The following is a 72,089-nucleotide window of genomic DNA, read 5'->3' on the forward strand; positions in this document are numbered from 1 at the left end:
CACTGGAGCATGAGGGTCATATTTTCTTTGATTACCCTCAACTGCATTGACTTGAACTTGAGGATATGCTTCGGAGGCGTGCCTTATCACTCCACAAGCTCTACAAGCTTCCACTTGAGCTACTCCTCCTTGGGCCATCTGTGTCACAAGAGAAGTCAAATTAGAGAGCTGAGATCTTAATTCCTTTACCTTAGAATTAGCAAGTGAGTCAGATTCAGTAGCCCTGGCCCTAAAATTTTGATTTTTTTCAACCATGCGTGAGATTAATTCCTGGGCCTCCCTAGGTGTCTTGTTAGCAAGAGCACCTCCAACAGCAGAGTAAATGGAACTTCTGTCATTAAAAAGTATGCCACTATAGAAATATTGAATTAATAACTGATCAGAAATCTGGTGGTGGGGGAACTAGTACATAATCTTTTGTATCTTTCCCAATATTCAGATAGGGTTTCACCTACAAATTGTTTAATTCCATAGATGTCTTTTCTAATTGAATGGGCTCTAGAAGCCGATTTTTTTTTTTGACGATTTTCTTTTTTAATTCATTCCAAGTAGTTATCGACCCTAGAGCTAAGTAGTACAACCAATCCTTAGCATCATCCCGTAACGAGAAAGGAAAAGCCATAAGGTTTAATTATTCTTTTATAACTCCATGAGGTCGCATACTTAGCACATCTTATGGAAGTCCTTGATATGTTTGTGAGGGTTCTCTCCTGCTATCCCTCTGAAGGTTGGTAACAGGTTTATCAGCCCTGGCTTAAGCTTGAATGGTATGGTGGTAGGAGGAAGGACTATGCACAGGGGTTGCTGGTCCATGTCTGGTTCTACCAACTCTCTCAGAGTTTTCTCTTGAACTTCTTCTCCCATTGCTCCTTTTATGTTGTCAACAACTTGTCGGGTTCCTCCTTCCAGTGTCTCTTTTTTACGCCTCCTTCGGATTCTTCTCCCTCTTGGTTAATATTTGCAACAAAAAATAAGGTCTGCACTCCTAGGGGAGCGGGTCATAAACCAAAGGAAAGCAACAATACATTTTTTTTTGTTTTTTTTTTAAAATTTTTTTTTAGAATCCTAAAATTCCCCTGGGCTAGTTGCCAAGTTTCCCCGGCAACGACGCCAATTTTTTCGAGGTTTAGAATTAACAGAAATGTTGTCGCACACACTCACTAACTCAAAGAAAGAAATAAAATCACCGATCCAAGACATATACCCACAAATCCAATAAAGCAGTAAGAACAAGGTCGAATCCACAGGGAAACTAATGACTAGCCAGGTTAATTAGAGAATTTTATGTGATGTGGGTTTGATTGGATTCGAGGAAACAATGACTAAAAATTAACACGCAATGTAAAGAAACAAACTTGAGCAAGCAAAAAGGGTCGGATTAAATCAATGAAAAAACTTTGAGATTAATATGTATGTTTTATATTTCTATTATTAGGCACTAATTAATTTTACTAAATATGTGAACTCCTCAACCTATTAAAGAATCTAATAGCCCAATTAGCCAAATTCAATAATAAACCAAATTAGCCCTAATTCAATTTACAATTCTTCTGAAATACAAGTTAAAATCGAATTGCATTATAAAAGGGTTCAATTGTTGAGACATACTACAAGCCAGAAAAGCCATATATTATAACATGATTAATCGGAAAAGATTAAATCAGGCCATACATGAGTTTAGTCAGAAAAAATCTAGACCTTACACATATCATCCTAATTTGCACAACTAAATCAATTGATTTTTTCATAGGCTATGACGATTTTGTAAACAAGAATTTCAATGAACCAATTTGTCAGATCAATTCAGAAAAATTCCATTAATAGTCAATCAAATTATCCCAAAGAGTTCACAATGATTAAGTAAATTAACTAGAAATCCTTCCAGAATTTCAACATACGACTAATCCCAAGAAAAAGTCACCTAACTTTGGATAGGCATATTGAAAAAATCAATCTAAGATGTAGAAAGTAGGCTGAATATGATGAAATTTGCACAACAATTTGACTCAATCGACTCCCAAAAACGTACTCAAACACTAAATTTCTTCACACCTCTCGGTTGAACCCAAAAACATTAATTTATAGATCTGGCGCAGCGTCGCAATGCTAGGGAGAGCGTTGCAACGCTGCGGCGGTATATATCACAACATTGAAGAAGTGTTGCAACGGAGCTCTGACGCTCGATTGCGCACGCGCGGAGGGGCATCGTCCGTTGAAGTATGTAGTGTTGCAATGCTCCAGGTGAAAGTTGCAACGCTGACCATTCTGCCTTTTAGTGTTGGGTTGGCATCACGACGGTGGCGTTGTCTATCTTCGGAGCATTGCAACGCTCGGGGTAGCATTGCGACGCTGCTCTACACATTAGCATACTGCCTTCAAGCGTCAAGCAAGCATTGGACTTACGCAATTTAGGAGCGTTACGATGCTGAAACAGGGTACTTTGTTCTTTTTGACATCTCCGCTTAGTTTGGTGCATCCGGCTCCAAATTTTACATTCTTTTGGCTCGATTTTTCATTTCTGCAACATAGTCTCTCCACTGGATCAATTCTCCTACAAAATAAAACAAATAGAATACAATAATCATCCAAAGTAAAAGAATTAAGGACATAAAATTAGCTCTATTTGAGAGCTAACAGTGGGTCATTTATGAAGTATTCTTATACTCACCCTTTTCTTTACATGTTTTCTTTTCCAGGTAAAGGCAAGGACAGATCGATGAATGACAAGAAGAATCCATGACCGAGCCTTTGAGACTTGACGTCACTTCTACACATATTTTTCTCAAATGTCTATGTTTTGGTTTAGGAGTCAGACACTTAAAATTCTTTGATTATTTAATTCGATTATTTATTTAATTTCTTTTAAATTGGAGTAGGGGTACTTGAACAATGATTCTATGTTTTTTTTTTTTTTCTTTTAGAGCTTTATTTAATAAAAAAAGGTTTTGTTTCTTTTCTTTAAATTTACAAAAGACTCATTTTCAAGTTATGCATGCATGTAGTAACATCCCTCCAGTAAGTGTTAAAGAGTCGGGTTGTTACAATAATGAAAATTGGTGTAATCATAATGAAATTTTATTGTTGGACCGATTGTAATGAGTCTGAATCACAAACGTAATTGGATTGATTTTGATTGCATTTATTTAAAGTTATGAATTTTGTCAAATTTACTATTACCCTTACCTCTACCTCTATCTCTGAGGGTCAAGTGGTAACAGTAACGGGTAATAGTAAATTTTTCAGCTGTAGCAGTAGTAATAATAGTAGTCATAATAGTAACTATAACGGTAACAATAATAGTATGACGTAATTCTTAGGCGCAATTGGATTAAGTGCTCTTTATTCATTAATCATATTACATTATTTCATTACAGATTTGAATGTGGGGCCAATGTGTCAGTATAAATGCAAACCGCAAGTAAACAACACCAAAAGTAATCAAACGGGACCCACTTTTTTTTTTATTCCCATTGATCTATTACGTTTTCAGTGGGGTAAATGTGGCCTTAGTGAAATTTGACTTGAGTCTAAATTTAATGAATATATATTTACTTTATAAAAGTCGTATGCAAGAGGGTTTGATATTGTATTTGTGATATAGCGGTGGAGACACATGATTTTTTCCTCCCACCTGGGTTTTCAAATCCTACCTAGAACAAATTTTATTTATATAATTTTTCAATTTAATTTTATACTATGTTTAAAAAATTTATACTGGTTAAATTATAACTTCTATTTTAAAATCTTCTCTTTTATCCAATTTAAAGGGTAATTCATATTTTTTCAGAAAATAACATTAAACCTTGATTGCAAAATATGGTTATGAAAATCTAATGTAATTTTGAAAAAAATGCTATTTTTACGAGTTATAAAATAATTTTGCAAGCAAAAATATGAATTAATTCTTATTTTGCTAATCAAGATATGGTACGAAAATTTAAAAATGGATAAATGAGAAGATTTTAAAATGACTTAATTCGTAAATATCAAAATTATAGAATCAACTATATGTTTTCTTCTAAAAAAAAAATAATATTATGCATGTAAGCTCGTTTTAGAGAGTCCAAATAGAGAAATTGTTCTTTTATTATTATTTTAATATTTAAATTATAGTTTAAGCCATTCAGAAAAACATTTATAAAAAAATGTCAATATTGATAGGATTTGAACCCAGGTGGGGAGGAAAAAATCATGCATTTCAATCTCAAGTCTTTCTGCACACGATTGTCTATAAATTAAATATTTGTTAAATTTGGACTCAAGTTAAACTTCACTTAATGCTTTTTACATGTGACACAATTTTCAATATGTGTGCATTTTTGGAAGTGACAAATTCTACTAGAAGACAAAAAGATTATCCTATTTTCTTGAATAGTTTGAAACATATAGTTATTCATCATTAAAAATATTTTTTTGACATTTCATAAATGTAATGAGATGTAGTTATGACATTAAATAAGTATCAATGTAAATAGTCTAGTGACGTTTAGAAAGTGTCACAATTAAGGTATTATTGACACTGTAAATGTGACATTAAAGTTTTTATGATAGATTTTTAATGTCAAGATAAATGTTTAATTGACAGAAAAAGTCAACTTTTTAGTTATTTATTGACAATGATAAATTGTCATAAAAAATTAATCATAATATAAGTAATAAATCTCAATATTGACTGAATTGAAAAGTCATAAAACAATTAATAATAACTGATTTTTCAGGTGTCATTTATATATGTTTCTTTAATGGTGGATTCAAAGACTAAAAAAAAGAGTCACAAATGATGAAAACCCATTACTTTTGTAGTGAAGATTCAAAATTTGAAGATTGATTGAGTTTCAAAAAGGAATTTATTCAAAATATAGATACATCTTGGTGCTTCTAAAGAAAAGATCCATAATTTGGTAACTTTATTATTATTATTATTTTAAAATAATTTGAGTTATTTTATGATTTTGAATTTAAACTTGACTTAGATATCTTTCAATAATTGTTTGAAGGGAGTTTTTTTTTTTTTTTTTTTTTTTTTTTTTTTTTGTGATAATGTATATGGGATTCAAATTCAAATTTTGATTTTTTTATAAAAAAAAAATATATCTTTATGGATAGTTGAATATTTTAGACCCCTATGATAACTATTTTGTTTTTAGTTTTTTTTTTCTAAAATTAAGCTTATAAACACTATTCCCACATTCAAATTTCTTCCTTTGTTATCTACTCTTTATCAATGGTTTAAAAAACCAAGCCAAAATTTGAGAATTAAGAAAAATAGCTTTCAAAAAGTTGTTTTTGTTTTTGAAATTTGGTTAAGAATTTAACCATTATACTTAAGAAAAATGCAAATCATTATAAGAAATGTGGATATAATTAACTTACTTAAAAAAAAAAAAACTCAAATGATTATCAAACGGGGTCTTAATATATATATCTTGAGTTAATATTCTTAATTATTGGTGAAATAAATTGTTGTTGTTGGGACAATTAAATTGTTTTGTTTTAGTTTCCATATATTGAAAATCTTTTTAGCATATATATTTTTTAAGTTGATTGTTTGAATTTGAAATTATCGTACTTGATCTTTAATAGATAGTTTCCATGTTCATTTCAAAATTTAAATATTTGATATGTTTTTTTTGAAACTTTAGCAAATTTTATTATGTGGTTGATGGTTGAAATTGATTTGAATTAATTATTGCTATTATTGTGTAAAACAAGTTATTTGAAATACTTGAATATATTTTTAAAATAAGTAGTTTGAATATATTTTTAAAAAAATTTAGAAGCTTTATAAATTTAAAAGTTAATTTTTAAATTAAAGTTTATGTGTTTTGATGACTTGTTTTAAAGTCTCGATGCATTTTTTAAATGTTAAATCCCTATTTGATTTTTGAATTCCTATTCGATGTGAATTTAAAATTTATTTTGCGATCTTTAAATGAAATTTGATTTTTGTTTAAAGTGAGTATGAGGTGAAGGGAAAAGAGTTGTTTAATATTTTTTTTAAGGGAATTGTTTGAAATTATATTTTTCTTGAATTCTTATTAAGCATTGATTATGTTAATTCTTCTTCATCTTTTATATTATAAGACATATTTGGTATCTTGTTAATTATTTTTGGTATTATATATTATGTGGTTAAATTGACATTCTCTTGTATGAATTAAATTTGGCACACCACCAAAATTCTATGAACTTGATTATTTTGATTTGATTACTACTATTTGATATGAAATTATTTTGGAGTTAATTTAGTGATCAACTTTATTTTCTGTATCTTTTCGATATTGTTCATCTTTCTTTTTTTTTTTTTATGAGATAGCATATATGATAGATTTTTTAAAACGTGTTTCCACATTTGATATAGTTTGAAGTCTACTATTGAATATATTGTTTAATGCTATATTTACTAGATTTTTAAGTATTTGAAAAAGTGATTAAATTGAAATTGTTATTTTTGTTTATGTTGATATATGAAATTCCGTCATTTTTTCTTTACATATATATTTTTTTTGAAGTAGGATAATTTTTAGGGGAGTAAATGCCTCTTTAAAATAAGATGTTTATTGTGCTAATCATAATTGATTTAATTTGTTATATTTATGATTGTTTGTATATTATGCATTTGTCCATTAATATTAATATTCATGTGCATTGATGAGTTTATTATATTTGCTTGACTATTATTTTGAGGGGGAGTTTTTATCTTTCATTTATTATGATATGATTACTATTTTGAGGAGAAACTTATACTTTTTAACTCTTTATCTTTTGATGATAACAAAAGCGAGAGAATTTGATTAGAAAAATATATGTGTTTCTTAATGACCGAATATGTTTGAATTCTTTCAATATAATTATACACATTTTACTTTGTTATTATTATTATTATTTTTTTTTTGCAATTTGTCATCATAAAAAATTAGAGATTGTTAGTCTTATGAACTTCAATTTTACTATATGTTCCAATGATAAGAAAATCTTCATTTACTAACGTTTGAGTATTTTTAGGTGTCCATAGTGTAGAGCTCGAAGAGTTGATTCCAACGCATTTTAAGTCGCTCAAATCAGACATCAAATGAAGAAGTTGTGGCTAAAAGAAGATTAGAAAGAAAATTCCTACGTGGTGATGACATGATACACGTGGACCAATCATGTATAAATAATTTATTATATTTATAATATATCATAAGAATAAGATAAACGGAGAGCGAGAATCAAACTTGCATCGTTAGCTTTGAAGGTTAGGGGTTATAGTCGACGTTGATTCATTATTTTGAACATCTCTAATTCAAAACCGAACGTGAAACTTTGGTTTCATTCAGCTCCTTTACGGGAGATAGATAAATTCCTAAATATAAGATGTAAACAAAAAAAATGCCACCCATAACATCTATATCAACCTTTTTGTCATTCAAAAGGACCTGCTTTATAGATGATCTCTATACAAAAGAAAATTATAAAACAATTCTTAAGGAAAGTATTTTGTTTTCGTCGAGCTAAAAAAATGATGTCGACGTCTTTAGTAAACCAAAGACATTGTTTAATAGCTGAATAGATAATACATGTGACTAATCAAATCAATTGGAAGGCTCAAATTGTGACACGTGGCGTTATACGAATATTCATTTTTAAAATTAAAAAGAAACTAAAAGAATTATTTTTAAATTTTAAAAGGAATTCAAAATAATAACAAAAAAAAGAAAGGAAAAGCTGTCCAACGGCTACTTTTCTTTTAAAAATTAATTTAATTTATTTTTTTATTATTACCATCATCATCACATCATTATTCTTCTTTCCTTCTTTTACCATTTGATCTACCCTTTATTTCTTTAAACTCTCATCCAATGGCCATTTTTAAATCCTACTTTTAATATGCTTTTTTTAGCCAAAAATCTCTTTAAATCTAAGAAGTCATCTTCCTCAAAATTAATTATTCAATTGCAAAATCTCTCATCCTCCAGTTTTATTGAAATTTCTCTCCATGTTCATTGTTGATCTACTTCAAAATTTCATATCCTTACAACTATTTTTGTTAGAGATTCATTTTTAAGAGAGATTATTTTGAGTTTTTGAGAATATATATATATATATATATATTTTGTGGATTTTGTAATTTCATCAATTCACTTGAAAATTTGTAATAAGGTGTAGGTGCACATTGGATTTGAGTGTAGTGGCTTAATCTTGAAGCCGAAAAAGAAAAAAGATATGTAGTGGTTTGATCTTGAACCCATTGAAAAAGATTGGATCTTAATTCTGAAAAGGATCGATAGTGGTTTACCTCATGAACCCATAAACAAAGTGGAGTAGGGATTCCAAACCACTATAAAAATTACCAGTATTATTTTTTTCTCTCTACTATTTTAGTTTATGTAATTTACTTATTTTTGTTGCTAATTATTTCATTAGTTTAAATTATTTTAGATTGCTTTAATTTGATTTTAAATTTATCAATAAGTTTTAATTTTACAAGCAACACTCTTCACACCCTTCTAGTGTTGTCATACGATCCTAAATGCTTGTCAAGTTAAGGCTACCCCACAAATACTTGTAATAGGCTATCCAAAAACTTCGAATATGCAAAAGTTTCCCCTGCCATAGAAGATGGGAATGAGGATGGTGGAGCTATTTTTCCTACTTCCACTCAAGGTATTCCCATTTGGTCCAATGGAGGCTTTTTTCAATGTCCTCGAGAAAAACAAGCTAGGAGTGTAATTGGGTTGGATCAACTTGATTTTAAAAAAAAATTGACTCAATCAGAAATGCACCGGTTCTGTATGGACGGTTCGAGTCAAGTTTGACCCTAGTCAGATTGGCCTGGTCTTTTTTAGACAATTTCGTTCCATAACTTGGAGAATTCTTTAAATGATTTTATTTTTTTAAGCTATTATTATTATTATTAAACTTGAAATAGTTTTCATTTTCAATCAAAATGAACTTGGAAAACTCATTACAAATTGACATTTAAGAACTCATCCATAAATAACAAAATGTCTATTAACTTATTTACCACAACTTACATCTAACAACCATGAACAAACAATAAGGCCGGTAAACCTATAGTTGAAATGTGAAAACATACATGACAAAATTACACTTCTAAATCCTTTCTTTTCTATCCAACAAGCATATAAATTGCATATATGATTCTAGGTATATATCTCAAAATGGTCAGCAACAAATAAATTCAAAACTCCACCTACACTTGCAAATCAAAAGAGCACAACAAAGGATCAACAACACAAATTGAAAGAGAAGAAATACAAGTTTGTAAAATGAAAACAAAGTTTGTTAAAGGGGGGAAGGGAAATTAATCAACATTTTATACCCAAAACCCTTCATCAAGTACTTTATGTTCATATTTTCATCAAGTACTCTAACTCCATCATCATACTTCAAGATTCTATAAAAACAAAAAACAAAAAACAAGATTCAAGTTCAAATTTAATATAAATAAAAAACATATGTAAACAAGATCTAAGAGCAAAAACTTAGAACCGTAGAATCATAATTCAAATTCTCAAAGGCAACTTCCATCTCCTTACATATGTGTATGATTTTTGGATCAAAATGAAAAAAAGAAATTAGCTCATTAACCGCAAAATTGCCAAATAATGAAAGAAATAAAATTTATAGCAATTACGATACTACATTATTAATTATCCTCATCAATTTCTTCAGCTCCATCAATTTCTTCACTCATATCATCCAAAGGTTTAGATTGAAGCCAATTTTAAGCACAAATAAGTGCCTTTGCAGTTTGAGGAGTTAATGAACTTTGAAAAGAATCTAATAATTGTCCTCCACTGCTAAAAGCCGACTCAGATGGCACAATAGATATAGGAATATTGTAGATGTTCCTGGCTACTAAGCTAATAATCTTAAATTGGGAAGAACTCAACTTCCACCAATTTAGCATATCTGAATTTTCATCTTTTATACGAGCCTCATCTAAATAATGAGCCACCTCTTTTTTAACATCATGTGGACCTGTTTTATTACTTTGTTTAAGTTTATCATGAATGGTAGCACGTACCTTATAAGATCCAATTCCACTCGATCTACTAGATGAAATAGAAGACATTTCACTCTGACTTTGAAAGCTAAATACTTCGATAGGTGTGGATGATTGTGTTTGTGGATATTGTTTTTTTTTTTTTTTTTGCATTGACATTCTTATATAATAATCATCACACAAATGACGAAATGATTCTTTAACCTTATTCGTCCATTTTTTTGGCACAATCTTCCTCCAAAAATTCATTAAAGCAATAACTCACATAAGTCAGGTTGTATCTAAGGTCAAAAACTACAACAACATATAACAATAAATTGGTCTTCTCACTTGTAGTTATACCTCAATACTTGTTGAATTTTGTCTGCATGGTTAATGTCATCTAGCTTAATAATGCATTCTCATACAACGAGTATTCACGAATTATTTCTTGGATTAAACAAAATTTATGAGAAAATATGTTTTGAGTCACAGACATATATGCAGAAAACCTTATCTTACTTACCTCTAAAAAAGTCTTTAGGAAGTCTACAAGTACTTATGCATTATCCAAATCTTCAATAGTAGGAATATCATCCTTTGGCAAATAACTAGGGTCATGCTCCTCTAATCTATCAAATGTCTTTTGACACTTAATTACTCCATCCAACATAGTGAAAGTTGAATTTAATTGTGTTGCAATATCCATCGTAAGACAATTTTTTGTTGACGTTTTATCTTCTTTAGCAAAATCTAATATTTGCAATCTTGGAGGACATGACCTAACATACTTTACCGCATCTCTAATTCGAATGATAGAGACGTACAAATATTTTAAAGCATCACTACCAATCAACGCATTAAGCCATATTTGGAAGAACCACTTGTGCTAGAGTTAAAGCCGTTGCCCGTGCACCTTAAGTATGCTTACTTAGGCAGTAACAACACGTTACCGGTTATCATTTCCGCATCGCTAAGTAAGGAGAAAGAAGACGCGCTCATATAGATCCTAAGAAATAACGCAAAGGCCTTAGGATGGACCTTGGCGGACATTCGAGGAATTAGTCCCTCGTATTGTATGCACAAGATTCGTCTGGAAGAAGGAAAGACAGGATCGGTAGAAAGACAACGCTGCTTGAACCCGACTATGAGGGAGGTTGTAAAGAAGGAAATAGTGAAGTGGTTGGACGCAAGAGTCATCTACCCGATATCTGATAGTAGTTGGGTGAGCCCAGTGCAGTGTGTTCCAAAGAAAGGGGGGATGGCAGTTGTCACTAATGACAAGAACAAATTAGTTCCCACAAGAACGACTACGGGGTGGAGAATTTGCATGGATTATCGTAAGTTAAATTTGGCCACTAAAAATGATCATTTTTCACTCCCGTTCATTGATCAGATACTAGACAGACTTGCGGGGAATGAATTTTTCTATTTTCTTGACGGCTATTCAGGGTACAATCAAATAGAAATTGCGCCGGAAGATCAGGATAAGACAACATTCACGTGCCCATTTGGTACGTTTGCATTTCGACGCATGCCATTTGGACTCTGCAATACGCCAGGCACTTTCCAACGATGCATGATGGCAATATTCTCAGATTACTTGGAAGAGTCAGTCGAGGTTTTCATGGATGATTTTTTTAGTCTTCGGCAGTAATTACGACTCCTATCTATCTAATCTGGAAAAGGTCTTGAGGAGATGCGTGGCAACAAATCTTGTTTTGAACTGGGAAAATTGTCTCTTTATGGTGGAAGAAGAAATAGTTCTGGGTCACAAAATCTCTAAAGCAGGATTGGAAGTTGATCAGGCAAAAATTGACGCAATTTCCAAGTTACCCCCACTAGTGAACGTGAAAACACTTAGAAGCTTTCTGGGATACGCTGGGTTTTATAGAAGATTTATTCGCAACTTCTCCTAGATCGCAAGACCCCTAAGTGCGCTCCTTGAAGTTGACCGAGAATATAATTTTGATGATGCGTGCACCAAAGCATTCAACACATTAAAAGATGCGCTCGTCACCGCACCCATTCTGGTGGTGCCAGACTAGACGCAACCATTTGTGTCAATGTGCGACGCTAGTAGATATGCTGTGGGCGTAGTCTTAAGTCAGCGCAAGGACAAGGTATTGCATCCTATTTATTATGTGAGTAAAACATTAAATGATGTGCAGGAGAACTATACAACCACGGAGAAGGAAATGCTCGCAATGGTATTTGCACTGGAAAAATTCCGACAATATTTAATCAGAACAAACATTGTGGTGTATACGGATCACTCTGCGATCAGGTATTTGATAACAAAGAAGGATGCAAAACCAAGGCTTATACGGTGGGTGTTGCTATTGCAAGAGTTTGATCTAGAGATCAAAGATCAGAAGGGCACCGAGAACCAAGTCGCGGATCATTTGTCAAGATTGGAGAATTGCAAGGTTCGAGGTAAAGGAAAAAATATTGAAGAAAGATTCCCCGATGAGCTGTTGATGTTAGTTGGCGTTAACGTTCCCTGGTATGCAGACATCGTGAATTTCATTATTTGTGGTTAAATACCAGATGACTATACTTATCAACAGAAGAAGAAGCTAAGACATAATGTCAAATTTTATTTCTAGGATGACCCATTCTTATATCGACTTAGTCCTGATCATATATTACGTCGATGCATTCCTAAGCACGAAGTCAAGCACATTCTGGAGATGTGTCATGAGTCCCCTTACGGAGGACACTTTAGGGGGCAGCGGACTGCTGCAAAGGTTCTACAATGTGGCTATTTCTGGCCAACATTGTTCAAGGATGCCCAAGCCCACGTTGTGCAATGCGACAGATGTCAGAGAACGGGGAATATGTCAAAGAGAAATGAAATGCCATTGACATCAATCTTAGATGTGGAATTATTTGATGTTTGGGGAGTTGACTTCATGGGCCCATTTCCATCATCAGAAGGTCATCACTATATCCTAGCTGCAGTTGATTATGTATCAAAATGGGTTGAGGCTATCGCATGTGCCAAGAATGATGCGGCCACAGTGGCGAAGTTTCTTAAGAAGAATATTTTTGCATGGGACGCCACGAGCCTTAATCAGCGATGAGGGCTCTCACTTTATCAACCGCATAATTGCCAACCTGTTGACTAAATTTAACGTCAGCCATCGAGTTGTGACTGCTCATCATCCGCAGACTAATGGGCAGGCAAAGATTTCTAACCGAGAGATCAAAACTATCTTGGAGAAGGTAGTCAATACTTCTAGAAAGGATTGGTCACCTATGCTTGATGAAGCACTGTGGGCATATAGGACTGCCTATAAAACACCAATTGGCATGTCCCCGTATGCCCTGGTATTTAGAAAAGCTTGTCATCTGCTGCTCGAGTTGGAGCATAAAGCGATGTGGGCATGCAAAAAGCTGAAGTTTGATTTAGTAGGTACAGGAAAAGTCCGGAAGTTGCAACTAAATCAGTTGGTCGAATGGCGAAGAGACGCCTATGAAAATGCCAAGATTTATAAGAAGAAAACCAAAAAGTGGCATGATGACCGCGTAAATGACCGGACATTCACCGAAGGTCAACAGGTATTATTCTTTAATGCTCGTGCGGTTGTTCCTATGAAAGTTGAAATCTCGCTAATCTGGGTCGTTCAAAATCAAGATTATCTTTCCTCACGGCGTAGTGGAACTAACAACTTTAGATGGGGACAACGCGTTTAAAGTCAATGGTCAACGAATTAAATCGTACTACGGAGGCGACTTCGAGCGACGCATGGATACCATTGACTTGGGCAAGCAGGATTAAACCGCTTGCGGGGGAAGCGATTGCGGTATTTCTGAGAACTTCTTTCAATCAACATCCCTATTTATGTTTACGTGCTTTATTTACAGTTTTCTTTTACTGCTTTCTAAATCTCGTTATTTACTATTTTTTAGGATTAGCATTTAATGCTTTCGGTAATTCTCTTCAATTTAATTTTTCTTGTCCTGTTTAAATGCCTTTTAATTTGTATACATTAGTAGTGCTGTTCTTTAATTTCTGTGAATGATTGGATAAAACATTAGACACCGCAAAGTTTTTTACTTGCGTTTTTGATGACTTAAAAAGAAGAAAGAAAAATTGGTATATAACGCGATGATGGGTGCATTGTGTGTTAACAAGAGACACCTTGCGTCCATTACACTCAACTACATTGCATTGAGGGGTGTGTTACGCACGTGTGTGTCCTTTGCCCGTCCTTAGCTAGATGCACTATGTTGAGGTATCTTCCAGAAATGTGTTAGTTAAGGGGTGTGTTGTGGGGATGTATGCATTGTTGCTCGTCCTCAGCAAAAATGTATTTGCGTTAATGGAAGCGCGGTGTTAATTTTTAATCGTGCACCCGTCTGAATCAGATTCATTATTTTTCCAAGTTAACAAAATTCTTTGATTCTTTGTATAGGCAGAAATTTTTGTATTGCGTTAATTTTTAATTATTTGTATACTTTGTTAATATTCAATACAAATGAGTATATATTCACTCCTTTTTGCCTATGCCTTTTTCTTTATCATCCTTTGTCAATATTTGCGATGTTCTGATCTTTTACTTTTGCGTTATTCATTGCGCTGCCATGATGTAATATATGTTTATACTTAGAAACATTTCCCATACTTTGTAAATACTGACTAACATTTAGTTAATTCTTAGTTTAGCAGTACTTTACCTTATATCTTTCAAAGTTCTGCTTAAACCTTCTTTTTGAAATTTTTATTCTAAGTGTTTGTCTAGTCTATCCAAACAATGCAATGAGGACCTTGCTCATCTTTAAATTTGGAGGTGGGGAAGGTCTGAGCAGATAAGATCAAGAATATGCAGTCATTAAGAAAAGGCGTTCATTTCTTTAAAAAAAAAAAATTGCCAAACTCCAATGTCAGCGCAAGGGAAAACTCCAAAAAATGTTCCTAACCTGATAAGAGTTTAGTTGTGAAAGAAGCCTGCTCATAGTTGGATGTTCGTATGACACCCATAGGAGCAAGTCAAAACGAAGGTGGGTTTCCAAGAACAACACAATATGAAAAAAAATTTTGCAAAAGAAAATAACAGAATGCAAGAGACAACTCCTCTGAATATCATGAGTTAAAGTTGAAATTGGCACACAACCGTAGTTGGATGTTCGCATGAAACCCGTGGGAACAAACCAAAACGAAGAGTGTAACCATGACCAACAGTCTCTAATAAATAACGCAAAGTTTGACCACCGCATATAGATATATCAAGTTGTTTTGACAAAGAAGAGATAAACATTCTATTTTAAAAGCTAGAAAAGCATCATTGAGCAGAATTTTGTTATATAGAAGAATAAAGTAGGGCTTTGTTAAGAATTAGCAAGGATAGAAGGAAATTGCATTGTTAAGAAATGTGTCTAAGTGTAACATTCGGAGTAGCCAATCGATGCAAGAATATAGGAGAGGAATTTAGCTTTATTGCCTTAGTAGAAGATATGCTTGAGGACAAGCATATATCTAAATTTGGGGGGTGTGATAACTTGTAGAAATACAAGTTATTTATTCTGTCTTATCTAGATATTGCGGCCAAAAGAGAACGAATATGTGTTGTTATGAAAATTAGCTCAGAAATACAATAAATCTAAATTATCGCAATTACACTCACTGACATCGTCAAGATAGTAGAAGAGGATATTTTTACTCTGTTTTGCAGGAAACCAAGTGACCGCTTGCGATCAAGGCTCAATGAGAAATTGAACAACACATCTCTGTCACATTGCCCGTCAATCCACAATGAAGAGACGATTAATTCAATGACGGCGCAATGCGACAATCGATCCGGAGCTGAGTTTCAACCGAATGCAATAATAAAAACAAAATCATATGCAAGCAATCGATCGAAAGATACAGCTGAACAATGCAAACGCGGAGGATTGCGATACGTGTACAACTAACTGTTGTGCAGATTTGACGGTCTGATTGCATAACAGAAGGAATATTTATTCCTCCATCTTCAGAATTTCCATAACAATAAAGTGGGGACCACAAGCCAAGAGTCAAAGATTTTCACCTATAAATACCCCCATAGAATTCAGAGAGGGATACTTGATACGGGGTAATTGTTACGAGGCTATTGAGAGAAAGGCTGAGCTAAGTACTGATCGAAAGAAATCCGGGAAGAGAAGAGACAAGGCCGAGAGGTGAGTCTCAGTGCGAATCTGCCAGATCCCCGCCATGAAGCTCTGTGCTTAGATCACTGCTACGGTTGAGCAAGCTTGAGAGGGAAGCTCATTCATCCGTTCACTCTATCCACGACGGCAAGTAAATCTCCATCCAGATCGGCGCCAAGACGTTGGCGCTTATTTGTATGTTTTTAACTCTCATTCATCAATTGTATTTCATCTTCTTAATCTCTTCATTCACAACCATGTATCAGATGCTAAATAGTATTATTGAATGTCTCGATCACTTCCATTACCACTTCTCTGTCTATTTCCGTTCCTCCATTAATCGTTTTCTCCATGAAGTTTTCTTAATACCTTGGTAATTAATATAAATTAAACGAGTAACTTAATCTGTGCTAAAGAGATAAATGTGTTTAGCTAAGGCATACTAGACGACATCTTCATCTGTGAGAGCAGAAGTGAAGATGCCATTCTGATCTGTCGAGAGAAGGTTAGAAGAATGCGTTAACTAAAACGAGTAGTACTTCTAGAGATGGAAGCAACCTTGAATTCATTACGTTCGTCCCTATTTCACCACAAAGATGTGAGAATGCGGCCGATCACCGAGAGGTGTACGCCAAGAAAAAAGCGGAACAGTACTTATATCTTTAACGCAATTAAGGAACTTGCTCTTTTTATATTAGTTATCTTTTCTGTTTCTGCTTCGTACATAAGACTTGTCACCACATTACACGGTCTTTGCATAATCTTCACAGCCAGCCTTGACCTCAGTATCTTGTATCATAAAACCTGTATCTTGTATCATCTTAACTTAGGTTTATTTTATCGCAATTTACTTTTACCGCAATTTATCTTATTATCGCATCTTTACCGCTTACTTTACTTTGTCACATGTTTAATTACTTGTACACAAAACCCCTTTATTAATTTGAAAACTCCCTGGTTGCATACATCACAAACATAACGCAATAACCTAAAATAGTCCCTGTGTTCGACCTCGGATCACACCGAGAAACTTGTGGTGAAATTATACTTGGTTTCAATGCAAGAAAACTTGTGACAATGCAAGGAAACTTGTGACAACGCACAACATACTACAAGAATATTTGTTAATAATGCATATCTAGAAGTAGTATCACATATCATCGCATAAAATCAATATAAAAAAGTTTATGGCATGGACATGCATCATAGTATAAAGTTTGCGTGACAATTGCATTGATAAAAATATACAATATTGCGTCTAAAAGCATTAAGTTCACAACATTGTGGTTGTATGCGTCCATCGCAAAAAAATAGTTAACTTATGTAATTTTGTGCAGAATATGCATTGATGCAAGGTGGAAAATGCGATCCAAATAAATCAACGGCCGAGCGCATCAAGAAATTGCATTAACGTAAGGCTAAACGAACGCACTAAAGTATTGTGTTAACGCAAGGCACATCAAAAGATTGCGTCACCGCAAGGCTATGTGGTGATTTGCGCTCATATCTACTCAAGAAGGTTGCTGCATAGAGCCGACGTAACTTGGTGAGTGCATCAGGGTGAAAAGCATAATAAATCACGATGGGACAGAAAGCTGATGACGGCCGATTCCGAATTAAGTTGACAAGCCATAACAATCTACTGTAGCAAGTACACTCAATTTTTCGATGACAAATATTCGGTGCTTCAGATAGAGAATTAATGTCATCCCATCAGTGCAATTATAAGAGAGAAAAAGCCTTTCACCCTGAAGCTCTATAAATACTAGAGGCCACCTTCAGTGAGAGAGTTAGACAGTTCGGAGAGAGACAATTCGACTAGATAGACAGTTAGATAATTTTCTTAGCCTTGTTCATAGTTTTTATTTTACTTAGAAGGCGGAGCGAGAAAACGGAAGAGATGCCAGAAGATCGCTCTGGTCACCTCGAGCGAGAACCCAGAAGGCGTGAAGAGCAGAGAGAGGGTCGACTCTCGCGAGAGCGAGATTATCTTTTGAGCAGAGTAGAGAAGAACAGTGTAAAAGCCTTAGGAAGCAAGAGATTAGGCTCTTTATTCTTATTTTGCATTGTTATTCTTTATTTCAATTCTATATCTATAAAATGGAACTTTTTTATCTACATCTATTCACTCTCTTAAAAGCACGCATGTGTAGCTAAATTTATCGAATGGGTTGAGAAGAACTTAGCTAACATGACCTAGGATTTTCATTGCATGCAATCATCTTGTCTTATGTTGCGTTTAACACCCCTTTAGAGCTACTCGAAAGAGAGTCTAAAGAAAGAACCTAAGACTTGAGAGAGCTAGGTTAGAATCTAAATTCGAGAGAGCAAGATTAGATCTGCATAGGCAAGAGAACCATGTGCACATAGATTGATATTTTAGTTATGAAATGTTAACTATCTACCATGTGTGTAGGTGGGTTTGTGGAAGCTTCATGGTATGGTGGAGGTTCACATGGGAACCTCGTGATAATGCTTGTAAAAGACTTGTATTTGTTTTACCACTCACTGAGCTTTGTAAAGCTCATGGTTTGTCTCTGTGTTTCCCTTGCAGATAGCTGGCGAGTCCAGGTTGCGGTGTTGGTCAAGGTCTGCCACAAGTCGAGAAATAGTATTAAATGAGACTAGTTTTCGGGATAAGGTTTGTCATGTAAATGTAACTTGAGTTTGTAAACTAGTTTCTAATTAAAGCATGTAATATTTTTCCGCTACTGTTATAAGTAAGGTTATTAAAAGAAACAAGTAGGTTAACCAAAGTAGCATCAGTTAATATCATGCCTCACCTCGGGCTCAGAAGTGCAGGCTCGGGGCGGGGTTTGACAACTTGGTATCAGAGCATAAGGTTTTGGGAAAGGGTAAACTAGAGAGGAGTATAGTAATACTATAGTAAGTCTAAATGTGTGGTTTATTATAGGAATCATGCCATGTGGAAGAACACGCAAGCAACCGATGGGGACTTAAGATGCTACCTTGAAGACAACAGGAGAGGACCAGGGCAGGTCGAGTCATCCGCATGCAGAGAGCGCAAAAAGGGCAGGTCAACGTAATTGCCCAAATGGCCACAAGTTGTGTCATCTGTGGAGAAGCACATCCGATGGCAGAATGCCCAGGAAATCCGCAGTCAGTATGCTTCATAAAGAATAACCCTTATTCCGACACGTACAAACCCGGGTGGAGAAACCACCCCAATTTTGCATGGAAAAACCAACAACACAATACCTATGGCGCAAAAAGAAAGGCCACCCAGATTTTTTTCGTGAACCAATGATCCAACACATAACTACGCCAGCAGTTCGCAGACACCGCAATATTCGTCCTTATAGAGCTTGTTGAAGCAGTATATTGAGAAGAACAAACCAGTGCTTCAGATTCAGGATCGTTCATCAAAAATCTCGAAATTCAGCTAGGACAGATTGCGGATGAACTCAAGAACAGACCGCAAGGAGATTTGCCGAGCTCAACTGAGCTCCCTCGCAACTGGGGGTACGGGAAAGAACCAATGCTTAACAGTCTCTGTGCTGAGCGAAAACTTGATAGCGGAAGAAGGGGAGGAACCCATCTTGACCAACTTGAATGTAGTAACAACCGAGGACCGTTGACTGATGATGCAGAAGAGCCCGAGAAGATGAAACCAGAAGTTGCGTCCACCTTTAAGTCTCTAGAACGTGAGATAGAAGAAGTCTAGCAACCACCATTCCCATAAAGACTGAAAAAGAAACAAAATGATGAAAAAAGATCGCTACAATGGCAGTAATGAAAAATGCGACGATCCCACCAAAAATGTGCGACCCAGAAATCTTCACAATACCATGCTCAATTGGAGGGATCAACGTTGGTCAAGTAATATGCGATCTTGGGGCGAGTATAAACGTAATGTCGCTATCAATCTTCAAGCGATTGAATATAGGCAAACTCATGCCCACAACGGAAACTCTCCTACTTGCAGACAAATCCCGAATACATCCTGAGGGAGAGTTAAAAGATACCGCAATTTCAACTGACAAATTCATCCTGCCGGCAGACTTCATGATTTTGGATTATAAAATGGACGAAGATGCGCCCATCATATTGGGATGACCATTCTTCTCGATCGGTCGTGCACAAATTGATGTGCACAAGGGGGAGATCGTGATAAACGTTAAAGGGGAAAAGCTTTGGATTAAGGCAATCAAAATTCCTGAAGACCGAGAAAAGAAGAGAAAGTTGTCGTGGACATAAAGAGTCCAGCCTGAAATAAGTAGTCCCTGCGTTACTATGCGATTCAAATTCACCAGGGACACAAGTTTTGTGAAATATCCGTTGAAATCCTGAATTCTTGAACTTATCTATATTCCTTTTTAATATTGTCCATCTGATTATCTGATTATCTAAAAAAAAAAGGGAAGAATGTGATCGTGTTGAATGATCGTAGTAAACGATTTTGTTAAACTCTGTTTTTTTTTTTAATTATTTGACCCTCTTAATGTTTTTTTTGCAATGATTGAGGTGAACGATTGCGGAAGCACTACACAAAGAAGCAACTACTTTATTTCGTCACCGCAATCCAAAGAAAGTAGATCGCCGCAAAGCAGGATGCGTCAACAAATAATGCGGGCGACAGCGCAAATTTGGGGTTGTATCTTTCCTTGACTTTATTTCAAATTTTGCACTATCACATCGCATTTTAATTTTGAAAATCTTATCACCGCATTCTCTTTGGTTACCACAATCATTTAACATCGATCAATTTAGTAAGTCACCGCATGATTTCTCTTTGCCAATTATGATTTCAATGATGAAACACATGCTTCTATTTTTTTTCGTATACACTGAGTCAACCTAATTTTAGGACAGTCACCTCATGAAATATTTTTAGAAGTTAGTAGTCTGCTAGCTTTCTTTCAAACTGACCATTTACGAACTTCCAAAGAACATCGCATGACTTCTTTCAATCTTTTGGCAATGAGGACATTGCCGCATTTTAAATTTGGGGTGCGGTATTCATTTTTGACCTTGCTATTTTTTTAGCCTTGCTTAAAAAAAAATCATAATGTTGCAATCGGATCCTACTTATAGTTGGATGTTCGCATGACACACGTGGGGGCAAGCCAAAACGAAGGTAGGAATCGTGATCAACATATATAAATGACCACAACTCCGCTGCCAAATGGGCATGAGTTTAGTCTGAGAAAGAGCGCCTTACTCGTAGTTGGATGTCCGCATGACAGACATAGAAGCAAGCCAAAACAAAGGTGAGGCACTTGGATCAGCGCAAGGTCAGAGAGAAAAAAATATATAATAATGTCTAAATTACGCAAGGATAAAAAATCATTTAACACCCTAATGAAAAAGTTTTTTTTTTTGTGAAATAAATCATGCGATGTCCTGGAATCTAGTAAAGTCTTTTTGAAGGTTAAACCTGTGGTCTCTAAATTTTAGAAATATTTTACGAAGAGACTTGAATGAGAATTAAGGAAATTTTGGTGTATAGGACTTGAATAAGGCATCCTTGAGAAATCTAGGAAAATAGATTGCGGTCGACTTTCTAAAGGAAATCTTTAGCTTATGCTTGAGGATAAGCATTGTTTAAATTTAGGGGTGTGATAATGGGCAGAAATGCACGTTATTACAGTATTAAGTTATAAAATAATGCAGGATTGCGTTGATAAAAATATACAATATTACGTCCAAAAGCATTAAGTTCACAACATTGCGGTCGCATGCGTCCATCGCATAAAAACAGTTAACTTATGTAATTTTGTGCAGAATATGCGTTAATGCAAGGCAGAAAATGCAATCCAAAGAAATTAACAGTCGAGTGCATCAAGAAATTGCGTTAACGTAAGGCTAGACAAACGCACCAAAAGATCGCGTTAACGCAAGGCGCATCAAAAGATTGTGTCACCGCAAGGCTATGCTGTGATTTGTGCTCATATCTGCTCAAGAAGGTTGCCGCATAGAGCCGATGCAATTGGTGAGCGCATCAGGGTGAAAAGCATAATAAATCACGATGGGACAGAAAGCTGATGACGGCCGATTCCGAATTAAGTTGACAAGCCGTAACGATCTACTGTAGCAAGTACACTTAACTTTTCGGTGACAAATATTCGGCATTTCAGACAAAGAATTAATGCCATCCCATCGGTGCAATCATAAGAGAGAAGAAGCCTTTCACCCTGAAGCTGAGGCCACCTTCAATGAGAGAGTTAGACAGTTCGGCTAGTTAGACAGTTAGATAATGTTCTTAGCCTTGTTCATAGTTTTTATTTTACTTAGAAGGCGGAGCGAGAGAAGGGAAGAGATGCCAGAAGATCGCTCTGGTCACCTCGAGAGAGAACCCAGAAAGCGTGAAGAGAAGAGAGAGGGCCGACTCTCGCGAGAGCGAGATTATCTTTTGAGCAAAGTAGAGAAGAACAATGTAAAAGCCTTGGGAAACAAGAGATTGCTACCGGGCTCTTTATTCTTATTCCGCATTGTTATTCTATATTTCAATTCTATATCTATAAAATGAAACTTTTTTATCTACATCTGTTCACTCTCTTAAAAGCACGCATGTGTAGCTAAATTTATCGAATGGGTTGAGAAGAACTTAGCTAACATGACCTAGGATTTTCATTGCATGCAATCATCTTGTCTTATGTTGCGCTTAACACCCCTTTAGAGCTACTCAAATGAGAGTCTAAAGAAAGAACCTAAGACTTGAGAGAGCTAGGTTAGAATCTAGACTCGATAGAGCAAGATTAGATCTACATAGGCAAGAGATAGAGACTTAGAGATAAACTCTGTTTGCTAACATGCATCGCATGCACCCTAGAGATAGATATGGTATTATGCGGTCTCCTTGTATGTGTGTGTGTCATTCATCATCGCATAGACAAGAATAAAGGTTTATGTGTAGTCCCTATAGACTTATCGCATATATTGCATGCGTTTTAAAATTAAAAGCCGTAGCATTTGCGTTGAGAGATGATTTGCTATTTTATGTGTGTTGCATGATTGCATAACATGAACCAATCCTAGGAAGTGTTAGCTGAACCCCTTTTCAACCCGTTCCCCGCATATTCATCACATCTTTCATAGTGTTAACTCTTTTCTTAACTCTGCCGCATATATTTTTTTTTACCACAAACAACAATCCAACAACTCTTGATTTATTGGTTACCGCAAAGTTATCTTAAAAATTATTACCACATATTGTTTTTCTTAGTCCCCGAGTTCGACCCTGAACTTACCAGGAAACTTAGTAGGATTTATACTTGGATTCTGCTGAGAAAACTTGTTGCACAACACATTTTCATCACCGCAATTCCTTTCATTATATCACCGCATAAAATAATGCATCACCATCCAACACCAATCCATTTTTACCTCTAAACGTTTTAAGCAAATAAGCAGTGGCTACATCATTTGAACTTGTATTATCAACCATTACTGTAAAAAGCCTATCAATACCCCAACTTTCTAAGCATTTTTCAATTGCTCTACCTATCGTATTGTTTGATTCCCTTCCTGCACTCAAATAACCCAACAAGGACAACAAACAAAACAAAAAAAAAAGTAGCTCTAGTAGTGTAATATTACTGATTGAATAAAAGTTTTAGCAAAGAAAACAAAGAGAACAATCCTAGCGTAATTACTAACAAAAAAGAAAAACAAAAGGAAATAAAAAGAATGGAAAAACAAGAACTTCCAAGAGAGTTGGTAGTCCTCTCCTCCTAAAAGCTCCTTTCAGGTTTTACCCTAATTGTTCCCTACCTCATTCCTTCCCCTACTCTCTTTTTATAACCTAATTCTAGCCCTTTAGTGATATTGCCCTCTAACGGCTTCATCAGGTAGTGTCCCTTTAGCATATTCTTCTATAACAGTTTCAGTAGGTGGTATCCCTTGTGAAGTCCCCTAAGTTTATAATATAGGGGGTTTAACGATACCACCTTCTCGAATTTCACCTCGTCCTCAAGGTGGAGTTGAGGGAATTGTTGATTCATCGCATGTATGGAGTCCCAAGCTACTTCATTATTCAGAAGGCCTTTCCATTTGACTAGCCATTTATTAGTAGCCAATCCCATGTTCCATCGCACTCTCAAAATAGATTTCGGTACTACTTGGAGCTCAAACTCCTCAGTCAACATTGGGTGCTAATGCTTGATTCGTTGAGTTTGCCCCAATTTCTTTTTAACTTGAGAGATATGGAAAACGTTGTGTATTGATGCTTCTGGAGGAGATCTAACTTATATGCCACTTCCCTCCATGATCTGGTAGAGGCCATAAAATTTTGGGGCCAACTTTTCACATTTCTTTTGAGCCAATGACCTCTATCTATAAAGTCTGAGTTTCAAAAATACCTTGTCCCCTATTACAAAATTTAGTTCCCTCAACTTTCTTCTTCATGCGATTTTATGCCACCACCAAATTTTCTTTTAGAGCATTAAAAGCTAGATCTCTCTCTTGTAACTGTTGTTCCATACTATCATTTATCGTTTTCTTTTTACCAAATGAGATCAATGGATGGGGCGGTCAACCAAAAATAGCTTGATATAGTGTAGTCTTGATTGATGTGTGAAAGGTGGTATTGTACCTTAATTCAGCCCACGTAACCTACTTGCTCCATTTGGTTGGTTGTTCGTTGAAAAAATCTAAAATAGGTTTCCAAACATCGATTAACACTTTCAGTCTGGCCATCTATTTGAGGGTGGAAAGTCGTGTTCCTCTTCAATGTCATGCCCATAGTTGTGAACAACTCATTCCAAAAGTGACTAAAAAATATCTATCTCGGTCTGTTACTATGGATTTGGGTACCCATGATGGCAAATCACTTCTTCAATGAATGCATCAGCTACTTGTTTTACAAAGAAAAGGTGTTGGAGTTTAATGAAATGAACATACTTGCTCAATCTATCCACAACCACCATAATTGAGTCATAGCCCCCAGATTTCGGAAGTCCCTCGATGAAATCCATCGTTAGTTAATGAACTTTTATACAAGAGTACCTATGAGTAGAAGCGGATCTTTCCAAAAGCATTGTGACAAAATTATGATATTTACATTCAAACAAATAGATATGTATCAAACTACTAAATTACCGACATGCTTAAAGATAAACAACAAGAGACCAAGCAAACTTACTAGTTGAAGACACTCTTCTCGGAAAATCTCGCTCTCTCTACGAACGGATGCTCTCGCTCTCGTTGGAACGGTAAGCTATCCTTCAGCAACACTCGATCATCTACCACGAACAGACTCCACACGAATAGACGAAGATGGGGACGATACCACCACTTGGAACCCTTCGTGTTCTCAAAGTGAGAATCCAAAGAATGGGCTCTGTTCGGATTTGGTAGAGGGGAGGAGGAAAAGAGATCGTATACAACGATCAAGCAAGTGGGAAAAGGCAGCATCTATCGTATAGACAAAGTGCTTGATCATTTAGGTGAGGTACACGATCATGTAGGAAAGGGTAAGTGATCGTCTATACAAAAAGGTCGGCGCTAAGCGATCGTTTAGTAAAACGTGGGCGATCGTTTAGTAAACTCGAGCTATCATATAGGCTCTCAACTCACTAAGTAATGGGCAGCAAATACACTATGAGCTATTAATCGTGTTTTGTGCAAAAATGAAAACAACTTCCATTTTATTCTTCAGTTATGAAAATCGAATGAAACTTCCCACTAACGCACAATTACGGAGAAAACAGCGGCCAATTATCCCATAATTGTCCAATTAATAAAATAATAAATATAATCCCATTATATTCATTAACCTATAGTTTAATATCATATATCAACCATAGTGTTTTCTCCTTCAGATATAAATCATATTTATATCCAATTTCCTCCAAATTAATGTATCTCATACATAAAGTCAATTATATCATATATAATTAACTAGTTCAATCATATCATATATAATCGAACTCCCTATTGTCAATTTGAACATTTCAAACTAACCCAAAAACTGATTCCCAACTTGAATCCAAGCTACCAAGGGGACCTTATGAACCTATGGCTCGAAGCTCCAACAGTACATGAATAGCTGACCAAACTCTTTAGCCACGAGATCCACCATCTGTTAACTGCCAGGCATTCTACTAAAAACCGACAACTAAACTCTTCTTACCACAGGTATATTTCTGTGTCCATCGGATATAACCAATCATCAATACGATAACCCTTCACAGATGCTCGTAAGTACAGTTAGGCCAATTTACCATTTTGCTCTTGTAGTTACATCTAGCTCCTTAAGTACTACTGATCCCTCTAATGAACAATATAACATAGTCCTACTATGTGTGAACACCTCTCAGGCCATGACAAGGTGTGTGGTGCCACATCGTTCAAGCCTCGGGATCAGCCTTTAAGGGAACAATCTATCTACTTACCCCTGTTTCGGGGAAGGAGTGAATTCCATCTTGTGTAGCTGAGTTCCTAGCTTCCAAATCAGATGAATCCCCAAAGTGGTAGGTTTGAGTTGGCAACCTGGCCACTCGCACCCATGCAAATCAAAGGACCGCCCTCAAAGACACGAGTTCCCAACGCACTCAACATTGAGGTCATGTTACCTATGGTCATCCTAGTGAAGTGAAGTCTCTGTCATAAACGACGTTATATAACGAGACATTAACACATCATGGTTAGATCTTATACAAACTCTTTGTATAGGACGCCCCCGCTCGTATGTCCCCACACGAATGATCAGGATTAGACCATCTGTAGCAAATCACAACACTTGTAACTATTCCACAAAGCGAGTCGCATCCGTAGCGTTACCAGGATAAGGTTTCCCTCATATATCCATATACTACAGACCATTTTGGTTATTACTTAAGACATGATCTACTTGTATGTCACCACATACATGCTTAAGTTACATAATGACAATCAGGGATTTTAGTTTATTGGTTTGTAGTAAAGAAAATAAAACATCCAATGTGCAAAGTCAAGTAGTGAAGAAAACATCATATATTATATATCACATGCATTCGTACAAAATGTGTTTCCAAACTAAAGGACACGAGATTTTAGAGTATCATCCCCAACAATTAGTTCTTTCCAAACCAAGTTGGGAATAGGGAGAGGTTGAAGTAGTCTCGCCGGTGATAGAGAATCTATCTTATTTCTTTGACAAATCTCACATCCTTCAGCATATTTCTTGACATCAGTTTTCATGTCTTGCCATAATTCTCCATTCATCATCTTATAGGTTTGCAAGAACTTTGAGTGTTCCCCCAAAACTGAGTTATGAAAGGTGTAAAGAAGTGATGGAAGTAGTGAAGAAGATCAAGAGAGAACCAGTCTTCCTTTATACAGTAATTTACCATTTCTCCACTAGTATTTGGGTTTTCCATCCAAATCCTCCTTCAAGATAGCTATTATCTTCTGCAAGTCTTCATCCTTCTCAACATCCCTAAAGGCACATCCACGTCTAACAGAGTCAAGGTAGTTAACACATATGCTTCAACTGATGGGAAAACTCAAGATAGAGCGTCAACCGCTTTGTTTTGGAGTCTGGGTTGATATAAAATTTCGAAATCATAGCACAAGAGCTTGGTTAATCATCTTTGATGTTGTGGTTGAAATTCCCTCTGCTCAATTAAGAATTTCAATTCCTTTTGATCCAATATCATCGTAAACTTATTTCCCAACAAGTAATGTCTCCATTTTTTAACTTCCATCACGACTGCCATTAATTCTCATTCATAAATTAACTTCGCTCGGGCTCTTGGTGACAACTTCTTACTGAAAAAAGTGATTGGCCTCGCATTCGGAGAGAGGACAGCCCCCAATTCGTATCCTGAAGCAACAGTTTCAATAATAAATGGAAACGAAAAATATGGCAAGGCTAAAACAAGAAAACAATCATCATGGCTTTCTTTAGTTCCATGAATGCTTGGGTAGCCTCCTCACTCCATTCGAAGGCATTCATCTGTAACAGCTTCATCAATGGTGCTATAATGTTACCATATCCTTGTACAAACTGTCTATAATACCGAGTAAGGCTAAAAAATCCTCTCAATTTTGATACATTTCTCGATTGAGGCCATTGGACCATTACTTCTATCTTTTCACCATCAGCTTCCACTCCTTGCTAGGAAATCCAATGTCCCAAGTATTGAATCCTTGGTTGGCAGAATATGCATTTCTTTCGGTTTGCGTATAGTTTGTTATCCCAAAGTACATTGAAGACCACTCCCAAATGTGTCTCATGAGTTGATATATTTGTTAGGGTTGATGCTCTAAAGTCTTGTGTCCTGTAGTTTGTAAACAGTTTGTACGAACGCTTGTGTTGTATAATATATGATGTATTTCACATCTTGATTTTGCTCAGTTGTATGTTTTATTTGCTTTACCACAAATCAATAAATAGAAAATCCCTAGTTATCTGTATGTAACTTAAGCATGTATGTGGTGACATACAAGTGGATCATGTCTTGAGTGATAACCAAAATGGTCTATAGTATATGGATATAGAAGGGAAACCTTATCCTGGTAACCCTACGGATGCAGCCCGCTTTGTGGAATGGTCACAAGTGTTGTGACTTGTCACAGATGGTCTGATCCTAATCATTCGTGTAGGGGATATGCAAGTGGGGGCGTCCCATACAAAGAGTTTGTATAAGACCTGACCATGAAGTGTTAACGTCTCGTTATATAACATCGTTCATGTCAGAGACTTCACTTCACTAGGATGACTATAGGTAACATGACCTCAATCTTGAGTGAGTTAGAAACTTCTGCCATTGAGGGCAGTCCTTTGATTTGTATGGGTGCGGTGGCCAAGTCACCGATTCAAACCTAAAATTTTGGGGATTCGTCTAATTTGGGACCTGGGAACTCAGCTACACAAGATGGAATTCACTCCTTCCCCGAAGTAGAGGCAAGTAGATAGTTGATTCCAGGGATTGAACGATATGGCGCCACACACCTTCTCTTGGCTCGAGAGGTGTTCACACATAGTTGGACTATGTTGTATTGTTCATTAGAGGAATCAGTGGTACTTAAGGAGTGAGATGTAACTACAGGGGCAAAATGGTAAATTAGCCCAACTGTACTTACGAGCATCTGTGAAGGGTCATCGTACTCATGTTTGGTTATATCCGATGGACACAGAAATATATCTGTCGTAAGAAGAGTTTAGCTGTTGGTCTTTAGTGGAATGTCTGGCAGTTAACGGATGGTGGATCTCGTAGCTAAAGAGTTTAGTCAGTTATTCATGTACCGTTGGAGCTTTCAGCCACAGGTCCATAAGGTCCCCTAGGTAGCTTGGATAAAGTCGAGAATCAGTTTTTGGGTTTCAAATTGACAAGAGGGAGTTCGATTATTTATGATATAATTAAACTGGTTAATTATATATGATATAATTGGCTAAATGTATGAGATACATTATTTTGGAGAAAATTAGATATAAATATGATTTATATCAAATGGAGGAGAAATTACTATAGTAGATATATGATATCAAACTATAGGTAAGAATATAATATGATTATATTCATTTATTAATTAAATTGGTTAATTATGTGATAATTGGCCTGAAATATCTCCTCAGTCGTGCGTTAGTGGGAGAATCCGTATTTGGTTATTATAACCGAAGAATAAAATGAAAAATTGTTTCATTTTGCAAAGAGTTCGAAAAAAAATCGCAATCGGTGTGAAAACATCTTGATCGCTTACCCGAGAGCCTATACGATAGAGTCTCATCGTCTAAACAATTGCACACCTACGTCTAAACGATCACACGCCTTTCTCTAAACGGTCGCTTAGCTTTCCTAAACAATCGCATGGCGTACCGCATTTTCTAAACGATCGTTTACCTATTACTAGACGATCACTTAGTAAAACCTACACGATCGTGTAGCTTTGTCTAAACGATAAGCATCCCCACTATATGATAGCTTAATCTCCCACTTGCTTATCGTCTACACGATCAGCCTGTTCCTTCGACCTCTACCAAATTCACCAAAGACCATACTTTGGATTCTCACTTCGAGAATACCAAGGGCTCCAATGGTGGTGTCGTCCCCGCTTATGCTTACTCGTGCTTGTTTGTGTTGCTTCCGTTTGTGTAGACAATCGTGTTGTCGTAGCTAACTGATTTGTTGGGCAATAGAGTTCGTAGAGGTTCTTCCACTGTGTTGAGTTCGAGATTGAAGAGAGTCTTCAACGGTATGTGAACTCAATCCCTTGTAGTTTATTTATCAAAGCATGTCGTTAATTAGTGTAAATTGCATAACTGTCTGATAGAATGCATGTGTTGTATTTCGGTCACAATGAAATCGGAAAGATCCGAACGCGCTTATGGATTCTCTTCGTTAAGAGTTCCTTCAATTGGTATCAGAGCCAGGTTCTAATATTCCAATTTCATTGTTGCAACGAATTGCATATACGTTCTTGGTGGGTGCATATCTGCTCTGTTTAATCGTTAAATTGTTGGGATGTGCAGATTAATGGAGTTTTATATGATTTTTATATGTCATATGGTATGCACATATTGTAAATCCCACCTTAGGTTATGCACTGGTCATGTATCATCTTTTTATTGTAAATGTTATAATTTAGAGAAGCATGATTTAATTATGTAAGAGCATGCTCATGCATCATATAATATAAGAGTTATATTTATGCATGCATAAAAAGCATTGGCATGCATCATCTTTATATTATAATTGTTATAGTATAAAGGTGAATGGAAAGCATGTTTGCTTGGTTATTACGCATATATAAAAGTTATGTATAGTAATGACCGGACATTGCATGAAGCATGACACATAGGATTCTTTATAAGCGTTGTTTCTTTTTAATAGTTAAAGATAAATTAGAACTAAAAGTAATTAGAGAGACATGCATGCTCACTTAGGTTTAATTCATGTTTTAAAATATTTAAAACTTGGATCACATAGACCTAAGATTATGGTTCTAATATGATTAGCAACCCTAAGGCTTTAATCATTTAATCATTTAATAGGATTAAATTGACTAATAAAATGTTAAAGTGTAGTAAATATATCTATAAGGGACCTTTTGTCTAAGGCGGGTTCTATCTAGGTTGGGATATTTAAGTTGACGGAAACGTAACACCCCTACCTGGGAAGTTACCTAGAAAGGTGAATTAAATAGATTTGATGCATGCATGCAAGTTAAGGACAATCCATTAAAGTGTTTAAATGTGACTACTTGAACTTGTTCATATTTCATAGACAAAAGTTGTTTATGAGCAGACTTAAAAAGATGACTTAAACTAAAATTAGTAGCGGATTGTCTAGGTTAATGAACCCCTAGGTAGAACATTCAGTGGGAGGTACTTGGGGCATATGATGCTTCACTTAAACCTTTTACGTTTCTCCTAAATAGTCCACACCGTGAGATCTACCCTCGGCCTCGAGGCACCTTTGGTGTGTCCCACTAACGGATGGTGTTTGGGTAGGTCAATATCAAGGTGGATGGAGAGAGTGTTCATAGTAAGTGGGAGGGGGAAGTGCGACAACATATCCCTCGGTTTCCTTTGTTGGATTGAATAAAGTTACTGTGCATCGCCTCGAGGCACCCTGGGAGTGTCCCCCTATAGGATGGCAGCTTTACGCATTTCTTTATTTAATCTCCTAGAAGAGAATAAGGTAACTTAATCTCTTGTTCTAATCTGCTTCTTCCCTACGGTGAGCTCATTAGAGCGGGACTCTGGCACCGAAAGCGAGGGGTTACACTTACGCGGAATTGTTAAAGGCTAACAGTTCTGGACCGAATTAATGGTGGCTGTTAGGTTCAGTTCCAAGAATTGGTTCTACCTAATGATTGAAAATGTCTCATCCCAGCGAAGAGGCATCTGATCACCCCACCGGTAACATTTGTCTTGCCTCACTGGGGCATCATTGCAAAATAGAAGTCTTTCACTTAGGGTACTTGAAACTGTTTTGCAAAATTAACTGGTTAAACGTGGTTTAGCAAAATCTAATAAAGTTTTGTTCGAATTTTTTAGCAACAAGTTTTTCAAACTGGCCACAGCCACATTAGCTTTGCTTAGCACCGAAAAATTAACTGGCGATAACTTTTCGACATGGAAACACATGATCACAATGATTCTTATCATTAAGAATCTCATGTTCGCTCTTACAGAGGTCTGTCTTCCTATTCCAACTCCAAATGCCGCTCGAAATGTTTGGGAGGCATACGAGCGATGGATACGGGAGAATGAGAAGGCCCGAGCCTACATCTTGGCAAGTATTTCTGAAGTCTTGGCCAAGAAACATGAGCCCATGGTCTCAGCACGTGAGATCATGGAGTCCCTGCAAGGGATGTTTGGAAAACCGTCTGAACAGCTTATGCATGAGGCTCTTAAGTACATATTCAACTCCAAAATGGAAGAAGGCACTTCTGTTTGTGAACATGTGCTTAACATGATGGTCCACTTCAATGTGGCGAAGTTGAATGGGTCTACGATCGATGAGGGTAGCCAGGTTAGCATAATCCTGCATTCTTTGCCAGAGAGCTTCCTGCACTTTGTTAGCAATGTGATTCTTAACAAAGTGAAATATAACCTTACAACTCTCCTCAACGAGTTGCAGACCTACCAATCTTTACTGAAAAGTAAGGAGAGGAAGAAGGGTGAGGAAAATGTTGCTTCATCCTCCAGGACGTTCCATAATGGTTCGACCTTAGGAACGAAGTCTGCACCTTCTACTTCTAACTCTGCAAAAGGGAAGAAGAAGAAGGGTGGTAAGGGAAAAGAAAGGCACCTACTAACCCGCTGCCTATCGCCCCAAGAAGGCGTCCACCGATTGAAAAGGGAAAGTGTTTCTACTGCAACCAAGATGGACACTGGAAGAGGAACTGTCCTCGCTGGCTGAAAGAAAGGAAGGCTGCCAAGGCTAAGGCCAAGGTAGATAAAGGTAAATATGATTTACTTTTACTTTTACTTGAAACTTGTTTAGTGGAGAATGATGATTCTGCCTGGATAATTGATTCGGGCACCACTAATCATGTTTGTTCTTCTTTTTAGGGGATTAGATCCTGGCGACAGCTGGAGGCTGGTGAGATGACGATGCAAGTAAGCACTTGACACGTCGTCTCAGCTATGGTAGTGGGAGGGCTCCAGTTAGCTTTACATAATAGGTTTCTAGTTTTGAATGATGTATATATTGTTCCCGAACTTAAGAGGAACCTTATTTCTGTAAAGTGCTTATTACAATGTAAATTCATTGTTCTTTTTAATGTGGATAAAGCGTTTATTCATAAAGATGGTGTTACTATTTGTACATCATATCTGGAAAGTAATTTATATGTGCTAAGGCCATTAGCCATTAATTCCCTCCATAACACAGAATTGTTTAAAACTGTCGTAACTCAATCAAAACGTCGACATATTTCTCCAAAAGAAAATTCCCATCTTTGGCATCTTCGTTTAGGGCACACAATCTCAATAGAATAGAGAGATTGGTGAAGCATGGACTTCTAAGTGAGTTAGAAGAGAATTCTTTACCAGTGTGCGAATCTTGCCTTGAGAGTAAGATGACTAAACGATTTACTGGAAAAGGTTATAGAGCCAAAGAGCCTCTTGAGTTAGTACATTCTGACCTTTGTGGTCCTATGAATGTGCGAGCTCGAGGTGGCTATGAGTATTTTATCAGTTTTACTGATGATTACTCTAAGTATGGGTATGTTTATCTTATGCAACGGAAGTCTGAATCCTTTAAAAAGTTCAAAGAGTTTAAGGCTGAAGTTGAAAATGCATTGGATAGACGGATTAAAACACTTCGATCGGATCAAGGTGGAGAGTTTTTGGACTTGGGATTCTAGGATTATTTGATAGAATATGGAATCGTTTCCCAACTCTCAGCATCGGGTACACCTCAACAGAATGGTATAGCAGAGAGGAGAAATAGAACCTTGTTAGACATGGTTCGTTCGATGATGAGTTACGCTTCCTTACCGGACTCGTTTTCGGGTTTCGCAGTGGAGACTGCGGTATACATACTCAACTGTGTTCCCTCCAAGAGTATTGCAAGAACACCTCTGGAGTTGTGGAACGGGCACAAAGCTAGTTTACGTCACTTCCGCAATTGGGGTTGCCCTGCATACGTGTTTGAGGCTAATTCCAAGAAGTTGGAATCACGGTCGAGGTTATGCCTCTTTGTAGGCTACCTCAAAGGTACATGAAGGGGTTATTTTTATGATCTGTCAGAAAATAGGATTTTTGTTTCAACGAATGCTACTTTTCTAGAGGAGGATCATATAAGGGAGCACAGTCCACGAAGTAAAGTCGTGTTACGTGAGCTTTCCAATGAAACTATTGAAACTTCAACAAGAGTTGTTGAAGAGCCTGCTACATTAGCAAGAGTTACTTATGGGAGTTCATCTAGTAGGTCGGTTCCATCTCAAGAGTTGAGGGAACCTCGACGTAGTGGGAGGGTTGCGAACCTATCCATTCACTATTTGGGTTTCACAGAAATCCTTGCTTTGGTAGCAGATGGTGACATTGAGGATCCGTTGTCTTATCAGAAGGCAATGGAAGATGTATATTGGGATGAATGGGTCAAGGCCATGGATCTCGAGATGGAGTCAATGTACTTCAACTCAGTATGGGATCTTGTAGATTAGCCTGATGGGGTAAGACCTATAGGTTATAAATGGATCTACAAGCGCAAACGAGGTGCTGATGGGAAGGTACAGGCCTTCAAGGCTCGGCTTGTGGCAAAGGGTTATACCCAGGTAGAGGGAGTCGACTATGAGAAGACTTTCTCGCCTATTGCCATGTTAAAGTCGATCTGCATCCTCCTGTCCATTGCAGCTTATTATAATTATGAGATCTGGAAAAGGGACGTCAAGATGGGTTTTCTGAATGGCAATCTTGAGGAGACCATTTATATGGTGCAACCCGAGGGATTCATAGCCCAAGGTCAAGAGCAAAAGGTTTGCAGGCTGAATCGGTCCATTTACGGGCCAAAACAGACGTCTCGATCTTGGAACATACGGTCTGATACAACGATCAAGTCGTATGGCTTTGACCAAAACGTTGATAAATCTTGTGTCTACAAAAAGATCATCAACGCTTCAGTAGTCTTCTTAGTGTTGTATGTAGACGATATACTACTCATTGGGAATAATGTAGGTCTACTGACTGCAGTTAAGAACTAGCTAGCGACCCAATTTCAAATGAAAGATTTGGGAGAGGCTCAATTTGTTCTAGGTATACAGATCTATCTAGATCGTAAGAACAAAGTGCTAGCACTGTCTCAGGCATCGTACATTGACAAGATGTTGCTCAAGTACTCGATGTAGGACTCTAAGAGGGGCCTACTGCCATTCAGGCATGGAGTCACTTTGTCTAAGGAAATGTGTCCTAAGACGCCTCAAGAGGTTGAGGAGATGAGACAGATCTCATTTGTGTCTACCATTGGCAGTTTGATGTACGCGATGCTCTGTACTCATCCAAACATCTGCTACATTGTGGGCATACTCAGTAGGTATCAGTCTAACCCAAGCTAGGGTCACTGGACCGCAGTGAAGAATATTCTCAAGTATCTTCGGAGAACGAGGAACTACATGCTCGTGTATGGATCTAGGGATTTGATCCTTACTGGATACACGGATTCTGACTTTCAGACTGATAAAGACTCTCGTAAATTCACATCAAGGTCAGTCTTTACTCTTAATAGAGGAGTTATAGTATGACGAAGCACTAAGCAGGAGTGCATCGCCGACTCTACTATGAAGGCGGAGTACGTAGCGGCTTGTGAAGCTGCTAAGAAAGCCGTCTAGCTCAGGAAGTTCTTGACAGAACTGGAAGTTGTTCTAGATATGTCTAGGCCCATTACCCTATATTTTGATCATAGTGGGGCAGTGGCGAACTCCAAGGAGCTGAGGAGTCACAGGCGCAACAAACACATAGAGCAGAAATATCATCTGATCCGCGAGATAGTGCATCGAGGGGATGTGATCGTCACGAAGATCGCTTAAGAGCACAATGTTGTTGACCCCTTTACGAAGGCTCTCACGACTATAGTGTTTGAGAGTCACCTACGGGGCATGGGTCTACAAGATTGCCCGTGGCTGGGCTAAGGCAAGTGGGAGATTTTTTTACACTGGGCTTTTATGCCCTAGTTTATTTTTTTATACTAGTTTTTTTGTACACCTACACCCCACTTCGCTTTAGGACAAGTGGGAGATTGTTGGGGTTGATACCCTAAAGTCTCGTATACTGTAGTTTGTAAATAGTTTGTACGAACGCTTATTTATAATATATGATATTTACTTCACATCTTAATTTTGCTCAGTTGTATGTTTTATTTGCTTTACCACAAACCAATAAACAGAAAATCCCTGGTTATCTGTATGTAACTTAAGCATGTATGTGGTGACATACAAGTGGATAATGTCTTGAGTGATAACCAAAATGGTATGTAGTATATGGATATAGGAGGGAAACCTTATCCTGGTAATGCTACGAATGTGGCTCGCTTTGTGGAATGCTCACAAGTGTTATGACTTGTCACAGATGGTCTGATCCTGATCATTCGTGTAGTGTACATGCAAGCAGAATCGTCCTATACAAAGAGTTTGTATAAGACCTGACCACGAAGTGTTAACGTCTCATTATATAACACCGTTCATGATAGAGACTTCACTTCACTAGGATGACCATAGATAACATGACCTCAATCCTGAGCGAGTTAGGAACTCCTGCCATTTTGGGGATTCATCTAATTTGGGAGCTGGAAACTCAGCTACACAAGATGAAATTCACTCCTTCCCTGAAGCTGGGTCAAGTAGATAGATAGCTCCCTTAAGGGTTGATTTCAAGGTTTGAACGATGTGGCGCCACACACCTTCTCTTGGCTCAAGAGGTGTTCACACATAGTTGGACTATGTTATATTGTTCATTAGAGGAATCAGTAGTACTTAAAGAGTGAGATGTAACTACAAGGGCAAAACGATAAATTGGCTCAGCTATACTTACGAGCATCTGTGAAGGGTCATCGTACTCATGATTGGTTATATCCAATGGACACATAAATATATCTGTGGTAAGAAGAGTTCAGTTGTTGGTCTTTAGTGGAATGCCTGGCAGTTAACGGATGGTGGATCTCATGGCTAAAGAGTTTAGTCAGCTATTCACATACCATTGGAGCTTCGAGCCACAAATCCATAAGGTCCCCTAGGTAGCTTGGATAAAGTCGAGAATCAGTTTTTGGGTCAGTTTGAAATGTTCAAATTGACAAGAGGGAGTTTGATTATATATGATATAATTAAACTGGTTAATTATATATGATATAATTGGCTAAATGTATGAAATACATTATTTTGGAGGAAATTAGATATAAACATGATTTATATGAAGTGGAGGAGAAATTACTATAGTAGATATATGATATTAAACTATAGGGTAAGAATATAATAGGATTATATTCATTTATTAATTAAATAGGATAATTATGTGATAATTGGCGTGAAATATCTTCTCAATCGTGCGTTAGTGGGAGAATTCGTATTCGATTATTGTAACCGAAGAATAAAATGAAAATTTGTTCCATTTTGCAAAGAGTTCGAAAAAAAATCACATTCGGTGTGAAAACGTCTTAATCGCTTACCCGAGAGCCTATACGATAGAGTCTCATCGTCTAAACGATTGCACACCCGCGTCTAAACGATCGCACGCCTTTCTCTAAACGATCGCTTAACTTTCCTAAATGATCGCATAGCGTGCCACATTTTCTAAACGATCGTTTACCTATTACTAGATGCGCTTAGTATAACCTACACGATCGTGTAGCTTTGTCTAAAAGATAAGCATCCCTTACTCTCCCACTTGCTTATCGTCTACACGATCAACCCGTTCCTCCGATCTCTACCAAATTCACTAAAGACCACACTTTGGATTCTCACTCTGAGAATACCAAGGGTTCCAAGTGGTGGTGTTGTCCCCGCTTCTGCTTGCTCGTGCTTATTCGTGTTGTTGCCACTCGTGTAGACGATCGTGCTGCATTAGCTGACTAATTTGCTGGGTGATAGAGTTCGTAGAGGTTCTTCCACTGCATTGAGTTCGAGATTGAAGAGAGTCTTCAACTGGTATGTGAACCCAATCCCTTGTAGTTTATTTATCAAAGTATGTCGTTAATTAGTGGAAATTGCATAACTGTCTATTAGAATGTATGTGTTGTATTTTGGTCACAATGAAATTGAAAAGATCTGAATGCACTCATGGATGCTCTTCATTAAGAGTTCCTTCGATATTAGGGTTGTACACTAAGATATCATTAAAAAAAAAAAAAAAAAAAAAAAAAAAAAAAAAAAAAAAAAAAAAAAAAAAAAAAAAAACCTAGTAAAAATCGGCATAAGAAGAGACAGAATACCTGGTTCATAAGTGATTGAAAGGTAGCCGGAGCATTTGTTAATCCGAAGGGCATTACTAAGAATTCGTAGTATCCCTTATGTGTTCTAAATGTATTCTTCTCAATATCGTTGTCCCTCATTCTTATCTAGTGGTATTCGGATCTGAGGTCAAGTTTGGAATATATGGCTACTCCATGTAGCTCATCTAGTAGCTCTACAATCACTGAAATCCAAAATTTATCTGACATGGTTACTTGGTTTAATATCCGAGAGTCCATGCAGAATCGTGATCCCCCATCTTTCTTTCTTACCAACAGCATTAGACTCAGATACAAATTACGACTGGGTCGAATTATCCCTACTTGAAGCATCTCGCTCACCAGCTTTTCTATATCTTCTTTCTGTGTGTACTTGTACTTATAGGGGCGAACATTGACTAGCTGTTGTTCTTCCTTCAACAAAATTAGGTGGTAGATAGCACTTTTGGGAGGTAAAGTCTTTAATACTGCAAACACGTCCTCATTTTCATCTAATAGTGATTGGATCATGACGGGTAGTTTTCTTTCTCTCAATCCACCTTCTCAAGTAACTCCTCGTCGTTTTCCTCCATTCTTAGGTTCTGAAATTTAAACAAAAACCCTTGATCATTCTCTCAATCCCAAATCTTGGATATGGCTTTTAAGGACACTTCTGACTTCTTCAACGAAGGGTTTCTTCTCAGAATGATCGGTACGTCTCTAGAAATGAACGCCCTTGTGAAGGAAGGTCAATGTATTTGCATGAATCCAGTCGTGCAAAGCCATTGCATCCCCAGAACAACGTTCATCTTCACTAAATCAGTTGTAAGGAAATCGACCATTACCTCTAGCTCCGAAAATCGGATTACCACTGAACTGCATCTCCCCCTTCCTTGGATCGATGTCCCGTTACCAATCACCACCTCACCAAGTAATTGGCACACCCAGCTCCTCCACAATTTTCATATGTTTAAAATTGTATGTTGCCCCATAATCTATCAGGACGATCACCTCCCTTCCTTCCATTCCTCCTTTTAATTTCATCGTTCCTTTCGCTGAGAACCCAAACATCGAACGCAATGCTATCTTTGCATTTTCAGTGACTTCCATCACCTTCATTTCGGTTGGCACTCCTTCTTTTCCCACCTCTGTTTCTTCCATCTCGTTTTTATCATTCATAATAAACAACATTAATTCACGGTTAGCCCTTGCTTTACAACGATGCCCAGGGGAGTATTTGTCGTTGCATTAAAACATGGGCCTTTATCCAACCTTTTTCTAAATTCACTATCAGATAGTTGTTTCATCAGTGGCTCTTTCTTCCCATAGGTGACCTTCATCGGAATTGAAATTTGCCTCATCATTAGGGTTTCGTTCCCCTTTGTTGTAGTTTTATCACCCATCGCATTTTCTTTTTTCACACCTTGGGCCTCTTTCTTATTTGACCCAGCCACACCGAACCAACTGAAAGGCCACGTTCCTATCATTCAACAATTGGGCCTCTCGCATGCAATCTTCTAAAGTTGATGGTCTACTAATAACCTCGACCTATAGGGCCAGTTCCAGCCCATTCATGAAAGCATCTTGGAGAATGCTTTTCGCTATGTCCGGCAAAGGGGCTGAGTAGTTCATGAACTTCTTCACGTACTTCGCGTAGGTATCATCTTGTTTAATTCTTATCAACCTCACCCCCAGACTACCCTCTTCCGTTGGGTGGAAATTGTCGAACATTCTCTTCTTCAACTCTTCCCAGGATGTGATGGCTTTGTGATTGTGACTCCATCTAAACCAATCGACTTATCGGGAGCAAAACTCACCACCGACACCTTCACTTTTTCCGCGTTGTTCAACTCGTGGATCTCGAAATAGTGCTCAATACAATAGACCCAAGATTCCAGGCTTTCCCCCGAGAAAATCGACATTTCCAATCGTTTATATTTGCTCTTATCAATGCCTCTGTTCATTAGATTCACGAACGACTCCATTTCATCAATCTTTCCTTTGAGCTTGAGTCGCGACCCTTTATAGATCCTGGATTCTTCACTCTTACGTGCGGCATTATTCTCTTTGATTTCTTTCGATAGTTTCTCGATGCTTTTATAGAGTCCAAGAAGCATATCCTTCATGTGAGTTATCTCCTTCTCGTTGGATTCCAATCATTCTTCCACTTGTTTCTGCACCATCGCTCTAGTTCGCCCCAAGATTAACGCTCTGATACCAATTTTTTAGGTTCCCTTCCTGCACTCAAATAACCCGACAAGGACATCAAACAAAACAGAGCAAAAGTAGCTCTAGTAGTGTAATGTTACTAATTGAATAAGAGTCTAAATAGAGAAAATATAGCGAACAATCCCAGTGTAATTACTAACAAAAAGGGAAAACAAAAAGAAGCAAAAAGAATGGTAAAACCAGCACTTCCAAGGGAGCTGGTAGTCCTCTCCCCTTAAAAAATTTTGTCAACCTTTTCCCTAATTATTCCCTGCGTCATTCCTTCCCCCACTCTCTTTTTATAGCCTAGTTCTAGTCCCTCAGTCATATTCCCCTATCACGGCTTCAGCAGGTGGTGTCCCTTGAGCATATTCTCCTTTAGTGGTTCCAGCAAGTGGTATCACTCGTAAAGTCCCCTTTTTACCCCTCATTTTGTAAGTGTGTAATATAGAAGGTTTAACGGTTCATATCTCCTTTATGATTAGTTATTTGATAAAAGTTCAAAATTCTTTTATGCAAGTTCCAATCACCATCAATGAAACGTGCAGTTATAATTAATATTCTGCACGGAAATCTATGTACCAATTGTTATACAAATGCTACTTCGAGTTAATGCACTCTTTAACTTTTTTTTTCTTCCTCATGTACATTTGAAAACAATCGTTTGAGATAGGCACTTTTGATGGAATTACAAAGTTCGAATTTAATTTCGGACAAAATTTATGAAATCCTTCCCTTTCAATATTGAGTGGATTGTGGGGGAGATTTTAGCTTTAGTGATATTGGTCATTTGTTGGATACCGAGTCACCGAGACGACGCATGGAACAAATTGCTGCATTTCAGGGCCTAGGCAGTGCTTCTGCAGATTGTGATTATATTTTGAATAAGGTGTCGGATGTATATTTGAAGCAGCTAATTAGGTATTGTGTTGACTTTGTAGGAGCATGGCCTGCACTTGAGCCTGAGAAAATTATTGCCCGTAAGCAGCAGATTCAGGGGAAGGTTATCAATGGCATGTTGCCGAATAATCAATTACATGGACGACGTAGCAACGGAAATGGAGAAGTTGAACACAAGCACAGATTACAGTGCTCGATATCTTTGCTCGACTTCAAGGTAGCAATGGAGCTTAATCCAACACAACTAGGGGAATACTGGAACTGGAGAAAGTTTGTATGCATCCGTTTGAGGAATGAAACGACTCTGATATTTCTGTTTATCCCATTCCACAGATAGATCTAGCCATGATTTAAGGGTCTCAAGCTTTTGTGTAAATTTAGATCATTGAGGAAATATACAAAATTTTGCAAAGATGTAGTTTGTAGCTTGGTGAGAGGTAACTACTAGTGAAAGAACTTAGTGCTGCTATTTGTGTATTTAAATCTGAGAATCGATTTGAATTTCATATGAATAACTCATCACTACAATCTGCACATGGTATCCTCTGTATCTCATGTTTTTTTGGGTTAGATAGAAAGATGCAGATGCTATAAAATGATATAGCATTTTTATTCTTTAAACATCTATGTTCAGAACGTTCCACATTTATATCGCAATAGTCAGCAATATTTAGATTGATACGATGTTTATTTTCCTGCTGTTTCTGTTAGAACTTTTTAAGCATATATCCTCAGTGTATCCATCAACTGTTTAGAGGGTTACATGACTCAAAGGTCAGAAACATTATTCAATTTGGTCACTACAATATAACTGGCCTTATAATAATTATACTCCTTAGTAACTACCCAGATAAAATTCGGGTATTTCTCTCTCCACATCTAACCATGAAGAACTGTTGGTCACATTATGATAGCTTCGCCGTATAAAGAGATTCCGACAAATTTATATATGACATCAAACAACTTTGACTAAATGCACCAGAAATTCTAACAGAAGTCCAATCCCGATATTTAGTTGGGGAATTCAGACACCAACATAGAATATTTGAAAATTCAAAGAAAATAAAACTAATACAGAAATTCAGAAACAAAACTCAGATATAAATCTGACTGCTTTCAGTCCAATTTAGAAAATTCAGTAAATGGAAGTACTGAGAATTTAAAAGGACGGTTTTTACAAGTGGAGAGATTTCATCATTCACCAATTAGACTGAGTTTGGACTTCAAAGCCAAAGGTCGGCCTGTGCTTATTAAGTTGGTTTAAATAGAACAGAATTGCTATGTACAATAAATCTTGGGTGGGGGGAGAAGATTAATCCTCCTCCTCCTTTTTTTTTTTTTTTTTTTTTTGGACACAATCAAACGAATTATGAAGGCAAAGCCGAAGCAGGTTCCTCCACAGATGCTTTGCATATGGGGCACCAGTTCTTCAGCCGCAGCCATTGTTGTATGCACCCTTCATGGTAAGTATGCTCGCACTGCAGCGTCCCGACTTCATCTCCATGTGAGTACTCCTCCTGCAGCGAAAAGAACAAGTCGAAATGCCTTGTTAATTAACTGCTTGAGTGTCGATTTCAGATTGGAAAATCTGAATGTTCAAGAGACTCAGGTAGTTTAAAATTTAAATATAGTTTTAGTCCTTGAATATTTGCCCTGTTATTTAGGGTTCCATTCCTTCATCTCTTCTCCTAAACTACACATCTTTCCTATGAAAAAGATATCTTGTTTTAAATTCTATAATATATAGAAGTTTTATGGTAAAGGACCAAAACTAGGAGTCTAACGGGAGTTGAAGCATTAAAATTGATATTATTTTGGTAGGCTTGTTTTCTTATGTCCTTATATTTATACATTCTTTCATCTTAATGAAAGCTCGAATTCTAACACACACCCCCCCCCCCCCCCCCAAAAAAAAAAATTTTAGACCAAGTGGAGGTCTTACGAGAGTTGACGTTTAAAAGTTCAGATACTAGAATAGAAAGCAGCTGAAACTTTGGAACATCAATTTTGGTTGCCATATTGTTATTCACTTATACTACAGGTTACCATAATGTCGGATATGTTGGTACATGCATGCAAATACTGATATTATGGTAACCTATAATATAACTGGAGAACAAATCAGTTCCTTGGCACAGTTCAGGTATTTTTGCATCCTCAGTTCCAGCATTCTTAAAGCTAAGCTTAAATATGGCTTATTTTCCCTTTTTCTTTCTAACTTAATGCTATAACCAGAGGTTAAGAACAAGCAGCTGGTGTAAACAGACCTGGCAGATACAACATTTGACACCATCCTCATACTCACTGCCACCGGCAGATGTATCCTCTGCATGTCTAGACTGATACGTGCTTCTATTCAAGCATTGTGACAATGCTTCCTCAGTAACTGCTGTACTCACAGTTCCCATTCTCTCTTCTAGAGCGAGTAATTCCTGTCGAGCATCATAAAATAGTTGATAAGTACAAAGTCGAGAACAACCGACACAACACATAAGTGTAGTTATTATATATGCCACAATGTAACTCTACAAGGCAGGACAGATGAGACAAATTTGGATACAATAATCTGAAAGGGAGCAGCACAATATTTCTAAAGAGAATAGCAAACCTCATACGACATGTTATCAATATCCAGCCTCATGTCTCTATGCTGATCATAGAAGTTTAAGCCACTAAGGAAAAGGTTGGTCTCTAAAAGAATTACTTGCTGCAAGGCAAATTAAATGTTAGCTCAAATTGTAGTGAATGAATAAACTAATAAAGACAAACATCATGAACTACCTACCTCATATGTTAGCTCTTCTTCGTGTTCAATCCTTTCAAGTGCCAACAATACCTTAAAAATCCAGATGAAATATTTTTTAATTAGAGACAATGACTAGACTGAGAAAATGAAGTATTCTTTTTTATAGATCTTCACCAAAATAAATTGTGAATATATGGAAATGTACCTCAGCAATACCATAGTGCCGAAAGCTATCTCGAGTTGTTAAAGAGCGAGCCAATCCAATGTCTGCAGGACTAGCAGGTCTATGACTAAGTATATTCTCATTCATACTATCTGACCTTCTGTAAGAAATTGGGTGGTCTGAAATCTCTGTAGAGACTTCATGAGCATTATTATCTATAGAGCTGTTGGGTTGATGGCCTTGCGACACCTGAGAGATTAAGGACTGCGACTCATGCAAAGATGTAGTGTTTCTGTCAGGTTTGTTGCCATGTGATCTTGCTCTTGATGTCCCATTAATTGATGCCCTAGAACGACCTGATGCAATGCCATCCCTGTTAGAAGTTCCATTTTTGGCTCCTCTTGAATCAGATATAGAAACGCCATAACCAGAGCTAGTAATCCTTCTTTCCGAGGATGATCCATTCATTTTCTTTCCTTTTGTAGAGCTACTTTCTGCTTCAGGATTCCTTTTTTTTTCTGTATCCTTCCGTTTACTAAGATTTGGATCTGATGAAGAACAACCTGATGAGATGACGTCAGATATTGAATTACATCTGAAATTTCTCAAGGTTTGCCTACCTGCACCACCACGTGGTGTTGGGCGAGAACTTTTAGAACCTGTCAACACAGAAGAACTCGCTGGAGTGTCCTTATTACGCGTTCCAGATCTTTGATTGAAATCCCTTCGCCCTCTTGTGTTTGGTGCGACACTGGAGCTTCCTGGTTCCATCATTGCGTCATCAATGGAATCGGAACTTTTAAGACTAACATGAAGTCCCGTTCGTATCCTTTCGTTTGAAGGGATGACTTGTGAAATCTCTGGATCATCCTGAGTGCTACTAGTTTCTGAAGAGTCTATTTCTAACTGGGTGGATAGTTTTCTCTGAGTTTCAGCTACAGATTTCTTGGAACCTCGAACAGCATAGTATGTCCTAGAGGAACTTCCAGCTATTTCTTTGCCACTTGAAGAGGTTCGAAAAGACTGTAATGGAGATTTAAGTTTCTCTGAATAGCTACTCCGCGTGCTCTTTGGAGAGTTTAGTCTGCCACTGCAACCAATTCGGCTACAATATTTACCATCTTGGTCTCTGCTATTTGCAGTATCTTTCAAAACAGCATTGGGTCCCCTTCTGGATGTGTATCCATCAGCAACTCTTTTACTAGGGTATTCGTCCATGTACAATAAATTGTAGATGCTTCGACTCTGCAACAACCATCTCCAAGGTGAAAAGTTGAAAAAAAAAGAATATTTACAAAGTCATGCAGATGCAGGCAACTCAGAAAACAAAGTGGATATAGTTTGTACAAACCAGGGCAAGCAGCAGTCCAAATTTCAAATAATAGCATCTAATTTGAATACACTCAATAATAACTTGTTAAAACTCATCGATATTGAAAAGTTCGATATTCTCATTATCTATGATATGAAGAATGGAAATCCAAAATAGTGATTAAAGGATATCAACTATCAACTTACTCCAATCCAGGTTCATGATTGACATACTCTATATATACCAACCGGCTAACTGAAACTTAAGACCCAAATCATGAAAGAATTATACTGCATATGTTTACTTAAGTGAAATTACAACCCACAAAACTAATGCTACTGTACTTCATCAAACTAAGTTGTCCGATGAATTAGTATAAGATAAGAGCATAAAATCAATGCAGGATAAAAGCTATATTTAAGAATTTTGATGAACAAAGTCTATCTATAATTAAAAAGTACTAAACTCAAAACAAAATAAGCCCCCCACAGGTATTGTTTCCATATCCAAAAGAATACTGCTCATCTCCTTATTGCTCTAAGCCAGGGTCAAGACTCAAAACTGAAGCTACAACTACGACTACGAGTAGATTGCATACATTCGAGCATCTTTTCATCTTTAAATAAATAAGTAAATAAATATAAAAAATAAGAAAAAGAAAAAGCAAACTATCCTAAGAAATATAGAAGCAGCCTAACAAGTCTCGGGTCTGCTTCATCACCTAACTCTCAATTACAAAGATATTATTCCACCATGCTTATCTCCTCCAAGAAATACAATCTATAGCATCCATGGCAATGAAACAAACCAAGTTTCAAGAATGATAAAAGCAAAAACATCATAAAGAAAGTCACCCATGATACAGAAACATTTATTTGGGTATAAAAATAAATAAATAACTTAGCCTTTTCAATAAAACTAATTTAGTTATGGTTTATTTTAATAAGAAGTTGATCAAATTAATCCAAGATAAGGTCACAAAAACGGGACCAATTTGATTAAAGTCAAAATAAAAAGAGGAAAACCAAAAGAAGTAAAAAGGTAAAGGTGTCTGTGTCAGGTGCTCGAAATCCATCCCCACAAAAGTGAAGCCTACCATTTTTTTTCCCAGGATAAAGTTATTCTTCATTGTTCTATACACAAAAAAAAAAAAGCTCACTCCATAATTATAAAACAAAATAGCTCCGTGATTTAAGGGATTAAAAAGCTCAATAATCAGAGAAAAACTATCAAAACAAGAAAAAGAAAAACCAAGATGAGTTTACAACTTCAGTTTACACCCATTAAAAAATTCTTGAACAAGAGCGGCCAAAAACAGCTAAGTAACAACAAATTCTATATTCCAACAAAGAAAAGAACAATCCCAATAGATTTTACGAAATTCAGAATCAAACTAACGACAACAGAGAATCAAATTCATGTCAGAACTCTCAGAAAGTGGTATCATAAAACCAAAACGGAGGGTCAAAGAACAATACCCAAATCCCAAAACGCCATAAATTCAACAAAAAACACAGAATCAACTCTTGTTAGCATCATCTGGAAATCGCCCACCATGGAAAAAAAATCCCAAATATCAACCGAAACAAGAAACAGAACCCATGATTCAAAAAAGCTAAAAAAAAGAAGTGAGGCTTAATCAATCAATCAATCAATCATCTACCTGGTATCGTCTTGGTACTGTTTAGAACAATCAAAGAAAGGAAGAACTAGAGAAGGTTAATGAAGGAAGTATATTCACAAAGCGAGAGAGGGAAGGTATGATTTTCTGAGAGAGAGAGATGAAAAGGGGATTAGAAAGGGGCAAAAACGTGTATGAATGATCCGAGGACGAAAGGGTTTGTCGATTTGCAATCCCAATATAATCAAATCAACTAAAATTCATTGGAAAATAAAGAAGGAAACGGAAAAAGAGGAGAGAGGAGAGAGGCAGAGAGGGAAAGAAAACGGGGGCGGACCGAAAAACTCTATAGTTGTGCCGTCCAAATAGAAATAAAAATTAAAAAAATTAAAAAAAAAAAAAAAAAAAAAAAAGTAGAGAGAGATAGGAGGAGAGAGAGAGGGAAGGTGGGGAAATATGGACCGTTGGATTGAGAGTCAAGGATCAATGGCTGTGAATGGCTACGACGTCATCTTCAGAGAGGCTCCATTTTTGTGGACTGGAAGGAACAGAGAAGCTCTGCCCCACCTCACCAGCTGACCTGCCTACCCCTGTTTTTATTTTATTTTATTTTTTCTCTTCTTTTTATTTTATTTTATTTTATTTTTTCTATTTTTCTTTCTTTGGGAGCTTTTAGCCTCTTATCTAATCCTCTTTCTTTATATTTTATTGTTAAGAGTTTTCCCCCTCCTCCCCTTTTCCTTTTTTGAGTTTTATTATTATTATTATTATGTTCTCCTCTCCCTTACTTTTCTCATAATTACTATTGTAATTTTTATTTATTGATTGATTGAAATGTTATTTCGTTGACTATACTTAGATACTCATTTATTTTTAGTCTATATATTTTTAATATTTAATTTTTATACTTATTCTATGTATTTTCAATATTTTATTTTAGTTTCAATGCGATGAATTTTAAATTTATAATTTATTACTGATTTATTGTTGATTTTTTCTAAAACGTTTTACTATCTATTAGTATTTAGACTATAAATTTTGGAACATATTCACATATTATGTTTTCTTATATAAAAATTATTATTATTATTTAACTAATTTCAATAAATATTAATTTTGAAGGATTAAGTTTAAGGTTTATCAAAGTACACAGATACTAAAATTGAATAAACTTCAAGATACATGGACTAAAATTAAACAAATTCCAAAATATTAAGATCAAATGATATTTTTAATTTTTTTAATAATAGTAATTTGTATATTGTATTGTTGTGGATATTAGCCTGGCTTAAGGAATAAAATATCAATAACGTATATAAATAGTTGAAGGTTCAAATCTTACTTCAGAGTTGTAATGTTGTATTCTAAATTAAATTGAAAAAAAAATCTATGATGTTTGAACCATATGCAACGTTGGATTTTTTTTTTCAAATATTATATAATTTTTTCAAATATTTTCTTAACTCGGTTATTTTTACCAATCTTATATCGATTCTTAACTAATTTTTCAAATCTTTTGTTCCAATTAAGATTTGGAAAATTAATATTCTGTGGAAAAGCCTAAATATATACAGAATTTTCACCAAAGAAAAAAAAAAAAAGCAAAAACATTTGATAGGATGAAAAAGTGATTTTTTTAAATCTAAAATCTCGGTGTCTATCTCAACATATTCTTGTATAATTTTTTTATAGTTTTCGTGACTGGTAAATAAAATAATTTTTTGCACATGATTTGCACACACATGTTAAAATTTCTGATTTGAGGAACAAAAAAACACTAAAATTTTAAGATACTCAAATTTCTGATTTAAGGAAAAAGAACACTAAAATTTTAATCCCAATATTATCTATGGATAACACAAACATTTTCTCTAGGACGATATATATTCACACCTTACATTTAAGAAAACATGATACTCTTATTTAAGTATTTGGTTTCTGAAATTAAGTATATAAATACTATTTTCAACTTTAAATTTATTCATTTATTATCTATTTTTATCAATGTTTTTTGAAAACCAAAAAAATAATTTTTAAAAATCTATTATTATTATTATTATTAAAAATTAAACTCCTTTATAAATCGAGACAAAATAAGTTTAATTTTCAAAAACCAAAAACTAAATTACTACCAAACAGGATCTATGATACTCCTAAAATTATCTAGAGTTTAACATAATACACATCTCTCTAAAATATTCAAATGTCATTTCCAATATTACAATATGTACGATGAGAGACTTGAACATCAAATCTCGAGGTTAAGCGTACAAGTTTAACATTAGTTAAATATGTTCATTTTGGCCAAAATAATTTATCACTGTATATATTAACCCATTATATTTAAGTAAACAAAATAAGCATGGTAAGATATTCAAATTTCAATCCTAATGTTATATATGTATAATATAAAATATTTTATCATTAGACGATGTATGTTAATGCATTACATTTTAAGTAAACTTACTTAAGTTCACACTTGGAACACATTATTTAATTTAGGAAATAAAAAGACAAGAATGTCCTTGTCATATTGTTTCTTCATTCTCATAACCTCTAATCTTTTATCTTTATCTCTCTCATTTCTTTCAACATATTTTTATCCTTAGAAGATGTGTGTTTAAGAGAGTGAAAGCTATTGATGGTGTTGTTGACATCTAAATTAAAGGCTGAAAAAATGAAAAGAAAAAATGCATATATTTGTCTCTTTAAAAAAATGTTGATGTGTTATATATGAGATAAAATAGAAAATACATTATTTATTTAATAACAATATCTATGATCTTGCATGGTTTGTCATCAAATGAATGTTCAAATTTTTGTTAAGGATCGATCGTAGATTGGACTTGTTAAAGTCTATCGAGTTACGATTGTTATTTCAATCATATATCTAAGCAAAGACATAATACAACGATTATTTTAAAATAATAGAGAGTTTTTTTCATCCGGATTAAAACGAGAGAATATCATGGTTGTTATAAAACATGTTAATTAACATGACATTTGGATCGAAAATATGACTCTTAATCATTATTGAATAGACATATCTTAACTTATTTGTAACGTGTCATCTTTTATCATACGGGTGGTCACACATGAGGTTATTAGAGTGGAATAACCTTTATAACTATACTGTAAAACTTTTAAAGTTATTTAATTTTGTACATTTATTTTCTAATTTTTCTAACCATTTTAAACTTTCTACTTCTGAATTTTGATTAAAAATTCAACAGTATATTTTTAAAAAGTATCTCATTCATTAATGATCAATAATGGGACCTTGATCTTCGCTTTACAATGTGGAATTAATCAAATTCTCAATAATTATTTCTTTCTTTAGCATGATTGTTGTTGAAGTTTTTGATAGTGAATAATAAAGTATATTGAGAACACTTCAAAACACTAATCGAGTTTTTTTTAAAAAATATATAGAGAGGGAGAAAATTGAACCTATAATTTCAAATTAACACTTATATAAATTGAGCTAAACTGCTATAGTGTTCGTACTTTTGAATTTGATTTGATTTTATTCTTTATACTTATTATGAATCTTAAAGCTAGTCCTCTCTTATCACTTTATTGTTAAATTTTCTAATAAAAATCCATTTTATAATTGTATTCCTCCCTATAAAGTTAAAAAGGAAATATTAGCTTTTTAGTATCAGAATTTTGAAGAATGATTATGTTTGGTCCTGAGTTTTTAAAATGTTTTAATTATCATTTTTTTAATATATATGTATTAGGTCCTTGGATTTTTTTTTTTTTTTTTTGGAAAAGATATGAAATTTGGTCCTTACATTTTCAAAATATACCTTCTTAGTTTATACATTAAATACTTTTTTATTATTTTAAATTTAAAAAATAATTTTAGAAAATTATCTCTTCTCTTTAAAATTATTTTTAAACTTAATTTCAAAATCAAAACGTCATTTAATTAAAAATTACTTAAGAGACCTTTTAAACCTATTTTTAAAAAACTCAGAGACTAAAAAGAAATATTTTAAAAATTCAGGGATCAAACATACTTATTCTTCCAAACTCAAGAACTAAAAGAATACATTTTTTTCCATTTAAAAACACACATACATGATCTTTTATTACATATAAAAATATCATTATTATTTAATCAATTTTGATTAAAATAAAACTTGAAATGATTAAATTTACGATTTATTAAAAGTTTGTAAACTAAATTTAACAGTGATCAAAGTGAAATTAAACTCTCAAACGACATGGACTAAAATGGTTTATATATATATATATATATATAAAAGTGTAGGAGGACAGAAACGGAAAAAGAAACCTTGCAAAGCCTTTAAATGTTGGATGGAAGTTAATGCATGTTTGTCAAAATTTGGTGTAATTTCACATGCTAAACGCGTGTACTATAATTTACCAACTTTGTATCTATATACATATATATTCAGGATCATTACATGTGTTTATACACAATTAATATGAATAAACTATATCCTTCCCCCCAATAATAATAATAATAATAATAATAATAATAAATTACATCAAATTAAAGCAAAGTTAGTTTAGTTCAACGGTAATTGACTTGATTTTTCTCTTAAAAAAATGAAGGCCTACTTCCATCCTATAGTTCGTTGTACTTGTGCAAACTAAAAAATTCCATTTTAAGGAGAGATCTTTTCTTAGAGAAGAAGGATATCCATTTCTTAAAAGAAACCTAAGAATGGCCATGTTTCTAGCAAGGATCATGGGAGAAGGAAGGACCAATAATTGTCCCTAATTTATCATATATTGACATGTTATAACATAATATTTCAATTTTTTTTTTAAAAAAAAATCCAAATGATAAAAGTTATAAAAAAGGTAAGAAAGTAAAATTTTAATTTCTTTTTACTCGTGAAAATTTAGAGTTTTGCCCTAATAACGAGAGAAAGATGGAGACTCATTTTCGTATTAGAGTGAAAAAAAATGTTAAAATGGGTTGACATACGTTAAGTAGAAGTGAAGTTTTAAGTCCATAGATAAGATAACATCTACATATAAATGGTTTTCATTTTTTAATTTCAACGAGGTTTAAACATACACACGAAGTCGACCAATATGTTTAGGTATAAAACAACATCTTCATTAGTTTATAAAAATTATATACAAAAGGAGAAAAATAAAATTCACGTAGTAAGGGCCTATTTGAAGAAATAGATTCCAAAGAGAGAAGGGGAAGAGGGTCTAATATGGAGGGTATTAGGTAAAAGGTCTATGTGGGACATAGAATAAACTAAGTAGCATGATAATAAGAGGAAGAGAAGAATAATAATGAGAAGAAAATTTTTGATTAAATGGTCTATGTTGGCTGGAAAGTGGTAATGAATTATTATTAAGATGGCCAAAGTTGTTTCCCACTTTGCTAATTTTTGGTCTACTTATATATTAATCTTTAAGCTGTCATCTTCAATTGACATTCATTGGGTCCAAATTAGCACATTTCAATCCTTGGCCCCCTCTCTCTATATTTTGCTTTTCTTCATTTCAATGTTTTTAATTCTAACTTAACTTACACCCTCCAATATATAGTTTCCTTTATTTTAAAATAATAATAATAAGTTGTAACAAATAATTTAAAACTAGTATTTATTCTATTTTAAATTATATAAATTATATCTGAACTTTGTATTTTGTATCAAAAATATTCTTAAACTTTCAAAAATAATTTGAAAATATCATTAATTTTGGATGGAAACTGTTAGTGTTTGTACTTTCACAAATTTCAAAAATACTATTAAACTTTTTATAAAAATTTTAAAATATATTTACTGTTAGTATATGAATACAAACCGTTAATACTTCTTTCAAAAATGTCCTTCAACTTTCAAAAGTTGTATTAATAGTTTTTTTTAGTACAACAACTACATTGATGGAGATCAAACCTCCAACCTTTAGTTAGGAAAGCCATGAGGTATTAACGGTTTGTTGTTCATATATTAACCGTAAGAGTGTTTTTTAACTTTTCTTTTAAGTTTAAGGGAATTTTTAAAATAAAACACTAATGGTTTCTTTCCAAAACTAATAGTCAAGGATATTTTTGAATTTTTTTTAAAGTTTAAGGGATATTTTTTAAACTTTTGAAAGTTAAAAAATATTTAATTTATTATCCAAAGTATAAAGTTGAAGGACATTTTGTATCATTTAACCTAAGTTCCGTTATTTCCCATCCTTGTATACTTCCAAATTTTATTTACATTCGTAAACTTTACATAAAAATTCGTAATTTGATCATAGTACTTATTAAATTTGTATATACAGCTTAACAAAAATCACAATAAGCACACACGTTGATGCTACTCGTATATTAAATCTAGTATCATGCCTTACTTTAAAATGAATCATGAAAATTTGTATATAATCACTGAATTTAATAGTGATAGCTTATCAAAATTCCATCAAACCACATTCAATTAGGAGCGTTCAAAAAATTTGATGATTCGAAAAATTCGATCAATTCAATCCAGTCCATACAATTTGGGTTGGATTACCAACTCATTTAGATTGGATAGAGTTCAAATAGATAAAAAATTTATGAGTTGGATGGTTCATGCGCTACTTAATAAAATTCAAACTAATCCAAACTTATTATTAACTTTAATATATATATATATATCTTTTGTTATTTATAATACAATTATTTGTATATATATTGATTTTAATTTTATTTAATTTTATTATTTTTTAATAATTTATTCTCCAACAAATCTTAAAAATAGTTTCTTATCACTTTGAAAAGTAAATTTTCATTATATAAATTGTAACTGAGTTATTAATCTTAATTCAATATATGAAAAATAATTAAATTAGATTTTTATGTATTTACATTTTACTTTTTTTTAGAATTTTTTTAAAATAAATTATCAGACCAATCCAAACCAACCCAATCCAAATATTTTAGGGTTGGATTATGCTGGGTTCATTTTTTAATAAAGGTTATTTAGGTGGAAGAAATTTATAATCCGAACAAGATCTAAAAGGTCATTCAATTCAATCTAACCCAAGCCACAAATATCCATTCCCATTATTTCTATCATGAAAATATGTGCAACTAATAACTATAACAAAAATGGATATTTTTTTATAACTTTAGAGATAAAAACTAGGATAATAATATCAATTTACATTCATGAACTTTAGTGGTTGTATCAATTAAACCCTAAACTAATAATTGTATCAATTTAAACCTTGAACTTTTATAAGTGTATCAATTTAAACCCCAAACTAATAATGGTATCAATTTAAACTCTAAAGTTTCATAAATTTATTAATTTAAATCTTGAAATCTCATAAGTTTATCAATTTAAACCATTCATTATCTTTTACTTGGATGCACTTATAAAAGTTTAGAAGTATTTATGAAAGTTTAGAGTTTTAATTGATAGAGTCATGAAAATTCAAAGTTTAAATTGATATAACTATTAATTTGTGGTTTAAATTAATACAATTATTAGTTTAGAATTTCAATTGATACAATTCCTAAAATTTAGGAGTATAAATTGATATTTGCCTTAAAAATTAATACTTAAAAATAATTCAATTTTTTAAAAATTCAATTGATTAAGCTACCAATAACCGACTCACTTTGTAAGGTTATATAACATATGTTTTAGATCAAATATATAACAGATATAAAAGACGACATTAGATGAGATTTAGATTAATTAATAAATCATATTATGTTAAAATACCATTTTTTTATCGTTATACTTTAAATTTGGTTTAATTTTTAGATCTTAAATTTAGTTCCTATCATTCATTTTCGTTGATTTTTTCATTTTTTGTTTTTTATTAGTATTTTTACTATAAATTTCGAAAATATATTGACTAATATTTTTAGTAATTTTATCATTTAAAATAATTAAAAAAATAAATATTTTTAATAAAAATGATGATTATTATTATTTAATCAATTATTAAAAAAATAATTTTAAGAAATGAAATTTAATATTTTTTAAAAAATTTCGTGCTCTCTCTATATGTTGTTGTTGTTATTAATTTATGAAATGAAATGTTATTATTATTATTAGTATAAATATAGTTTGTGAAGGATAATGGGATAGGGACTTGACATGACTCGGTGAGAGAGGTTGAAGGCTTGAGTTTTGGAAACTTTATCCAAGTGGCGTAGCTGAATCAAACTGTCTTAAGTAAAACAAAACAAAAAAGAAAGCTGAGGGAAATTAAAAGGATAAGATCGAAACATACAACATTTAATACATGATTATCAATTAATTAATCAATCAATTTTGGACTAAACAGGATCTTTATACCATAAACTTTTACTTACAATACGTCTCACTTTTATTCAAATATTTTTATACGTTAATCAATTTGATCGTTTAAAGAAAATCGAGAGTGATCGACAAAATTAGAAGAACGATTACAAAAACTAAAAGTGACATCATCACAAAATTTGGCAAGCTCAATCATGGCTTCCACCATATTCTTTGTTTCTGTCAGATCAACATCTTGATCATTAAGGCTCAAATGATATTCGACAAGTAAGACTCTACAACGAGAGGCTAATACGAACCCCCTCTCAATTAGAGAAGAGAAGATAAGCTAATCCTGATAGCTTTCCCTTCGAAAGCCCTTAGAAAGAAGAAGGAGGTTATATACCTATTTAGTTCACATTTTAAATACTAGTTAGTTAATTGGTTATACTTCAAGAATTGATATTTGATATGTATGTATATAGTTTTATTCAATATTACAATATTGCATTTTTTTATGGTATTACTATTTATTTAAAGGATAAGAATTCAATATTTTTGAAGAGGTTACATATTCTTTAACGTATTGAATTGTATTAATTTATAATTTTTTTTTCTAAAAAAATAAAAACTTATAAATTGTCAAGATTGTTCATCTGCATGTATTGATGACCAAAAGGTTTGTGGTTCAAATCTTCATCCCCAACTTGTACTAAAAAATAATTAAAACTTATAAACTTTTTTCAATTAACTGGTAAGATAGTCTGCTTTATTAGCTATAGTGTTGACTTTATCTTTAGCTTTCATTTTCAAAAACAAATTAAATTTATCTTTACCTGTCTACCGGTTAGACCAAGTGATTTTTGATAAAGGATGCTTTTCATTTTGATAAGCTTTACATTATAATTATAAAAAAAAAAAAAAAAAACTAATTGGAACTAAAAATATGTTAATCTCACATCAATAACATTGACAATCTTCATTTGGTTCTCTAATTAATTAAATGGAAGAAAAGAGAGACTAAAGTAAAAAAAAAAAAAAAAAATGGTAGATTAAAACAAATGTAATATACTATCTTGTAATTTGTTCTATTTTAGTCCATGTATTTTCAAATATCATATTTTAATCCTTGCTACTTAAAAAAAAAAATCTTAATGTTGTTCATTCTAGGTTTAAGTTCAAGAATAATGTAATTTTTTAAAGTAATGACAAAAATAGGGTACATAGTAAAGAAATTTCAAAAATAGGATTAAAGGAAAAGTATTGACAAAAATTGGGTAGTTTTGGTGAGTGGTAAAATCGTGTGCCCGGTACACGATTATTGTTTAATCCCGTCATGATCAAGTGGACTCTAGATGGCTGTCATGTCAGCCATATGAACTTGGTCAAAATGAGGACCAAACTCGAGGACCCCGTCCACGATTTTAGTCATTTTTTTCCCATTTTGATTATTTTTTTAAATTTTTAATTAACAATTTTCTTCCCTACTTGTTTTATTCTTGCTCTTTTATATCATATTCATTTACTAGATTTAGTGTATCAAGATAAAATATAATTTCAATAGTTATTTTATTTCAAGATAGAAGTTCACATGAAGATAAAAGTTTGAATTACAAGACACTTAATTTTCCACATGGTGATCATCTTCGTGTGCCTCTAGATTAGCTTCGTCTTGTTGTTGTTGTCGTCTACGATGAATACGTCTTCGATCAATGTCAACAACATTGAGTGGTCTTGTTTGCTGAATAATATTTTCTACATTTACCAAGTTTCACATTGAACTCAATTTTAGTAAATTGTGTTGTACTGAATATTGTTGTATTTAAGGGATCGAATCTCGAGCAGCATGTGAACACCTTGCATCTCACAAGTCAATTTTTTCATAAACAAATATAGTGTACTAAAATATAATATATGTAGAATAAACATGTGAAATAGCATGCTTTAGGAAATGGATAGAACCATTCTCACCTTTGTAGATTCTTAAGCTCTTAGAACAATCCTCTCGATGCTCCAATGAATGACTCCTCTAACGATCTTGAACATGAACGTTTCCTCGAACAATCTTGAACACGACCATGAGAGTAACCTTGTTATTCTCAAGGATTCCAATAGAAGGATAAGTGATATCCAATTATTGGAAGAGGTTGAGGAGGAAAAACCTTTAGGAGAGCAGAGAGAATTTCTTTTGTAGCTAGAGTAAAACTGCACAATGAATGCTTGTCCCAAAAGGGTCATACGGAATACTTTATATGGAGAAGGTCAACCCCCCTTCTTCAAATCCTTTTCCAATTTTTTCTTATGCACAATTAATTAAATAACTATTTATACATTAAATCTAATTTAATGTAAATATTTAATTATCATAAATACCGTATGTCTGTGCAACACCTCTCTATTTATTAATTAATTCTTTGTGAATCTAATTCACATGAATTAATTATTTGAATCTCATTCAAATATTTCTTTCCAACTTGATTTGGATTATAGATCACATCCATAATCAATTACATACTAATTATATTAATATAAAATTTCCTCAAATTTATTTGAACAATTCAAATCATTCCTCTTTAATATCCTTTAGTGAGCTAACAAGGGGACCTAGTGGACCTATAGATCAAAAGCTCCAACGATATGAGATTAATTGGCTAAATTCATTAACCAAGTTAATCAACATTTGTTAACTATGGGTACACTCCACTAAATACCCACAACTACACTCTTCTTACTACAGATATATTTTTGTATCTACAAATATAGACTAATAATAACAAATTAGTCTTTCACGAGTGTTCGTAACTCCATCTGGATTAAATTACCATTTTATGTTTGGGTTACCTCTAACTCCTTAAATACTAATGCTCCTCTAATGAACATCTTGTTTATGGTCCAACCAATAAATAGAAACCCCTCTGGCAAATGAGAGGGCACAACCCTTTGTTCAAGTCCCCGAGAAATTACTTAAGGGAACATTTATCTACTTATCCTAAAAACGGGAAGGAGTGAATTTCATCTTGTATTATTATGATCCCAGCTCCACACTCGATCTTGTCCTCAAAATAGTAGGTATATTGAATTGACGAACTGGCCACTCTCACCCATACAAATCAAAGGACAATCTCTCGTGAACAAGAATTCATAATATACTCAAGATTAAGACTAAGTTACCTAGGTCATCCAATTGAAATAAGAACCTAGCTAATTAATAGTGTTACATCTAGTGGTTACTATTTCATAGTCCGATTTAATACAAACTCATTACATAGGATACCCCTACTCGCATGTCATCTGTACGAACATATTGGATCATTGCGTTTGTATCAAATACAAAGTGGGTCGTATCCATAGTGTTACCAAGATAAGATACCAAATCTTATCCCTATACTATAGACCCTTTAGGCTGTATCTTGAACATTGATCCCTGTATGTCTCCACATACAGTTTTATACTCATAAGGTAGCCTTGGATGTTAGTTGATTGGATTTAGGGTTATTAGGATACAATAGAAAACAACACAAACAATAATATTTACTGAATTAATATCTATAACTCTTTATTGATGACAGTCAATTAATAACACTTATTTTCTACGAGTTTTAGGACATAAAACTCAACAAGTACTTTTTGAACAAAATTATTCTACATGATGAAAAAAATTAATACTAAATAATATTCATATTATATATTTGAGAAAGTAAGATAATCAAACTTTTACCATGCAGTAATAGTAAGCTTTTTCATGTATGATAAATCATCTCGTGGTTGAATCATACTAGGAAAAATAGTCATCTGATACAGCTGGTTTGTTATTTCTCCTTGTGCACGACGATCATAACATGCACGCTAGTACGATATATATACTGCATGAATTCGGCGCCAGTCTTGGTCGTGCTTACCTCTCAAATCAATATGGTATAGTGCTGGGAGTGTATAGCACAACGTCGATACCGTTTGTCTCGGACCAAACTGTCTCAACACACGAATGCCACTATACTATATGAAAGCATATAAGAGGGCTAACAGCCAACCAAACATCTTGACATCACAACAATAATCAAGTAGTAATGACCAAATATCTTACATGTATGGGGTCCAATTAATCTAAAAAAAGAAACAAGAATAATTAGATACCCAAAAAGTACGTAATATTCATTTGTATATTCATTTGTTACCTGATTGTGCATCAGTTGGTCAAATATTTGTTGATATACTAACAACATATTTGTTGACTGTTCAGAGGGGGTAATACACCACTCCATCTAAAATTAAATATATATATATATATATATATATATATATATAATTAGTTCATTTTATTACATAAAATTAAAGGGGAATAAATATATAAATAAAATAATATATGACACTGGGTGGACGATGATTTAAGGCTTGTAACTAGACTTGTGGTGCTACAATGTTAAATCTTTCATAAGTCATACTTGTAGTAGTATCAGTGGCCCCACTATTTACAAAACTTATGCATTAGTAGCATGACATAGTTCTTTATAAAGTCGTACAAGCAGACACCATGTCACGAGTACGTATCAACATGCACAAAATTAGCCAACAGTGGAAGAAACATAAGATGTACCAAAGTGTTTGCCTTGTCGGCGAATAAAAATCCTCTAATAATCATCCTACGAACATAAGACTCGATCCATGTTTTTGTGGTCAAAACTGCATGTTAGAGAATGTGGTAGTCGTTGAGTGACAGGTCAACAATTGGTCACATGATGTAGAAGGAAGTCATGGACCCCATCCACGATTAGTTTAAATTCTAAACCTGGTACACATTTTACCTACACTCGTGTACCTGTCTACGATTTTACTACCCTATTTTTGTCAATTCTTTCAGCTAAATTTTATTTTTGTCAATAATTTTAAAAATAACATTATTTAAAAAAAATCTCCATACTATTAGGTTATTATTGATTTCTTTCTACTTTTTTTACTATCAATGTATAAAATTTGAAAACATATTCACACATTGTATTTGAGTGCATAAAAATTATTATTATCATTTAATCAATTTTGATTAAAATTAACTTCAAATGATTAAATTTAAGATTTCTCGAAAGTATAGAGACTAAAATTATTGGACATTTAAAAGTAGAAATAAACTAAAACAAATATCAAAATTCTAGAATCAAAATGATATTTTAACAAATATATATTTATATATATTTCTCCAACAATATACAAAACTAATGGCTTCGAAAGGTACATGGCTTCGCCAAATGCAACAAAGGGAGAATATGAAATTCCTCCGACTACTTCCCACTTTGAGATGTGATGCAATTCAATGCAACTTTATATCATCTCCACCACTAACTACTTGTTTAAAAAAACAAATAAATAAATAAGCCAATCAACTTAATTATCTCTAACTTTAGTATGAGTTTACAATAACTTTTTTTAACTGAACATATTCCTATTTTTTTGTTCTTAATATTTTAGATTTTGTTGAAAACTATTTTGCTTTTAATTTTTTATTTATAAAATGTATACTTCTTTTCTCTCATTTTTTTTACTATATAATTTTTTTTTTACATTTTTTCAAGAAAATTTTCAATTCTTAATCAAATTTTTGAAACAAAATCAAGCTTTTATTTTTTAGTTTTGAATTTTTTTTTATTTGGTTCTTTAAACCATTGAAAAAATAGTGATAAAAAAATATGTAGTATAAAAAACTAATAGGTAGAAAAAATATAAATAAGTTTGATATTAAAAAACTAAAAACTTAAAATAAAAAATCAAATGATTATCGATGTAAGTCATAGTTGTCTAATATTAAAATAAACCTAGTTCATAAAATCTTGTATTATTGACTTTGACATCAGATGTTTGATTCTCCCTTCTCACGTATAGTAAAAAGAAAAGAAAAAACCTTAGTTGTACAATTTTATTTCTAATACATTAGGAATTATCCATTTAAGTCATTCATATTATATATATATATTCAAAATTATTAAGGGAAAGTTGAAGTGTTATGTTACATCTTTTACATTAATTTGTTTTTAAGTAACATTCAAGTAGAGTATTTATGTCCTCATATATCCAACTATTATGAAGAATAATATTTAATATCATATAAACTTAAATGTTAATACTAACATATGGTTCAAAACTTTCACGTTTATCATACAAAAATAACTATTTACAAATTCTTTAATGAAATCACATAAAATTGTAAATATATAGGCGTAACCTTACGTGCAAAATAGAGAATTACTTAAAATAATATAGACCACTTTGTATATAACTATCTTAATCTGTCATTAAATCCACTTGTAGATTATCTTTACGTAATTTAAAACTTCTATCCACCATTTTCTGATTAAAAAAAAAAAAATTATGTCCACCTAATGTCACAAAATGTTCGTTAAATGCGATATAACAATTTAACGATAAAGATAAATTTGATTTTTTTTTTTTTGTCTGATGATGACAATTTTATTTTAGTTTTCTATTTTTGAAATTTATGTTTGTTTTTTTCAATTTTTTTTAATTATAATTTATCACAACTCTAAAGAAACATTTTAATTTATAATCCATTTTCTTGTGAGAAAAACTACTTTTCGAAGGCTATTTTTTTTTTTCAATTTTTAAAATTTAGCTTGATTTTTAAATATGTAAATTGAAAGTAGATAATAATAGAAATTTATGGATGAAAATATTATTCATAAATTTAATTTTCAAAAACTAAAAATAAAAAATCAAATGATTATCAAATATAGCCTAAACTTTCGATTTCTTGTCCAATAAATTTGTGAATTTTAAATTCAATGGCTAATTACAAGAACTTATTAGATACAAAATTAAAACTTCGAAACTTATTAAAAAATTTTAAGAATCAAAGATCCATCAGACATAAAAATGAAAATTTGAAGATTTATTAAAATGTTTTTAAAGTTTAGAAAACTATTGATACAAACTTAAAAATTCAGGAAATCAATAAGTAATTTAACCATTAAAGTATTAAAAAATGAAATTAATATAATATAAATAATTAAGACATTAATATAAATGTTCACCTTTTTTTTTTCCTTAAAGAAAGAGAATAAAACTAACGTTGCCCTTTAGAATATAAATCTTCACCTCATATATATATATATGAAATTTGTAAAAAAAAGGAAAAGAAAAGGATGAGCTTAGTTCCAATTCCAAGTCACCTAACTAAAATATAACATAACATGGCCAAGCCAATTCATCCGTTGCCAGGTCACTTGTCGTTTCAGCAAAGCCTCAGCCGCAATCAAACAAACTCTAACGACTTGTCGTAAACATATACATTCAAATTTATAATTATTATCAATATAGAAAATTGTAGAAGTATTGTGAAATTGAGAGACATAATAGATATAGAAAAAAATATAATATAATAATATATAAATATAAATAAGTAAATATAAATAATAAAATAATAAAATAAAATAACTAAAATAATGAAATTTTGATAATATGGAAATTTAGTAGAATTTTGAAGTGAATTTATTACTGTGATTAGGTAAAATAGCAAGTAAGATGTCGTTTTACATGGACACAAAGATGAATAACTACAAGACACATTGATAATATGAAGATTCACACATGACTTTTAGAACACTAAGCAATGAGCATCTATTTATTTTTATAATATTTATAATATGGGAATATTTCTTTTTGTTTGTTTGTTTTAATTTATTTATAGAAAAGTTTAAAATTTTATTTTATTAATCTAAAGATAAATTAAGAGGGGAATACCCTTATTTGCCCTTCTTTTGGGCAGAGTCGAAGAATAGCATTTTTATTCTCATCTCCGGGAAATTTTCAATTAGTTTTGGTTTGTTTTAAAGGTATTGAATCAAGTATATAAGATGATAAACCGAACCTCTGAAATCGAAGTCGATTGTAGAAGTATTATGTTAGTTGAACTATGTTATTTTGGCATTTTACTAGAATTCAAAAGAATCACGAAATTATTCTCCATTGTTTTTCAAAGTAATATATCTTCTAAATCTAACGAGTAATTTCCAATATAATTTTCATTTAAAGGAACAAAATACTGAATATCCTAAAAGAACCATAACATTCTATCCGCAAAAATCTAATTAAAATGTTCAAGCTTACTTTCTTAATGTTTCAATTTCAATGTTACAATACACATTCTTCATTTTAATTATTACAAACATAGACTCAAATATTTATGCTAGCTAGTCTTCAATTTAAATCAAGAATCGTTACAAGAAATTTGACCTATCATAACATGTTTGTATAGTAAATTTGAGAGGGGAAAAGGAAAGAGTGTCATAAATGTGAAAATTCGCTTTTTTTATGGGAAAAGTAAAAATTTTCGGATTTCTTATAATTCATGACAGTTTTAAAATGACATTTATTAATTGTCATTAATTTTCTTTAATAAAAATATATTAAAACCCTAACTTAACATTATTTCCAAGAATTTTAAGTAGACTTTTCCCCTACTCTCGTCAGCTAGTTGAACCACAAAACCAAATGTCAGTCCCGACGTTTTTTTATTTCCCTATTTTCATATCCATATCGAATGTTTCCCCCACCCTTGTTGCACATCCTTGACGTTTCTTCATTTCCCTATTTCCATATTGGACGCTTTTCTACGGGTCGAATTAGTTAGCCCTGCGAATGCTTTCTAAGGTTTCTTTGTTTCGCTTGTCGTTCTCCGTCGATACTCATTAGTCGTCTTTCGTCAATAATCACCGTGTTCACCACCAGATTTGCGATGGTCAACATCAAATAATCGGCATCGACACCAGAGTTGCCACTTTCGGCGCCAAACAATTGTGGTGAAGTAATTATTTTCATTTTATTTTAAACATTTGTTTTTATATTTTAGTTCTTGCAATTTGACTTAATTAGATTTGTGTTGAAGTTCAATATTTCTAGTTTATATATATATATGTCTGTTGTTCAATAGTGTATGGTTTATGCATATTTAGGTTGTTTTGAAATATATGTTTTTTGTGGTTCAATCTTCCACCATTGTTATGTATATATTCGGATTGCTTTCGTTTCCATTTTAATAGGTAAGTGTAAGTTGATTGTTATTTATTTTAAGTTTAATTTGTGAAAGTTGGAGAATATACTTCCTTCTCATACCAAATTGACAAATAGCATTTCGTTATGTGCCCTAGGATTGAGTTACCAAAGAATAGATGCATGTCCAAATGATTGTTGTTTATATATAAAAAAGTATGCAAACATCACGAAATGTCCTAAGTGTAATTTATCAAGATGGAAGATACTTAAGAACTCAGATGAAGAGATAAAAGGAGTGGCTGCTAAACAATTGTGGTACTTTCTAATAGTTCCAAGGTTCATAAAGATGTTTAAGAGCTCTTAACATGCAAAGAATTTTTGTGGGCATTCACAATAGTCGATTGTTGCCACACCAACATAGAAGGACTTTACTAACACGTGTTATGAAGATGATCTTGGAGATACTTCACTGCATTATCCTACAGTATCTAAATGGACAACGTCAACTGACATGGATGAAAGTGAAATTCCTTATATTCGAGATGATTGTAAGGGCATACGAGTTAACAATTAAAAACTTATCAATATGTATTCATTGGAATATCAAGTTTTCTGTCCTTTTGTTTTGTAGTTCACACTTTTAGTTCATGTCATTATTTTTTTTTATTATATGTGATGGTATAGATTATTTCTAATGTTAAAATGTGTGATAAAGGAAGTTAAGGAGATCTCAAAATATCTAGAAATCAGCCTAATGACACCTCTTCAAAGTTCTCCAGTAGCTCTATGTTGTTTGTTTGGAGAACTTGAGCATATTAAGTCACCAATCCAGATAAAAATACCTATTGACATATTCTGGATAAAAAAAAAATGTTGCATATTGCTTGATGTGCTCCGTGATTTTTGCTGTATGTGTCCAATATCAACACCTTGTCTCGATGCGTACATGATGTAAGTGACATTATTAACATAATACTGTCTTATGATTACAAATTGGGTTGAATATTATTCACTATGGTTATTACATTCATAGGTACTTATACAAAACTATTGACAAGTCCAATACTCTGAGTTTGTACAAGTTCTTAGACACTAAATCTATTTCAATATCTTTGTATAAGTTCTTGGACATTGGATCTATTTCAATATCTACTTACAAAGAATCACATGCGCAAGTTCTCATGTTTCCTTATAATTCGGGGTATCTTGTGTAGAAATTGGGCATACATTGTTTAGTATCATTAGTCTAACAATTTCTATGTTTATTTGAACATATAGCAACCATTGGAGTTTGGTAGTTGTTGATTACAAAAAGGTGTTGTATTCTGGATGGATCCTTTGAAAAATTGTATCCATGAGGATGCTATGGAAGTAGTTGGAATACATATAATACTTACTATACCATTTATGACTAACTATTTTATGTCAATAGTTAAAATCTTTTTCATTCCATGTATGCATCTGTAGGTCCTTCAACATCTCAAAAGAGAAGAAGCCAAGTTGGAAGGTCGTCAAGGTAGGTGAAATGACAATAAAAGTAAGTGGACAAGTTAGTTAATAGGAAACTTATTTACCATATCTATGTTTCTTATGTTCTATGCACAGTGTCCTAAACAATTGAGTGTAGTTGAATGCAACTATTATTGAAGGAACTCTTATACAAGAGTACTGTGAACTTTAAAAATAAAATGTTATGCTATGTATCGCTTATGCACACTACTGATGAAAGAATGATTGATGCTTTATATACGCTTACAATAAAGACATTTTATGCGATACTACGTTCTAAGTGTATGCGTTGATAGTGATATGCTCGTAGTATGCGATGAAGTAATGCGTGTCACAAGTTTCCTTGCGTTGAAACCAAGTATAATTCCAACGCAAGTTTTTCAGAGTGATCCGAGGTCGAACACGGGGATTGTTGTTGTTAAATGCGATACTTATGTGATACATGCGACCAGTTATAGTAATTAGTAAAGAATTTTGGATTGTATAGAAATATAAATTGCGTTGAAAGTAAAAATGCGTTGATAAAGTAAATTCCTAAACTACTATGATACATGATACAAGGGTCGAGGACTGGTTGTGAAGTTGTACAAAAGAATCTATGAATGCGATGGCAAGTCTTATGAATGAGACAAAAAGAGAATGAGTAAAAAGTAAAAACATCGCAAGTTTGTCAATCGTGTTAAGGACGTAACTAAGGTTCCGCTTTCCCTTGGCATATACCTTTCAGTGATCGGTTGCGTTCCCATACGTCTATGGTGAAACAGAGATGAACATGATGAATACAAGGTTGTTTTCATCTCTGGAAATACTTCTCGCTTTAGTTAACGCATTCTTCCAACCTTCTCTCGATAGGCGGAATAACATCTTCACTTCTGCTCTCACAGGTGAAGATGCCGTCGAGTATGATTTAGCTAAACTTATTGATTCCTTGACACAGATTGACTCACTCGCTTAATTCTTGCTGTTTACCCAGGGGATTAAGAACACATCATGGAGAAAATGGATGATAAATGTATGGAAAGAGACAGAGAGATGATAACGATGACGATGGTAACATTTAATTCTAAAATTAAGCGTTTGATACATGTTTGTGAATGGGGGATTAAAGAAGATGAACACAGACAATGAATTAGAGAATAGAAACAAATACGGAAAGAGTGTTAACGTCTTGACACAGATCCCGATCGGAGACTTGTGCTTGCCGGCGTATGGATGTGGTGGAGAGGAAAGCTTCCCTCTCAGGCTTGCTTTCCCAGTAGCATTGACCTTTTGTATAGAGCTTCAACTTCGGGAATTAGAAGAATTATTTGCTCAGAGACTCATCTTTCAGCCTTGTCTCGTAGTTCTCCCGGATTTACTTTGTAAGTCTCTTCATACTAGCTTCTCTCCCCATATCAGTATATTTTTAAGGGAATTTGAGGAAGCTATTTATAGACAAGACCTTGGCTCTTTCAATTTGTGGTCCCCACTGTATAATTATAGTAATTCCTACAATGGCGTAATGGAAAATTCCTTTCTGTTCCACGATCAATCCATCAGAATTGCACAACAAAAAGCTGTACACTTGTCAGAATCGTCTGCGAATGCGTTGCTCTTCATATCTTTGATCTATCATCGCACGCGGTGTTGTTTTTATTACTACATGCGGTTGAAATGCGTTGATCACTAAAGCTCATGATCGATGTCGCATGCGCCGTCATTGTGTTGATCATCTATTCGTTCTTGATCGATTGGTGTATGCGATGTAGATGCGTTGTACATTTTGTCTTCAAGCCATTAACGCATGCGACAACCTATTTCCTGCAAAACAGAGACTGAAGCATTCTAATTCGTCATCGCAATGGTGTTAGTGGGTGCATTTACGACATTTCATAATTTTTATATTTCTCAGCCAATTCTTATACTATCGACGCAACTCTTCTCTCTTTTTTCCGCAATATCTAAATAAGACAGCATAAATAACTTGTATTTTTATAAGTTATCACACCCCAAATTTAGATATATGCTTGTTCTCAAGCATATCTTCAACTCAGGCAATTTTGCTCAATTCCTATCCTAATTTTGCGTTGATTGGTTGCTCTGAATGCTCCACCTCTACAACATTAATTAACAATGCAATTTCCTTCTATTATTTAACAATTCATCAACATGCTCTACTTTATTCTTTTATACAACAAGCCTCTACCCAAAAATTCCCTTATTGTTTTGAGAAGAATGTTTACCTTTTCTCGCAAAAACAATTAGGTGCGTCTTTATGCGGTGGTCTGGTTTGCATCATCTTATTAGAGACTGTTGATCATGGTTACACCCTTCGTTTTGGCTTGCTCCCACGGGTGTCATGCGAGCATCCAACTACGGTTATGTTCCAATCTCAACTTCAACTCTTGATTTTCAGCCAAGTTTTACTTTTGCTGGTCAGAGGAGTTGTCTCTTGTATTATTATTTTCTCTCTTTTTTTTCTTTCTTTTCATATTGCGTCGATCTTGGAAACCTACTTTCGTTCTGACTTTCTCCCATGGGTGATATGCGAACATCCAATTACGAGCAGGTTCCTTTCACGACTTAACTCTTATCAGGTTGGGATTTTCCCTTACGCTGACATTGGAGTTTTTATGATTTTTTTTTTTTATAATGAACGCATTTTCCTAATAATGATCGCATCTGCTCAGACCTTCCCCACCCCCAAATTTAGAGATGCACAAGATTCTCATTGCGTTGTTTTGGACAGAAAAGACAAAACACTTAGCCAAAATTTTGAAAAGAAGGTTTGAGCAGAGTCTTGAAATAGAAAAGGTAAAACAGTGCTATTGTTATGAATTATCTAAGTGTTAGTCAGAAAACGCGGGCACAATTATCCCATAATTGTCCAATTAAAAATAATAAATATAATCATATTATATTCATTAACCTATGGTTTAATATCATATATATACCATAATGTTTTCTCCTCCACTAGATATAAATCATATTTATATCATTTTCCTCCAAATTAATGTATCTCATACATAAAGTCAATTATATCAAATATAATTATCCAGTTCAATCATATCATATATAATCGAACTTCCTCTTGTTCATTTGAACACTTTAAACTGACCCAAAAACTGATTCTCAACTTGAATCCATTGAGCTTCCAAGGGGACCTTATGGACCTATGGCTTGAAGCTCCAACGGTACATGAATAGCTAACTAAACTCTTTAGCCACGAGATCCACCATCCGTTCACTGTCAGGCATTCCACTAATCACAAGCTTGTCACCACTTCTCTCAAAAGCAACTAATTGGGCTTTCAGTTTCTTTTTCATGAGTTGGAAGTTTCACCAACCTAACCTGTGAGCAAGCCCACGATGAAAGACTAAGTCCGAAAGCACTGAAAGATGAACTTTGCACCTACAGGAGGGCCAAGCCAGAATGAAATTCATATATCCTTCGTCTGGTCGAGAAGAAAGCGCTTGAGGAGATATAAGGACTACGATCTCTTAGAGCTATTTTTTTTCTTATTAGAGGAGAAAAAGAAAAAATCCTTGGAAAAGCCGAGAGAATTTAGAGGCCTCTCTTCCCATATATCTGACTGACAAAGGGAAGAGAGCAACCATCTAATCCATTCCTTGCCTTGCTTAGTTTACGGGCTTGAAGAGGTTATTGCCTGTACCATTAGCCTACGATTGTTGGCATATAAGACTACGGGCTATAACTAGCTTGAATGGATTGCCTACCTTTCATAGCTTACTAATAGATACTAGTAGGAACTACAAACAACTATCAAAATCGGATCAATTCTTTTTACCACAGATATATTTCTGTGCCCATTGGATATAACCAATCAAAAGTACGATAACCCTTCATAGATGTTCGTAAGTACAGTCAGGCCAATTTATCGTTTTGCCCCTATAGTTACATTTAACTCCTTAAGTACCACTGATCCCTCTAATGAACAATACAACATAGTCCTACTATGTGTAGACACCTCTCGAGCCATGAGAAGGTGTATGACACCACATCGTTTAAGCTTCGGGATCAGCCCTTAAGGGAGCAATCTATCTACTTACCCCTGCTTCAGGAAAGGAGTGAATTCCATCTTGTGTAGCTGAGTTCCTAGTTCTCAAATCAGACAAAACCCCAAAGTGATAGGTTTGAGTTGGAGACCTGGCCATTCGCACCCATGCAAATCAAAGGACCGCCCTCAAAGGCAGGAATTCCCAACTCACTTAGGATTTGTTGGGGTTGATAGCCTAAAGTCTCATGTCCTGTAGTTTGTAAATAGCTTGTACAAATGCTTGTGTTATATAATATATGATATTTTACTTCACATTTTTTATTTTGCTCAGTTGCATGTTTTATTTGCTTTACCACAAACCAATAAACTTAAAATCCCTGGTTATCTGTATGTAATTCAAGCATGTATGTGGTGACATACAAGTGAATCATGTCTTGAGTGATAACCAAAATGGTCTGTAGTATAAGGATATAGGAGGGAAACCTTATCCTAGTAACGCTACGGATGCGGCCCGCTTTGTGGAATGGTCACAAGTGTTGTGACTTGTCACAGATAGTCTGATCTTGATCATTCGTGTTATGGACATGTGAGCGGGGGCGTCCTATACAAAAAGTTTGTATAAGACCTAACCACGAAGTGTTAACGTCTCGTTATATAACACCGTTGATAAATTTGTTATTGAAATTGTAATCTTGAATCCAATAAACTAAGATCCTGAGGCTATTTAATGTAGTTTGAACTTTATGTAGTGACATAAAGGTGGATCAAGTTCAAATATATAGCCAAAATGGTCTATAGTATATGAATAAGGTTGAGCACCTTATTCTGGGGACAATTTGGATGCGGCTCACTTTGTAGTTAGTACAAACGATGTGATCCTGAATCGTTCATATAGAGATATGTGAGTGGGAGCATCCTATGCAATGAGTTTGCATAAGACTGAACCATGAAATAATCACTTTTTATGTATAAAACTGACTATTTCGTTAATTGATAACCTAGGTAACTTAATCTTAATCCTGAGCTAAATATGAACTCCTGTTTATTCGGAATTATCCTTAGATCTGTATAAGTGAGGGTAGCTCATCATCCCTGGCCCAATAAGCCTCCCATTTCAGGGGTAAGATCGGGTGGATAGTTGGGAACATAGGGTGCAAGACAGAATTCACTCCTACCCGTTATAGGGATAGTAGATAGGTTGTTCCCTTTAGTACTGAATCCAGGTCTTGAACAAGGGGCCCCACCCTCTCCTTGGCCCGAGAGGGATTCGGTTTATAGGTTGGACCTTAAACCAATTGTTCATTAGAAGATCAGTGGAACTTAAGGAACAAGATGTAGTCTTGGGGGTAAAACGATTTTTATGACCCAGCCGAGATTACGAACAACTTGTGAAGGATTAGCTTACTAATCATGGTTATATCAAATGGACACAAATATATCTATAGTGAGGGGAATGCAACTAAAGGGACTCTAGTGGAATGACCCGTTAGTTAACGAATGTTGATTAGCTCCGTCTAAAGAGTTTAGCTAGCTAATCTCGGACCGTTGGAGCCCATGATCTATAGATCCATTAGGTTCCCCTACTAGCTCATATGGAATAAACTTAGAACAGTATGATAGAATAATTCGAATAGTTCGAATTAGGTGAAAAGAGAACCGACAAGTATATGTGATATAGTGGTCGGGTTTTTCAGTTTAGAGATACAACTTTAATATCTAAATGTGATTTAAATATCAAGAATATGAATATGTTTATATTCGGAAGCTCGGAAATAATGGAAATGGTCAAAGATGTAAAAAGTCAAAGAGTTGACTTTTGACTTTGAAAAGTCAAACTTTGACCGACCTTATATTCAAATGTGATTTGAATTTCGAGAAAATGAATGTGGATTCATGCTTGGGAGGTCAAAATTAGTCAACACAGAAAAAATCATAAAAAATCAAAATGTTGACTTTTTGGTCAAAG

At 34.2% G+C, this 72,089-nt stretch overlaps 1 protein-coding gene, 1 long non-coding RNA gene and 1 pseudogene across 5 annotated transcripts; 1 reads left to right on the forward strand and 2 right to left on the reverse strand.

Annotated features, from left to right (window-relative positions):
- Nucleotides 1-9,045: 9,045 nt before the first annotated feature.
- Nucleotides 9,046-10,322, reverse strand: LOC150036604 (uncharacterized; annotated as a pseudogene).
- Nucleotides 10,323-36,854: 26,532 nt separating this feature from the next.
- LOC120075571 (uncharacterized) lies at nt 36,855-42,086 on the forward strand. Its single transcript, XR_005481357.2, has 2 exons — nt 36,855-41,081; nt 41,589-42,086. It is a non-coding gene; the product is annotated as an uncharacterized LOC120075571 (long non-coding RNA).
- A 541-nt stretch (nt 42,087-42,627) lies between these two features.
- Nucleotides 42,628-47,957, reverse strand: LOC120075570 (uncharacterized). Of its 4 annotated transcripts, none has more exons than XM_090312839.1 (7): nt 47,432-47,957; nt 45,077-45,701; nt 44,499-45,004; nt 44,333-44,383; nt 44,156-44,254; nt 43,815-43,979; nt 42,628-43,064 (listed from the first exon to the last, which is right to left on the reverse strand). In XM_090312839.1, the coding sequence occupies exons 2-7, from the start codon at nt 45,672-45,674 to the stop codon at nt 42,915-42,917; spliced, it is 1,569 nt and encodes a 522-aa protein (XP_090168965.1). In that variant the 5' UTR covers nt 45,675-45,701; nt 47,432-47,957; the 3' UTR covers nt 42,628-42,914. The 4 variants fall into 4 exon arrangements, with proteins under 4 accessions (XP_090168965.1, XP_090168966.1, XP_090168963.1 ...); XM_090312840.1 differs by lacking the exon at nt 47,432-47,957 and adding an exon at nt 47,247-47,393; XM_090312837.1 differs by having other exon boundaries at nt 44,499-45,701.
- Nucleotides 47,958-72,089: the final 24,132 nt, after the last annotated feature.

The sequence above is a fragment of the Benincasa hispida genome, chromosome 4 (assembly GCF_027475165.1).
Source record: "Benincasa hispida cultivar pf3 chromosome 4, pf3_genome.v1.1, whole genome shotgun sequence".
NCBI lineage: Eukaryota > Viridiplantae > Streptophyta > Magnoliopsida > Cucurbitales > Cucurbitaceae > Benincasa > Benincasa hispida.

Bases quoted from the DNA above. Each gene is read 5' to 3' on its own strand.
- LOC120075570 (XM_090312837.1), bottom strand. From the start codon at position 45,674: ATGGACGAATACCCTAGTAAAAGAGTTGCTGATGGATACACATCCAGA. The intron at 44,384-44,498 runs GTACATTTCCAT...TGGATTTTTAAG, and splicing joins GGCACTATGGTATTGCTGAG to GTATTGTTGGCACTTGAAAG. The intron at 44,255-44,332 runs GTAGGTAGTTCA...TTTGCCTTGCAG, and splicing joins AAGAAGAGCTAACATATGAG to CAAGTAATTCTTTTAGAGAC.